The sequence below is a fragment of the Diplotaxodon limnothrissa genome, linkage group LG15 (assembly GCF_057381915.1).
Source record: "Diplotaxodon limnothrissa isolate DT_005_m linkage group LG15, D_limnothrissa_male_GT1.1, whole genome shotgun sequence".
Lineage (NCBI taxonomy): Eukaryota > Metazoa > Chordata > Actinopteri > Cichliformes > Cichlidae > Diplotaxodon > Diplotaxodon limnothrissa.
Genome location: NC_140610.1, coordinates 6022788 through 6093261, shown reverse-complemented (window position 1 = coordinate 6093261; position 70474 = coordinate 6022788). Strand labels below are relative to the sequence as shown.

General features: G+C 39.9%; 6 protein-coding genes across 8 annotated transcripts; 2 read left to right on the top strand and 4 right to left on the bottom strand.

Moving 5' to 3' along the window:
• Positions 1-5893: 5893 nt before the first annotated feature.
• ppp2r5cb (protein phosphatase 2, regulatory subunit B', gamma b) lies at positions 5894-32355 on the bottom strand. Of its 3 annotated transcripts, none has more exons than XM_085373265.1 (16): positions 32283-32355; positions 31709-31768; positions 27752-27917; positions 15904-16103; positions 12857-12967; positions 12673-12765; positions 11957-12087; positions 11685-11744; positions 10154-10262; positions 9616-9669; positions 9046-9216; positions 8810-8937; positions 8596-8697; positions 8246-8318; positions 7751-7867; positions 5894-6327 (listed from the first exon to the last, which is right to left on the bottom strand). In XM_085373265.1, exons 1-16 carry the CDS (start codon positions 32307-32309, stop codon positions 6193-6195), a joined length of 1737 nt encoding a protein of 578 aa, XP_085229391.1. In that variant the 5' UTR covers positions 32310-32355; the 3' UTR covers positions 5894-6192. The 3 variants fall into 3 exon arrangements, with proteins under 3 accessions (XP_085229391.1, XP_085229392.1, XP_085229393.1); XM_085373266.1 differs by having other exon boundaries at positions 27752-27914; XM_085373267.1 differs by lacking the exons at positions 27752-27917; positions 31709-31768; positions 32283-32355 and adding an exon at positions 20466-20627.
• A 2380-nt stretch (positions 32356-34735) lies between these two features.
• On the bottom strand, positions 34736-41833 carry LOC146616889 (heat shock protein HSP 90-alpha). Its single transcript, XM_085373262.1, has 11 exons — positions 41678-41833; positions 40483-40632; positions 39951-40317; positions 39727-39860; positions 37049-37366; positions 36748-36913; positions 36444-36634; positions 36080-36227; positions 35701-35969; positions 35276-35609; positions 34736-35177 (listed from the first exon to the last, which is right to left on the bottom strand). The coding sequence occupies exons 2-11, from the start codon at positions 40630-40632 to the stop codon at positions 35065-35067; spliced, it is 2190 nt and encodes a 729-aa protein (XP_085229388.1). The 5' UTR covers positions 41678-41833; the 3' UTR covers positions 34736-35064.
• A 428-nt stretch (positions 41834-42261) lies between these two features.
• On the bottom strand, positions 42262-46725 carry hsp90aa1.1 (heat shock protein 90, alpha (cytosolic), class A member 1, tandem duplicate 1). The gene is made up of 11 exons (XM_085373263.1): positions 46468-46725; positions 45502-45651; positions 45017-45383; positions 44795-44928; positions 44371-44676; positions 44119-44284; positions 43803-43993; positions 43539-43686; positions 43177-43445; positions 42728-43061; positions 42262-42630 (listed from the first exon to the last, which is right to left on the bottom strand). The coding sequence occupies exons 2-11, from the start codon at positions 45649-45651 to the stop codon at positions 42521-42523; spliced, it is 2175 nt and encodes a 724-aa protein (XP_085229389.1). The 5' UTR covers positions 46468-46725; the 3' UTR covers positions 42262-42520.
• A 2074-nt stretch (positions 46726-48799) lies between these two features.
• Positions 48800-56275, top strand: wdr20b (WD repeat domain 20b). Its single transcript, XM_085372094.1, has 4 exons — positions 48800-49056; positions 51584-51766; positions 53896-55302; positions 55682-56275. Exons 1-4 carry the CDS (start codon positions 48808-48810, stop codon positions 55736-55738), a joined length of 1896 nt encoding a protein of 631 aa, XP_085228220.1. The 5' UTR covers positions 48800-48807; the 3' UTR covers positions 55739-56275.
• Positions 56276-61946: 5671 nt separating this feature from the next.
• Positions 61947-66212, bottom strand: mgat2 (alpha-1,6-mannosyl-glycoprotein 2-beta-N-acetylglucosaminyltransferase). The gene is made up of 2 exons (XM_085372713.1): positions 66083-66212; positions 61947-63693 (listed from the first exon to the last, which is right to left on the bottom strand). The coding sequence occupies exon 2, from the start codon at positions 63439-63441 to the stop codon at positions 62029-62031; it is 1413 nt and encodes a 470-aa protein (XP_085228839.1). The 5' UTR covers positions 63442-63693; positions 66083-66212; the 3' UTR covers positions 61947-62028.
• A 2800-nt stretch (positions 66213-69012) lies between these two features.
• Positions 69013-70043, top strand: rps29 (ribosomal protein S29). The gene is made up of 3 exons (XM_085372723.1): positions 69013-69105; positions 69582-69681; positions 69925-70043. Exons 1-3 carry the CDS (start codon positions 69044-69046, stop codon positions 69931-69933), a joined length of 171 nt encoding a protein of 56 aa, XP_085228849.1. The 5' UTR covers positions 69013-69043; the 3' UTR covers positions 69934-70043.
• The last annotated feature ends 431 nt before the right edge of the window (positions 70044-70474 follow it).

Sequence of the window (70474 nt, the reverse complement as noted above, 5' to 3'; positions counted from 1 at the left end):
AAAATCTAGCTCAAGTGAATGACATTGTATTGAGTTGGACCAACCAAAACCTTTCACATCATTTTAATGTACTTTTTTTCATTTTAGCAGTATTTACGAAATTGTGTTCTACTGACTCAATTTAATTGAATTGTCATGATGTATGTAGATTAGGTTGGACCAAAATAGATGTATTACGTGGAAAACCTGCCATCAGTCCAATTGAGTTCATCCAATGACTTATTTTTTTGAGTGTGGGTTCAGCAGATGAATCCCAGCAGGGGTGCTAGACACAAGAGGGTGGGTGCCAAACCTCACTGTTGTCTTCAAATGAATAGAGATTGGAAATGTGACGTCATTCAGGGGCAAAACCGCAAAGGATTCTGGGAACGAGTGGCAAGCGGTACTAGCGCACGCAGGCTTTCACATGAAAACAGTCACATAGCGATAAAAAGAAACAAAAAAATGTCAAGAAGCTGTTGTATTATTAACTGCAATAGCCGGTCGCATGACAGCCACGGGAAGCCGACGGGTAAAGAGATCGGTTGTTATCGGATTACGTCGTCGAAGAGAAATTGTTTAAGCCACGTTTCCGAAGTAACAAAGAGCCAACGGATGGCCTGGATTGCTGCAATTTGAAGACCAAATATATCGTTTCAGAACACTGCAGCTCACATGTTAGTCTGCTCCAAGCATTTCCACAAAGGCAAGTCTTCTGTTGTAGTTGTTACGTAATTTATCGTAACATAATTGTTGACGTAGGTTACAAATAAGTCTATATTGATTTGAATTTAATTCGTTGCGCTATGCTGCTTTGTTCACTGTGGCTTTGCGGGCCAATGTTTGCCAATTTTTTGATGTGTTTTATAGAAAAAAACAGCCTACAAAATGCTGGAATGTGATCCAGACTGGGCCCCCTCTATCAACCTGGGTCAGACCGAGTTTAAAGCTGCTACCACAGCGAGATTTGATCGGTTGAAAGAGAGCGAGATCAAAACAGCCACGAAAGGTCTGCATATATGTGTCCAAGTGTTGTATTGAAGGAATCAAGTGATGAATAACTGTTTTCCAGTATGTTGTTGTTTTTTTTCATTGTTGATTTGTTTTTCACCGAAGCAGCTAATAAAGCGTGATGGAATACAATTTGCCTCTTTCGTGTAAGATTCTATAATAGAATGAAACAATAATGCCAGTTATAAATAAAGAAAAACTGAATTAATTACAAAACACTCTTTTTTTTCTATTAGATCTGAAAATGTTGTGTAATACTACAACCTGAAACAACAAATAGATTGCGTTGGCCTGTACAGGAGATAAAGAACAAAAATGTAACAACAGCGGTGAAATGACCAAAGTAAACTAGACCTGGGCTTGTTGCAGGGATCTGAAGTTACTAAACATTTTGTGAGTGTTGCACTCACACTTCACTCAGGATCATATAATAATAAATATGTGCGTGATGAAAGTTGGGCAGCACGCTAACGTCTTTAGTCCACTCTGTATGCTCGTATGGGTCTCACCCTTTCACTCCTTTGATTTTTTTTTTCCTCGTACTTTTTTTTGGCTTTTCGTTAAGTCTGTCTTTGTACGGACCTGCTGTGTTCTCCGTCGTTTTTTACATAACTGTTTTTGGGGCAAATAAAATGAAAGTAGGGATTAAAACTGCAGAATTGATGATTACTGGTGCTGGAAATGCTAGTGTTTGATGCAGTGTCTTGATGTTGTTGCCACGTGTACCCACAATGCAATGCGCAAAAGTCACGTGGTCTGTCAATCTCATAGGTGAAACTTGAGTGACCTCAGACAAGCCAATTTAGAGAGCGTTCAGGCAATTGTGAATGGCCGATGGAAGCACCTAGCAACACTCGAAGACAAGAGGAGAAAAAGAAAGCGGTGTCCTTCAGATGATACCCGAATGAATATCACTGCTTCTGATCTGAAAAGAGGATATGATCACATTTTAGGCTGGAACTGGTTGGTAAAAGTACCATAAAAAAAGGATGAAAACAGTCAAACATTCAGAAAATGCAACATAGATTACTCTTATTGTAATCCAGCGTAAAATTATGAAACCTAACTGACTGGATTATATACTTTTTCAGAATGATAAATAATTAACGGGAACGACAACAACAAATGAGATTCTATTTTGAAAATGAGCTTTTAATGTTAAAAATAAAGGGCTGAAAACATCAAAGGTGGCATGCTGATGTGCATTTCATTAGTGTAATACTTTGCGCACCCCTCTTATTTCTTATTTCTGAAATGCCAAATCATCTTTTAATTTGGAGGTAGAAAAAGTCTGCAGAGATGCATGAAGTCTGCATCTTAAAAGTGTGAGAAATGAGTGCAGTGAAAGCAAGTGAAGCACCACATCAATTCACGATTAAGCTTCTTGACAAGACAATTAATCTGCGTGTTGAGGTTCAAATATTCTCCAGCAGGTGGCAGCAAAACACTTTATTTCTTTAGTAACTTGTGGATGCATCAGGGTATTTTTTTCAGGATTGGGGATCTGGGGTTCCTCTTTTAGTGTTTTTCATTATTTTTTAATCAATCATTAATAAAGAAGATGAGTTACATTAAGACATGTTAAAAATGTGTGTGTTACAACCTGTCATTGCTAATGTGTAAATGGATATACTGGATAGGCAGTCTTTGGAGACTTTTTAGGCCATGTAATCTAAGCTCATACAGTTTGGCTTATTTGGTTTTCTGACTTCAAATTCAAAGCTAATTTGTTCTTGTCCAACTTTAAAAAATTACTAAACTTTACTAAACTGAAATACATCAATTTCAACACACTCGAGCTGGTTGTCTTAGTTTTACTATAAACACTAAACACACTGCATCAAATTAAGTTCCACAATTAACCCCGACGCAAACCAAAGATTGGCTGTACATTTAAAAGAAATTACTGGCAGCTAGAGTTTGGAAGATTGATCTAAATATCAATAGTATTGATACCACTGCTGATAGCATTGATTCTTTGGATCTATCTTTTAAGTTCAGTATGTAGCCCACTGAATTGTGTTAAATAAACTTCAGGCTAAATTATGATCTTCTAAATCACTGAGATGCTCTCCAGCTTACGAGTTTTCTGCTATAGGGTGATGCTTCTGGGTTCCCCCGTAAGGTTTCCTAATGATCTATAAAGCCCACGTCGTTTTTTGGGCACCACTCAGACAGAATCTTTGTTATTTTAGCTTGTGGAGTGTTAGATATTTACAGAGCAATCAAAAGATGAAGCAGATGAACAGAGCAGATGATCATCTGGATCAAAAAGTTACAAAATGTCAACACTATTTAGTCCAAGCATGAACTTGTGACCATCAGGAGCACTGCAAGGAAAAAAGATGACACACTGGTTTTTTTTTTCTTAGGATGAAAATATAAAACACATGTTCTCTTTATTTGCTGTATATAGATAGATGTACACCACTGGAGATTTGGATAAAAGCACACACGAAAAGCTCATGTATGTAGGGTCAACACATCTGGAGGTGAAAAAAAAAAAAAAAAAAATGGAAACGATGTCAAAATTACAAAGATAAAAAACTACCCAAATTCTATATGGTTTCTAACTGTAAATAGTTACATGTGTTGAACTCTGTCCCACATACCAACTGTCAGCAGTTGCTAATAACCTCTGTAATCTGTACACGGGATATTTTGTACAAAATATGAAATCTACCATTTAATAATAGTTATAACACAAAAGTACATTGTATGTACAATATTAGACAAAGCCATTTAGTATCAGACGCATACTAAAGGACACTTGCAAATATAACTCTTTTCAAAGAAACAAAAAGCTTATGTCAAATGAAGAGAGCTCCAAAGAAGCCAATATTAAAGCCATCTGAAGAAGAACAGCAGTCACCAATGGGAGCCAGCACTGCGCTTCAGCCAGGATGGAATCGCTTTCCTTTTTGTCGGGTTTCGGTGAAAGCCTTGAATGACTGTTGTTCTTCAAGACAAACATGGAGAGAACTGAACAGTGTGGTTGCAGTACTATTTACAAATTTGCACATTCAGTTGAAAACACTGACAGAGAGGTTCTGCGAGCAAAGGAAGAATAAAACCATAACAAAACAAAACAAATTTTTAAAAAAAGAACTTGCAAGCATCCAGAAGCAAACACGTGCTCAAATAACGAGCCCTACAGGTTTTGTTTCGTGTTTTTAAACTGAAGAGGGCGTGCACCGTGTGGGCACGCAGGTGGAGGGCGGGACGAGAGAGGATCAGACTATGGGACAAATCAGAAAAAGTGGAACGGGAATAGAGGGGCCACAGGATGGAAGAAGAAAAGTTGGGATGGGAGGTGATTTTCCTCTCCTGTATAGGCTAGCTCTTAACAACAGGCACTATGGGGAGGGGACTCAAACACTCAAACAAGCGCACACACACACATAGACACACACACACACACCAAGACAGACAGCATCACGGATTTCAAATGTTTACTAGTTTGTTTTAGTTTCAGTTGTGTTGCGAGTGTCTTTCAAGTGTTATCAGGAAGTGCTTCTTTGCTGAAGTGGTTTGGGGCAACCACGCCATCTCTGCTCTTTAGCCTTGAACTCAAAAAAACAAAACGGATCCAACTACGTAGCTTCAACAAGGCAGAAGTCCAACAATGGACCTGAATACATTTTTTATGGAAACTACTGTTATAACCTTTGAAATCATCTGACATTTTATGTCATGCTGCTACTCTGTTCTCAGTTGAGTAAATACCCTCTCCGACTACAAAAGGCACTGTGAAAAGAAAGGCTTATGTTTGACCTCTTCAAACCAAACATGCCTCCTCTACGGAGCAATCTATTCTCTACCAATTGTTGTACAAATAAAAGGATCTTGCTTGAAAAGATTTGAAAAACAAAAAAGATAAAGTTCATTATCGGCACGGTTTCTGCCCCTGTTTAACTTCTCTCAACACACAGTAACATCGTGTTAATACCAAACAACCTAGTACATCTCTTTAACCTCTCATAAGCCTTAAATGAATGATAGTGACTTGTACTGAATGCTAATAACCATGTTAAACACACAATGGCTGGACGTAAATAGGAAACTAAAAATAAATCGACACAATCCGCTCTCATGTAACCGGGCAGCCAAACATGCTTGGGCCGCGGACTCATCGCTGTGACCGATAAAAAAAATGCTCTGAACATGTGGTAAACTTTAAGCCATAGATGCTTTGGGAGCCGTGCTAACTGACTGCCTTCAAAATTAAAAGATCTTTTTTTCTTAAAAACAGGAACTAAATGAGAAAGTTGGCACCGAACTAGGTTTCTACACGGGAATAATGATGTGCAGAAGAAAAACCTGGAACCTCAGTCGGGTTGGCCGTGTTTGATGAACAGCACTGAGTTAAAAGGGTTTTTTTTTTTCCCCAATCCTTAATACACACCCCTGCTGAATTCAGGAGTGGCCCAGTCCTGATGAATGGAGTGAATGAATGAATCCTAAAATAATAGCAAGAAACAGAACAGTTCTTCAGATAGGACGTGATTTTTTAAAAATCTTAGAAGAGCTCCTAATATAGCATGAAGGGAAAAATATAAACAGCTATCTAGTTTAAATTTTATGAGAAAAAACAGCCAATATTAAATATACAGAAAGAACTGACACAGTCTCACCCCACTGTAGATGGCCTCCATTGAAGTTATAGTTGGGGGCTCTTATTATTTGTACAAGCACCTGACGTTGATAAAGAAGAGACGAGAAGAAGACGGCTCATACACACACACACACACACACACCAGAACAGAACACCTGAGAAAAATGACCGGAAGGGGGCAGCACAGCACCCCAAAACACAAGTTGAGCGGACAGGGGGAGGAGGAAAAAAAAAAAAAAAAACAGAAGAAAAGGAGATTATGACAATTTCTTATTTGAAGTTCAGTATACGGCGGGTTGCTGTGGTCATGCAGGACATCCCAGCACCGCAAGCAAGAACCAGGTGAAGGGGTGGGGATCAGTAAGGACCGAGCACCGCTTGTCTCGCAAAGCCGGACCTGGCTTAGATGTGTGGCTTTAGACATTTTCTGTGTCAGGTGGAGCTGGGATCGTTCATTTCTGTGTTGCACTGGGCTGGACTGAGATACCACAGTTCTGTTTTGTTTTGGGGGGTTTTGTGCTGGCCCTCCGTGGGTTTGTGATTCCACTGTGGATGCTGCTGGTTTATGGTAGGTCTGGGATGGTCTCTTAATGGCCATCGTGTGGCGTCAACATTTCCTCTGCTCTTCGGTGCAACTCCAAAGCTGTGACTGTGGAGATGTCTTTGGGGAGCTCAGATTTCCTCCGCATCAACGGGCGTTCTCTGCGCTGGTCTTTTTGGATCTAGACACAGACACAAAGAGGGATCAGTAAAATCAGAACTAATGCATTTACAGCCCCACTTCATGAACCTAAGCTTCTGCACAGAGGCCCGTTTTACAGGCCGAACAAGATTTTAATTCCTGCAATTTGCTTTCCTTTCAAACCTTTTTCTCACTTACATGACAAAACTGATAAGCTATACAATTCAAAACTGTATAATAAAGAAAAATGTGATAGTGCAGCATGGACAAGTCTCTGGCAATATTGTCCTTTAACACTCTTTGTTCATCCCGTCTCTGTTGTTTGGGTTTGGAAGGCAGACAGGATGCTCAAGTGATTTATGTAATCTGTCTCCGTTTCAGCAGCTGGAATAACCATCTTTGCTCAGGAATTACTTGTGGGGCCAAACAGCTGAGTCATAAACCAAGTTCATTTGTGATTCTGAAGAAATATTTTTTTAACCAACAACCTGCAAATTCACTGTATGTGTGCATTTTATGACCACTGTTTCAAAACAATACAAATGTGAAGATGCTGTCTGCAACAGTCCTACACCCACATACTTTACACAAACAGGAGTGTGCAGACAGCTTAGAGGTTCTGTGCTGCTCGGTCGACAGCATTCTTCATTTTAGCATTTGACAGATATTAACAAAAAAACAAAGTGATGACAGGACGCATTAGGAGCTGCATCGATCGCGCAGAATTGGAACATCCGCATTCGTCTTTGTGCTTCTGAAAAGCTGCTGGTGGCAGCGGCAGTTGCACAGTAACCACTACAAAGTCCCCTGATAGTGCTGCTGTTTTCACACGCGCCACACAGATATTTATGGGCCTGAACGTGGTTTTTATTTACAGCACAGCTATCGCTAAAACAGTACAGACACACCAAACTGGACGATTTAGGCAAAGTGACTGGCACACGGCATGAGAAAAATGTCGCTAAGCCTGAGCTGCACAGTTCACAATTTTAAATGTCCTAAAATTGCTTTTGTATTTATGTCAACTAATGAGAGAGGCTCCACAGCATCCTGCAAAATGAGCTGTGATTAGTGGAATTCATTTCATATTATTAGCTTTTTTCACTTCACACATTTTCTTCATTATTAACATTTCTTGTAGTTTTCTGCTGCTTTGAAGCAAAATGAAAGAAAAAAAAAACGGACTGCTGGACTGTGGCTGTGTGGTTCCACTTAACATAACCACATTTATTTGTTTTCAAACAAAAATAAACCTCCATTCCTGGCGCCAAAGTCAGTATCAATAAATAAATTAAAGTGTCCAGATTTCTGCTTTTTATGACCACGTATATGATTTCATTAAGACTGAAATGTAAACAGGTCTCATATTAAAGCGATATTCATCAAAGCTTGTGCACATTTCAGTGAGAACGTGTGGTACCCCTCAGATATAGGCATGCATATTAAATGTTACACACACTGACCTGTGTGGCTTCCTCAACTACTGCTTTCTTTAGCATGTTGACATCGTCTAGCAGTGGCCCATCTGTCTCCATGTCCATCGGACTCCCTGATCCTATTGAGTCCACATACACGACAAACTGCAGCACAGGAAGAGAAAGAAAAGTTAACCACAAAGAATCGCATTATCCAATATACAGGTTTGTGAGAGGTGCTAGCTTTAAGCAGAACTTTTCTCAATGACTTTAATCCTCAGCTTTTGGACATACATTTCCCCACAATCCATCCTGTAACTTTCCATCTGTTGCTTCCACACATACACAAAAGAAAAAAAGAAGAGAAGAAAAACTAGAAACTCTTTTTCCTTTTTTCCCCTCAGTTGGAGTGTTTGTCAAAACACCAACTGATGTTCATCACCAAAACATCAAACCCTGCTTGATTCGCACTGAGATACCCTGCAAACCACTGAGAGGGTTGCAGCACTGTGAGAATTGCTAGGTTACTATTTATTTGCTCACCTGTGGGTTTGCCTTTGCTAGATTCTCAATCTTCACCCATGCTTCTTCTCTCTCTTTCCATTTGGCTTTCTCTCTGACACACACAAACACACACAGAGTCCTAAGAGACTTCTTCAAAACAGAGAAGATTTGCTGAAAGATAAACTCATGTTAAAAAAAAAAAAAGTTATATACCCAAACTCTTTCAAGTTAAGAGATTGTGGTTTTAGTTTGTATCTACTTAGTCATCTTTTCCACTTCTAATGATGTTTAAACAATGTTTTCCATGACGTTTCTAACACTGTAATGAGAACAAGGAAACTGTAGCTTGCGCTGTATAAATGGGTGTGATGTCTCCCTGCATTACTTACTTGCTTTTTTCTGCCCTGAACTGCTGGGTGCAGTCATCAAACAGTTTCTGGTTCATCTCCATAAAGAGCTTCAGAGCATTGTAAATCAACCCATGAATCGTCCTACAGACACAAAAAGGTTACCACAGGTCACTTGCTTTGCTTACGTACTATCCTCATACACTTCATCATAAAGATAAACAGATAAATGGAGGGGGGGGGGGGGGAGCCTCACTTGTTCCAGTGGGTTTTGGAATTGCGGTAAAGGGCCGGGAACATGATGGGGAGGATCTTGGCAGCGTTGTCGCTGATCAGGCTCATGATATACTCATTATTCCAGTAGTACAGCGCTCGCTCTGCTACCTGACAACACAGTTTTTCACAGGGTTACGTGCGTACACAGACAAACAGAATGCACACTGTACGATTAACTAAAACACGCATCAAAATAAACAGGGATGTGGTTCAGACCTGAAAGTGCGGGCTTGACACACATTTGGCCAGCTGTCTGAAGAGGGGTTCCATGACTTTGACGAACTCCGAAGGCTCAATGACATCCAGTATCTCCTCCAGTTCGTTGAGGAACATAACTTCTTTTGGACTGTGGGTCTTTGGCCAATACTTTAACAATGCCATTACCGTCTACGCACACAGACAGGATACCAGGCTTATTAAAGAGGAAGCAGGAATGTTTGGACAGCCGATTTTGGTCAGCTATTAATCTGCTGATGGTGGATTACATGAGCTTACATTACAAAAACTATCAGTAGAAGCAGAAACAGTAGTCAACATATTCATAAAGTAGTTTAGTTGATCTCAGGGCCTTAATGCAAGCACACAAAATCCAAAACACCTTCCAGCAGGTTTGTGAGGACTTGTGAGCGCGTTTATGTTTGCTCCGACCTTACCCACCATAAAACAAACAGAGAATACTGTCTTGAGGAGTTTGAATGACGTATGTCTGAAAAGAGCTTGAAGGTCAATCGATAATAAAAAATAAAAAAAAGCCAAAAAATCAATATCAAAATAAATAAATCTTACCGGTTCTGTAAGGGTGCTATCCTTCTCTAAGAACTGTACCACACAGTAGGCCAGCTGGGAAATAAAAGGGAAAAACAGGAAACGGCATTTGTTTTCATTTTGACAAAATCAGAAGTATCATAAATATTATTGGGAGAGAGATTGCACTCAACAAACTACAGAATCTACATAATAAAGTAACATCAAAGATGGCGGCTGTCCTAAATGTTCTAATCAGGCAAAAAAATGTTGCTGCATTGGCACATGAGCACAGATGTCAGTTTTTGCATGTGTACGCTATTTTTAAACATTAGTTAGGGGTAAAAGGACCAGATTGTTAAGTTGAAATGTGCATTTTTATCTGGTGAACATTGAGAGTTAAAGTTGTGACTAACTCCACATTTTTTATCATTGGATACACGCTTCACTGACAAAATAACTGCTTTGAGGCATTACCTGCATGTCTGCCAAGTGAAAAGACTTTGCTCGAGACATACTTTTGTTACAGCGTTTTGCTTATAGCAGAGGAAGGCAGAGCAAGGCATAAGAAAATTCCTACCTGTGGGTGATACACACTAAGGGACTTGACTTTGTGCAAAGGCAGGAGGACTTTCAGCAGGAATATCTTGTGCTCTTCTTTCAAAGGTAATGCAAATCCATTGATTATGCTGTGAGAAAGACCGTTATTAGAGAAGAAATTACTCCAGTTTACAATAATTCGGCATCTAAATATTAATAAAAGTCTTGAGCCACCACTAATGCTCTTATACATTTCTTCCAAGGAGTCAGCCTGTCATTTTTGAAATGGTCTTGAACAATAGTTCTGCAGGATTTCTGAAGCTCTTTCAAAGACTTTCTTTGGACACTGTTCTTTCACTCATTTTCAGTCCTTGTACTTGAACATTATCAGAGAAATTTTTTTTCAGCACAGACCTACGAACACAAAATAATCTCTCAACTCATGGGATGAACCAGTAATATGTCCATACATAGCAACTTTGCAAATACCATGTGGCCTTTCAGGTGACCCATTATCTGTTTACTGAAGCCTCATTAGAAATGTTCTAATGAAAATGACAAATCACACAAGGACTGGACTGAAATCAGTGGCAACAAGTCTTATGGAGTGATGGCACCGAAATCTGTATCCTCCACAATACAACTCCATCTGGAAAGCATCTGATTGCCAACAGCTTCATTTTTCAATTGCATCCAGAGAAGTGCTTTGAATGTCCTTCAAGAAGCCCAGAGAACTATTTCTGAAGACAACTCAAAGAAATCACAAGAAACCGCAGGCTGTGTTGAAGGATAAAGGTGGCGTTACTAAATATTGACTCTCAAACTTACTAAAACTATGCAAACTCACTTTTTGCCTCATATACTCTATTTCTACTTAAATTTGCAAATGGTATAAATCACTGCACCCTTTAGCCATTATCCTAGCAAACTACAAAGAAAAAAAGAGGTAGCTCAACACTTTTGCACATACTGTGTGTGTGTGTACGTACACACACATATATATACACACATATACACACACAGGGGTGTACATAAGTGGTCCGCAGGTGCACTCTCGCTATCAAAATAAAAGACGCGCACCAGATCAGAAGTTGCAACGCACGTTTGCGTGCATAAGATTTTCTGGAGGAGGACAGACATTTGTTTAGAACTCTTAAAGATGTCGAAGAAGCTCCTTTAAGCAATTACTTTGGTGTTCCTTCACCTCCAAAGAAATGTCAGAGGGAGTCCGCAAAAGAAGCGCATATTCTCGGAGAAGTGGTTGGAGGAGGTGAGTTGGCTTCAAACAAATGATGAACGCACAGAGATGTGGTGCAGAATATGCCATGAAAATCCCACTCTAGTGGACCAAAACAGTGCCTTTAATATGTATGCAAACGCATGTTGAAACTTCTTATCTGGTGCGCATCTTTTATTTTGATAGCAAATGCGCACCTGCGGACCACTTGTGTACGTACACACACACACACACACACACACACACACACACACACACACACAAAAAACAAACCTATATTTTGAGCCCTATACTGCGAACAGCAGCTGCTTTAACAAATCTAAAAGTATCTTACCTGCCTAGTATTTCCAGTAGTTCTGCAATTCCATTATGATGCTCAGTCTCATAAATGAACCTGAAAAAGGGCAAACACACACAAGTTAGCAATAATGTTCCTTTAACCCTCAGGCTTTGTTAAAAATCACCACCCTTTCAGCTTGTTCGTGGCCACAAGTGGCCAGTATAGAGCCCTGAGGGTTAAAGAAAACCAAAAAAAAACCAAAAAAAAAAAAAAACCCATAAACAAAACAAGCACCATTAATGTAGCTATAGAAGACACACACTCACCTATAAAATATGTTATTAATCTGTTTTCTAATGTATGCTCGAAGGCCCAGGAACTTCCCATAGATGCGATGGAGAGTGGTCTTTAAAAAATCTCTTTCTCTGGGGTCTTCACTGTCAAAAAGTTCTAAGAGCTGAAGAAACACACACACACACACACACACAAAAGAAGGTTACTGGGACAATAAAATTAAACGTAACCAAGTACTACATACAATGCTCTTAAGTGGGCATGTTACGGTTTTTATTGTTTTGTCACATTGATACTATTACAGAAATGCAGAAATGCATGCTCATACTAAACATGGCTAAAGCTTCAAACAATGATTTCAGTGTATGTGCAACTAATCTGAAAAAGCCAAAACTTCAGGCCTTAGGCTGCTTTAGTCACTAAACTTCAGACAAGCATTGGCCTCAAATGACGTGTAGGAGAGCAGATATCCTCAATATGTTCTTTCCAGGCATCTGTGCGCACAGTCAAAGCTGTACACGCAGATGCCTCACCCACATGCATAAAGGCAGAGGAGCTAAAACAGCTTGTTTTAGACAGTGCACGAACAGAGGGGCTGGACCAAGCACTGGTATGCGATAAACAAGGATTATTTTGAACTATCAATCATGCAAAGCTTGTCTAGTTAAGAATAAAAATATCAAGGTGGAAATGAGCATCATAGCTCCTCTTTACAGAGAAAGAAGCTGTGCTCTAGCAACATGCTCACCTGCAATACAAACCTCTGGTCAATATACTTTTTGGCTATGTTTGGTTGAAAGTCCGGTGACTCTAAGAACCGCAGGAAGAACTCGTAGACGAGCTGTGGAAGAGGGGCAAAGACTTTAAAACAACAGAAATAGGTGAACAGGCTCTTTCTGACTAAACCATGTATGTGGGTGTGATGCATGTACCTGTAGATGCGGCCACGCAGCTTCTAGAGTGGGTTCATCTTCCTCTGGGTCAAACTCTGCACCCGTGGGGTTGGATGACGGCGGCAATGCCCTAAACATATTCACAGCAAACTGGGAAACAAAAACAGAGGACAGACAATCGGACATGCCAGATAAATATAAACTTGAAAAAGACATTTCCCCCACAGAAATCCAAACCGCTCAAGGAAGCGGTGGCCTCTGCCCTTTTTACTTGCATAAAAACACAATATTTAAAACATCACCATTTCTTTGTTTACGTAGGCTGCCAGTAACCTGTAGTAACAAATAGATCAAATCCATTGGACCATGTACTGTCCAAACTGCCTTTAAAAGACAAGTAAAATATTTCTATCAGCATAAACGTGTTTAAATGTTGCAAAATCCACTTTTTGCCATTTTTTAAAAATTGTCTAGATCCACAAATTATGAGTTGACTACATCCTCTCCTTCCTTTTCCTTCTTGAGCCCTTCGAGGTTAAAACCAACTGAGACGTCAAAACCTGATAAGCACCGCCCCCGGCTGTGAAGGAGACCTGCCTTATTAAATTCAGTATGAGCAGCTGCTGTGGCTAATGTTACCTTTAGGTTTGAGTGTACTCCTACGAGCCACAGTTATGTCAAAATTGGAATGCTGTAATGTAATGAAAATCAGATATTATGAAAAGCAATAAACAAGAACAGAGTGTAGGTTACTGTGTTTCATTTTTAATCAGCCTTTAGATTTGTTTGCTTCTCTCTGTTCTCTGAGCTCGTATCTTCCTCTTTTTAATATTTCATACATTTAACTACGATGAATCTGTGTATCTGTGGACTGACTGTGCTTTGAAATGTATCCATTTTTCATGCTACATCCACAGCACATATTAGGTATACTAGGCAAAACAAGGCAGTGAGCGTTGATTTGGGGATTGGTGTATATTCGTTTCTTCAGATTAAGAGCAGTGCTGTGAAACTGATTCATCACCAAAAATGTGCAATATGGATAAGTTAATATCTGCAAAATACAGCAGACTCTGTAAGGGGCAAAGACGTTAAAATGTTGTGGAAAGAAAGACCAGTGAAGTATTTTGAGATTACATTTTAAATACACATTGTGCAAACATATCAGACTTAAACTGTTTTTTAACAAGTTCAGTGTAATACATCAACTTTGAGGTATTGTTTGTATTAAAGAATTAATAAAAAGGTGGTAGGTGAGTGGATATCAACAGTCTCTTGCGCTAGTTGTCCATACTGGCCTATTTCTGTGACTGTACAGACCCCAGACTGTGAAGAATCTATTTTGCCTCTGAGACGGCGCATTCAGAACTCCTTTGGGATTCCAGTCGATCAGAGGTCAAAACACTCATTCACCATCAGGTTATTATTCCAAGCAGAAATCACTCCTTACTTTCAACAAATAGATCAGGACAACGAAACCACTGTTACAGTGCCATGTAGTGCAAATAATGCCTGTTTAAATAATGATGCTTGAACACTGAGATGTCAAAAATGCTCTGAAATACAGAAACCTTACGGAAGTAAATAATGTGCAAAGTTTTAGCATCAGAATACACTTTATTACCATAAAGGAAAATGTCGTGTCACTCTTTACTTACTTTGATCATAAAAGCCATCAGTGGACTTCAAAGAGCCCTTGTCTTTAAGGGGGTACGGGGACAGGCGCTGCCAGGAGTAAGAGTATATTTTTATGCTGATTTGACAGCTCAGTTGCATTTTCTGCCGCATTGATCAAATAAAGCCCAGGCAAAGGAGGACGGGGGGAAATTTGCACCTTGATCATCTGCAGTTTACCATGTGGCATTGAGGCCGGCCTTTGATTAACATCAAAGGCTTTTTAATTTGGCTTGGGAAAGCAAATCTGGCACCAGGAACACATTGAGACCACGACCTAAGAGGAACACCTCTCCAATCTACAGCAGGAGCTCCAACACAGCTGCACTGGCAACACCCTGATTAAACGAGCAGTTTTCAGACCTACACCATTGAGGGGTACAAACAATTTAGGGTGTGCAATACACGAACAATCTTTAGACGAATTCAAACAAGAGACATGCTGAAGAAAACAAACAGATCACCTGGTTGCATACGAATTATTTAAATGATCTTAAAAGATTTGTGGCAAAAAAAAAAAACTACCAAAATAAAAACTAAAATGGGTCAAGTGAAAACCACAAAATGTTCGTTCCATGCTGCGAAAATGAAACTGAAGAAAACAAATCAGCTTCATCACAAACATGAAAAAAAGAAAGAAAAGGGAATCTACCGGGTGAGATGGCTCTCCGAGGCCATGTGGCTTCCACTGAGCCTTTTTTCACAATTACAACTTACACAATTTTACAGTAAGAGAAGTGACACGTGACATCTCGCTAACACGAAATAAAGCAATTATAAAGGAACAATGCAGAGTTTGTGTAAGTGAATATTTTTAGACCTAAACTACTAAAACATTCCCCAAACCATATTACACATTGCATATTCTATGGGATAAAAAGCTTTATGAGAAATATCATCAGCTATAGAACCACAGCACTAGTACATCACAGGACATTACAGATTTTAATGTTCTATTCTAAATCATTTAAAGCTTTCATTCATGGAAACACTGGTGGCAGAGTTTCCTCACACTTAAACCTGACTTGGGTGGGAGTCCCATGTATCTTGGCAACATACTTTGCATTTTCTTCTAATTTTTTCCTCCATCTCCGACAATGATGTGACCTATTTACAACTGGAAAATTCCCTTACTCTTATTTTGAAAGTTAAGTTGACATAAGATGTAGCCTTTCGAGACAGAAAGTCCACACATACTTTTGCAATATGAGTAACCAAATCGCTTTTTATGCAAGGCTTTACTTTTTTCCAGGAGTTGAGTGATACAAAGTACAAAGATGGCTAACTAAGTTTAGTTAATTATGTTCACTTATACTCTCTACTTATTAAACATTTGCCAGGTCAAAATAAAATAATAAAATAAAAACAACTGGTCCAAGCTTCTCATTTCCACTGTTTACTGTAACACTGACCATGTGAACCACTTCTGGGTAGATCGGTTCGGTGATGACGTTCCTGTTGTGGGTGATGTACTCCACCATCTCGCTCAGCGCGGCTCGTTTCACCTCCTTCCATTTCAGGTCACTCAGTGGGTCTGAGACAAAATCGAAGAGAACGCAGCACTGACGCAACTTCTGGATAAACAGCTTCTCCTGCTCTGCAGGGGGAACATCTGTGAAACAGAGAGAAGAAAGGCTGGAATTAAATTCAAATTCTCTTCACAAAGCAAAATGTCAATGATTTTTAACATTAGAGCAGCAATGATACCGACAGGCTGACTTACTTTTAAATGTTTTGCTAAGCAATCTCTTCATTTTACAACCATATTTTATTTTGCTGTGATCCATCACAAAGGACTTATAATGTTATAGACTGCAAGGCATGTCTCTGAATAACTTTAGGTTTACTGAGCTGTGCTGTGCTTGTTTGAGACAGAACGGTTGCAGCTTTTGTGTGTGCGTTTTCATTTATTTGATAGTTCAGGAAATGCTGGATTTCCTACTGAAAACTCTTGAATAAAAACACCAGATACACATATTTTGTGCTTCTCCAGAGGAAAGAACATTTCGACTTGCTGGCTTTATTCTGGGCACGACTGCATTGTTTCTACAGACTTCACTGGAACTGTGAATTTGTGCACAGCAGCTCAGCTGTTTGCTTGGAGATAAGCATTTTGGTTGATAAAGCAGAATATATCCGGGTGGCACGTCACATGATAGATAATGAAGTTACCAGTGCCCCATGCATCAACTGTGCACAGCAGCTCTCTCTGTGCTGCCAGTGTACCCGGTGATGAAAGCCTGCTGACAGCCAAATAACAAATCACAGCTGCTTAAAGCAATAACCAATCACAGAGTAGAGCAGCCCTGCAGCTGACGTATCCGTGCGCCAACTGTTGTGAAATCCTTTGGTAAAAAATGAAAACTGTTCATCCAAATGATTTCAAACTCAACTCTGCACACACATACACACGTTCCTCTAGTTATTAAAGCAAAAAGCAACCAATTCAACTTAGTGAGGTAATGACTGCTATGTTATCGCCACATCAATGATGCACCCTCTGGGAATGTGGGGCCACACCTACCTGTGTATCATTATTAGCTTGCAATTAAAAAAAATTACATGTTTTTGCAGCCAATGAATTTTGCACAATGAGCTAACCTCCAATCAGTGTCAGTTTAAATGATTTATAACCACTTGACAGCTTCCTTAAAGATATGAATGATTAGAGAAAAGTATGAAAACATTTTTTGTCTGCAATTAAGTAATTAAGTGACAATAACAAAGCTTCTAAACAGAATTATTATATATTAAAATAGATCATAATTTCAATCAACTTTCTGGACTGCTCAGAGGGAACCTGAACAGAGCTTGAAGGGTTTGCACACTCCATACATCATAAGGTGTGCAACAGTGCAAGGTATGAAAGTACGGACGTTTTTATAAACAAGACCTACTCTAAATCTACAGGTAACCATTTTAGCAATTTTAGAAATAGCTATAATGTGTGCTCTCTCCCTTTATCAGCACTCAGGAAGAAGAGCTCTGAATAAAGTGCAACTTACTTTCACCTTTTTTTGACAAAAGTAGAAAGGACGCCATTACTACAAGCAGCCTATATAGCACCAAATAACCCCAGCATTATGCACTCTACTGTGATGGGGCCTTCACTAGGACACAGCTATTTCCCTTTTCTTTACAATGATCAAAACTGTCAGTAGCAGCCTGTAATAAATGACACGAGTCACAGAAAGGAAGCTTCTCCTCTGAATTAGCCTGAGCTCATCCGATTCCCAAGCTCCAGAAAATACCATGAAACCAAGAGAAGTGGATTGGTGCTCATTCATTTTCATCCAACACGGGGATTAGTGTCTTAAAACAGAATGTCACCTTATAAAACCTACCTATGGGGCAGCATTAATCTCTTCATCACAGTCTGTGATTCTTGAGTCTTTCTTTTCTCCCCATTAACAATCTGCATGTGTACCCTACATCACCATGGTGACTGCAGGCAGAGACAGGACTTTGGACCAGGGGGTGACCACTGCTAATCAGAGACGCATGTCTGCTGCTTCTACACTGGAATCAAGAGACCGCTGAATTGCTGATCACATCAGCTATGGCTGAAAAAAGTGTCAGCCAAAGGCATCATGCAAAACATGAATCATGGAGTAAAATAAGTCAGTCAGCACTCCCTGCTACACTCAGTAATCTTACAGATACATTTATAAGCGTCCAGTGGCTTTCTTGAACACTTTGGAATAAAGAGTTAAAACAGCACGGTAATCTGTAATTATATATCTACAGTATTTTCTGTGCAGACCCTGCTTTGCATAAGTTGATACCAGACAAAATGTTAACAGCTGGCACCAATAAAATAGGTCAATTCTAAAAGATTCAGTAATGGAGGCAATGCTCACAGACTAGAACCTCAAATTGCGACTGACAGCACACCTCCACATTAGTCACAGAGGAAACGTTAGCATTTAAAACAGCATGAAACAAAGCTGTCCTATGAGTTCTTTTAGGTAGACTACCCTTTTGAATCAATAATGTATTTGCTTTATAATTCCCCAACACTGTTACAGTGTCAAAGCTTTGTGGTGAAGCTTCCTTACTTTACTGTTGCTTCCTTTCTTATCTAATAGCTCTTTGTTGGCTCTTGTTTTACATTTGTCTGTTTTTATACAAATAGTTATACATGCCATAAGATATTTGGAAAAAACTGGAAGATTTTTGAATTTATATTTAGAAGACTAACTGCCATATTCAAACTACTATCCGCAAACAGGATCCAATTGAGCACAGTAAAAGGTCAAACATCAGCCAAGCTCTTGAGCTTTTGCCACAACATCCATTTTGTATTTCTGGAGCAAGTTTACATAAGAGTGTCTTCCTTTCCAGTGAGGTGCACTAACTGTGAAAGTAAAACTCACGACCACTTTTTGTGTTCATGACTAATATTCAGCTTGCTTCTGCTTAAGTGCGTACAGTGTGTTTAAAAAAATATATATATTAAGCCTTGTTTGGACAGTGAGCACAAATACTTGTCAAAATGATGAACAATCCCCTCTAAATGCATGCAAGTTAATAAAAATATTTATAAGTGTTAAGTTAATATAGTAGCATCTGTTTTACTAGGAAGTCTCAAAATTTTACCCTTAACTCTTTAACGCTTGAAATCCTACAAGGACCCTTTAAGGTCTTTTCTGAATTGAGCTGCTTATAGAACAAAATGACTGGGTGTGCAGATTCGTGAGGGTGGTCTCTGCTTATTCAGCTACCCTTTGAAAAACCCAGAAACTATCATAATGGTCATCAAACAACATCTTTACTGATAAACACTGAGGTGTCAAAACTTGTCATTAAGGGTAGAGGGGAGGTGGTCAAATGTGGTGTTTATAGCGAAAAGAGTAAGATGAATACAGAAAAACGGTTGCTGAGTTATTTGAGGCTTGGTACACCTGCATCAAGTTTTGTTCCTATTACTGTTACAGGCCGACTCATGAGCACCTCGACTCATCAGCCTCTGAGTGCTGAGAGGTCTACCAGCTCCTGTTACACAACAGCAGTAGGGTTTCTGAACAGACCTAAAATATTAAGAGACCTGCTGTGCAACTGCAGACTTCACACACGAGCGTCTCTGCATGGATCAGTGAATAACCTTTACTCATCTAAAAGCTCCAGCATGCATACAGGAAGCCAGCCACGAACACAAATTGCTTCTAAGCACAACTCTTGACTCAGACATTCTGTACTACGGAATATGAAAATAACTGATTAATAAAGTGTCCCTAATGGCAAATGTGGTGCGCTTACCATCTGTCCCTTCAGACACAGGATATCCGAAGGAGGGACCGGTGGCTTTCTGCCATAACTTGCTGTAATTATCACTATGCATATAAATGTCACGAGACCATGTTAACAGCCACATAAGCAACACCATGATACTGACATCACTGTGACAGCAGCAAGCATATGAAATAATTGGCTGCATGTTAAACACACACTGCCACTTCATCTAGAGACAGCTTCCAGCTTCCTTAAGTTTGTCCGAATCAACGTCAACTCAAAAAGAACACTGGAGCTACAACAACATCAAACAACCTTTCTACTTATGTTAGTCACATTGCAACAATACAATGCAGACATATACAAACTAACAACAAGCTTTGACCTCACTTCCTATGACATCAATAGTGTTGATGGGGGAGGGGAGACTCAAAACTACCAATCTTACACCCCCCCCCCCCCCTAAACTAAAGCTAAGCTTTGCAATGTCTTGGCAGAACCCTTCCTTGCTGACATACAAACACAATCACCTCCTTTCTCTTTCAAAAACCCTCGTGCAAACAACACTAAAAAAAACTCTTAAACTCGCCTCCACAACAGTAATGATACATATAATATCAAGCTTTTTTTTTTCTTTTCTTTTTTTTTTTTTTTTTTAAATCACCAGCTGTGGCTGCTTAACACTCAAGCCCACCTCCTCTTTAAACAGACCAGTACACAGCAGCAGATTTCCTATTCTCACCTCTAAAATGCATGAGGGCCACAGGCTGGAAAGGCCCATTGGCGCTCGGTCCATCCAGAACCATCCCGCCGGCAGCTCTAGTACATGCCAACATCAGTGAGCTGAGGCAGGAAACAGGAGAGAAGAGGGTAGCCCAGGCTAAGGCGAGGAGCCAGCCTCCATTTTAGCACGAACACTGAGCAGAAAATGAAGCTCCCCTGCTGCTGGAGGGAACCAGCTAGTTAGTGATGTCATCCCACACAGAAGCAACCTGGTTGGTTAGCTGCAATCACATGGGCGGGCTGTCAGAATAAATAAACATGAGGAAAGAGACTGGCTATTGGAGTGGGGAGAAAAGGGGTGGGCCAGTTACTGTGATTGGGCCAAAAGAACCTACATCTGTCAAGGAGTTTTTAAAGCACAAACAACTCGCCTGAATTCCATTTAACCGGTTCTGAAATAACCACAAATGGAATAATAATACCATGGAATACAAATAACTGTACAACATGTAGGTTGCTTGTAAGAAGCAGAGGACAAAGGAAACCATTTATTTCTCTTTTAGTCTTTAACTCCCAACAACACCCACATGGAAAAGAAATAAGAAAAACTTATAAAAGACTTGCATCAGCTTTAGCTTGCTTCATATAGTGAATCATATAACGCTTATATGATATACTCATGAAAGTGGCCACTTTCTCATTACTTTCATATATTGTTTTAGGAAGTATCCAAAACATGGAAGTTTCATTTATATAATTTTTCAAGGGATCTTATATCTGTTTTCACTCTTATATGCTTTTCATACAAGTTTCACACAAGACAGATACAAACTTTAGAAGATTTATATATATATCTTTTCCATATTGGCAAACCTAAACAAAACAAAATACAACAAGGTGTTCAATGCTTAATGTCACCTTACACTGGTCATCAACTAGTGGACCTTTTTTTAATGTCTGCTGCCATTTCCAGCATGCGTGCCAACTTTGTGCGCGTGTGTCTGTGTTTGCATGACAGATGGCTCTTCAGCAGCACAGCCTGAGCCCAGGTGTATGTGACAAGAGAAACAGGAAGGCAGGAAGTCTCAATGTGAGCAACACAGGATGTGCATATGCAGAAAGCCACATTTTGAATCAGCAGCACTGGGGAACAAAAGCCTGCACTGTAAACCTTTGCGGGCACATTGGTGACACAGACAATTAAAAGCAAGAAATCCATACTCCCAGTCACTGGCGTAGCACTCCCAAATATAGTAACCACTGCACCCTTAGAATACAATAGGGCTCTGTAAAACTCTGCACACAGACAAACACAATCAGAACATACACAGACATTTTTTTTTTTTGTGCATGCCATATGTGTCATCATACTGAAAGTACAGTAAGCACATACAGACAAGGTGTCGAAACAGTGATTCAGCTAAAGTCATAAGCATTCCTATGCACGAAGAATAACCACGCAAATACAGTGTAGATGGGTGTGAATTAAACAGATTTGGACTACAGTCACATATAATCTAATAATTTTTGCTGCATAAGAAAGCCACCGAGGAGAAAAGACTGCACAAAAAGACTTTGCTTACCCCATTAGAATGAACATTTCATAACCGTAGCTGTGTGACAACCCACAAACATTTCTATTAAAATGTGTGTATGGCATACTAGCCTTCGCAATTACTTCTCTTCTGTGAAGGACAAAAAACGACATTATTTTTTTGCACTATGATTGCTGTCATTTCAGTGATTGGCAGCGTTAGCTAAGATTACATAAAACTGGCCGAGCAACTACAGCAAGGCAACAGGGTTGTTTTTTCTATGCAGTTTCTGCATAATGTGCAAAGAAGGAAGACATTGATATACTCTTGACTGCTTAAAAGTAATTAGGGGAATCATTATTTGTGGATAATATTGTCCAGCAGATGTAACTCTATACAGAGGTTTGGTTAAGCTCGGGGCGATCGTGGCTCAAGAGTTGGGAGTTCGCCTTGTAATCGGAAGGTTGGACAGTCTTGGTCGTTGTGTCCTTGGGCGAGACACTTCACCCGTTGCCTACTGGTGGTGGTCAGAGGGCCCGGTGGCGCCAGTGTCGGGAGCCTCACCTCTGTCAGTGCGCCCCAGGGTGGCTGTGGCTAAATGTAGCTTGCCATCACCAGTGTGTGAATGTGTGTGTGAATGGGTGGATGACTGGATATGTAAAGCGCTTTGGGGTCCTTAGGGACTAGTAAAGCGCTATACAAATAGAGGCCATTTACCATTTAAGCTCAAAAAAGAAAAATAGAATACATAAAGTGTTTTGGAAGTTTCACACTTTCAAAAAAAAAAACCAAACAAACAAAAAAACAAACAAACACTGTTTTAGGCCAATGTAATGTTTGTGCAAAATGCATTTTGTGTGGTATTTCATAAAGCACATAATGGTGTCACGGTTCCTCCCTGTGGGTTTGCACTTCTCCGCTGGAGGTGCAGGAGGTGTGGTGTGGTTCGAGTCCGGCTGCTGTTTGTTCTTGCACACTTCTTGTATTGCCACTGTTGCTCCTGCTACACAACCTTGAGCTTGTATACGTGTTTGTCTGCAGGTTAGAGGATGTAAAAAGTCTTACACTAAAGTCAACTGTACAAAATGGGAACAACTACACCCCTAATGGATGTAATACTTAACATCTAGTTTAGTTGGTCCTAATATATACGATAATGGAGCACTTCATCAGCAGGAACTAATCTGGGCATATAAAGGGCTCTTTCTTGCCATTTTGTACCTTAGGCATAGTGCATCCATGACCATGAGAAGAAAATACTGGATTACTCATTACAAATGCTACTTTGGCACATGCATTCACCAAACTCGAGCTTTCTGCTGTGTCTGTGCTATTTTTTAAATGCGAAGAAACTTGTGAGATTGCTATAACACAAGCATGGTTTCAGAGCTTTTTCTAAACGTATCATTGATATCAGCAGCACTGCCTAAAATACACAACGAAGTGGTTCATTCACAGGTCTGCTGATCTTCAATGTCACGGTCCTCTGTAAACGCTTAAGGCTCAGATCTATTTGGAGAAACAGACTGATCGACGCAGCTGAGGACACAGGCTCTTTCAACAGTGGCTGAACTTAGGCAGCTTCCAATGATAGGGACATCTTTATCAAGATCCAACCTATTTTTTCTTCTTCTCGTAACGCAAAGATGAATCACAAAGCGATGATACATGCTGATCTCTATTAGTCACATTAGAAGCAGATATATTAAGAAACAAAGCCCAGATTTGTTCAATGTGCCACTAAAAATGTTGCACAAGTGGAAAACACCTGTGGCTGATGACTGCAAGATAAACACGCTTGGAGATCGCATTTAATGTTGCAGCTTAAACCTGGTAACTTGAGGAATGTGTTATTATAATATGTACAACAGTTTAAAAGCTTAAAACGTTTTTCAAAGTTCAAAAACAAGTTTTAGACCTGCAGATATAGTAAACGTGTGTGAATTAATTAAATACCATTTTCAATATTTACTATTCTTCCAAACAAAAGACCACCAATTCAGATACAGTGTCATGTTTTTTAGTAGGATCCTGTCATTTCTGAATGTTGCTGATGCATAAATGAAATATTCACTGCTTAAATATAGCAATGTGTCTGATTCTCTGACTTCTAGCTACAAAACCCTTCTAGAAGCAATGCTGAAAAGTCCAATCGTGCAAAACCAGTGCACAGCTTGAGCAGTTTTAACACCATGATCACTGCCAGTGACTTTTTTTGTATTTTTATTCATATGAAATGTCTGACCCGGGAAGTTTCTGTCATGAGTTGTAGGGGCCTTTTTCTGCTCCCACATGTATTCAAAGTTAAAGACGTTTCTCTGACATGACATGACAAATAGTGATTTAACGTTAAGATTACTTCCTGGAAGCTTTAGAATGTAACTAAAAGACAACCACAGTAAAAGCAACATTTCGATTCATAAAAATAAAAACTGACTGACGTACACTTTAGTAGTTTGACTTAGACCTGTGTTTTCTGCTAACAGTCATTGACACCTACTAAACAACTGTATTACAGGTAGCAATAACAGAACTAAACACACAACTTATTTAGTTTTAACATCTTCACGTTTGCTGTCATTATCCTGTCTCCCTAGTGCTAGGCTGAAAAAATGCTTAAAAAAAAAAAACATAACTGCTGACCATATAACTTCTGTCATCTTTACTGTTTATCCCTCAAAATGAAGATGACTGTACACTGAAGAAGTCAAACATAACTAGCTGTTGGCACACAGTGTGACACCAAAAAAAAAAAAATAGTCAGAACTGTCAGAAGCACTGCAGCTTATTAGACTTGGGACAGCCCACTGTCTCCAGCTGTCCCTGCTCCGTGCTTCGTCATTTGTGTCCATTGTGTCTTTGACTAGTGCTGAAGCCCGTGTACCGTTCTCACTGATAAGATTCATTTCAGACAATTAATAATTTACAATGAACTACGCTCATTCAACAGGAGAAACACAACAACGGGAGAAACATAACAATTTGTGACGCATAAACTAAATCCAAACTACTTTGAATACTAGTAGCTACATGTTTATAAAAGAGCAGAAATGTCCCAACTTAACCTGTGACAATAAAAATAATATTTTAGTACCCACCAGAATCTGCCGTGACATAGGCATTTAGCCTCGTCACTATCTGTAACATTTTACTCTACACAATTTCTCTCTCATCCAACTGTTTACTCAATAAAACATATCTCAGAGTTAGCACGAACTACTGTTCACAGACTAATAAACATTCTCGGTCATTATGATTTCATTATGTTGTTTTTGTAAGGCTTTTCCTGGTGTCCTTCTGTTTAAGTGTTTTATTTTCCTTATGTTTTCTTTTTTACATTGTGTACAATGTTTGCATATCTGCGGTCTGCCGACTGTTAGTTATATCCATTAAAGTGCCCCTTAAAACAGTTTCAACTTATAAAGGAACATGGGAAAGTTTTGCATTGCCATTAAGCATAGTCTCATTAAAAAGGTAAGGACTGCAAATTTCATACACTATGTTAACTGTACCCTCAATTTAAAAAAAAAAAAAAAAAAAAAATCAGATTAAAAAGTATTATCTGTTTTTAAACTTTGGTTACAAGTAGATATACTCATGTCCTTCAACATCACCTCTCATATTTGACACTCTAGCCACAAGGTGGCACCAAACCCTGTGAGACCAAGGCTCCATGAAGGAGAGCTCCTGCTTTAAAAGAGAACCCATACAGAGGGAGCAACTGTTGTTGTTCTGTGCTTTTTGGCACATGTATATAACACTTGCAATGAGACAAAGAAAGACGAATTAATCTCCTGTTTACTTGCCTCAGTCAGACAGATCTCCAGCTGAACATTATGCCAAACACAAAAAAAACAAGTTTGGATTTGTGTATTTTGTCTTATAAAATCTACACACAAAAAAAAAAACGGCAGCTCACCACATCGGGTTTCAACAGAAACCAAACTATCGTCCAAACAAATGCAAAAATTTGAACCATACAGTCAAAGAAAGCACACACGAATCTGGAAGTTCATGGGAAAGGCCTGCTTCTGGTCAGGGTTTTTAAGTCTCGCCTCAACTTTGCGGCTCTGCGGGACAGGCTCACGGACATGTGTTTCCATCAGGAGGTGGTGAACATGCCTGGAATGAAAACAGGCCAAGCGAGGAGCCTGTTTGGACAGGACTAAGTGATAACATCTACTTGGCCACTGTGGGATAATATTTTGCAGAATGTTATCAAAGCTCTCATTGGGGTGTGGGAAGTGAGCAGGCTGTATCAGAAATGAAGTTAAGCCTATTGGTTTCCTCACACGTTACAAAGGTAACGGCTAGCTAAGATAAAGACACAATCATTTTTTTATGGCAGAGCATAAAGACACAATGAACAATAAATGGCCTGTTATCATGTTGCCACCTTAGGAAATCCAACTTTGCTCTACATGCCAAGGTTTCCATAGACAGAAATAACATTCGTAAATTCTCCTTGAAGAACGCTGCCTTTGCTCTACTGTGAGCTTACAAGCCTCCCACCGATGACGAAAAACAAAAACAAAAGCACTCTTTTCTGCACACACGGCATCAGTGCCAGAACGTCCACAATATCTTTTACCAAATACAGAAACTTTTGAGCAAGTAACCCAACGAGACTGCATTCACCACCATTCGGGGTTACATCAGTTCCATAAACTTTACACTGCTGTTGCATCAACTGTAAATAATCTAACAATCCAGGAAATATCTGTCCTTGAAAGGAGATGGATAATTCTCCCTACCCACTCTGAAAGTGTCGGGCACATTTCCAATGTCCCAACTTTGTTTCACTTACTAAACAGAATAGTCATCTGGGGACCACTAAAATACCCTTTTCCTACGAGATTCTTATTTTTCCTGAGTCTGAATATTTAGAAAGAAACAGAAACAGTATAACCAATTCCTGTTGTGCCATTGCCACTATCAGTTATAAAATTGTTTTTGAAGTTTAATTACATGATTATTTAACAGCCAACAATGTCAATATAACTGTCTGTAAAGCATACCACTATGTTAGGTAACTATAATTAAAGTACTGAGAAATTATGCGTGCAGTCATCCATGTATACACAGGACAATGCTGACAATATGCATTTATTGTGTCGCAGCAGTGTTTGCTCGTTGCTCTTGGATCTGGCACTGAACTTGGACACTAAATATCCATATACATCTGTAAAGTTCACGAGGAAAGACAGGAGGAGGAATAGTAATAGCTGGCAGACATGTCTTATCTGCTCACTGGCAACATTCGGAAACACAAGGGCCGTGGAATTAAAGCTTTATCTCTGGATTATCACTAAATATAGATGCTTGGGTTAAATCCAGAGCAAAATCCATGCCATGCATGTCCTCTGTTTGTTTCCACATATTGCATAATGTCATGTTCAGCCTGGTATTAAAATGGGGGTGATGCAGCAAGGGATGCTCATGGGAACTTCTGTGGGGAAGGAGTGACTAAATAATTGAGTACGTGCTTGTTAGTACATATTTCTGTGAGGTGTGCACTTATCTAGATCTGCATTTGAGACATTTCTTACATATTAAACATACACAGGCAGACCAGGTAGTTTTCTCCACCTGCCAAATTTGGTTGATTTGATTTTTGAATTCTGTGCAAAACCCTGAAGCGTGAAAACATTACCTCAACTCCGTTCTCTATGAATATATAACAAATGCAAATTCTACCAAATCGAGCGCACTCTGTAGTTCATTATGTGATTACATAAAATGGATTTCAGACTGTCACACAGGTGAATACCTTTAAAAGCAGGAAGTTTCTGCAGTTCCCTGTTGTTGCTCAAGCTGAAGCGAGAGGAGCTCTGCCTCTTGTCCTTTTTGACAGGTGTCTGGGAACCTGGCTGCTTCCCCTTTAGTAGCTGAGTTGTTGGAGGAACACTATTGCTAGCCTTCCTGTTAGAGCTCTGCTGAAACAAGAGAAAACACACATTAGTTACACGGACATAAGAGCAAAGACACACTAAAAAAAAAAGATGCAGGTATAAAATATGGGCGAATGAACCTCTGCAGAAATCTAATAAAAATGTGTGCATGCAGCCACCAGCCAAGGAGCACAACTGGTACTTTTAATTATATACACTGAGTTGCCATCCACTTGACAAAATGCTCATTAAAAAAAAACAAACCCGTTTACCAAATGTACAATTACTCTTTACAATAGTGCATCATCCTGATGTGGGATCACCTGAAAGCAGCAAGTTCAACTGATCCAGCCTTCCTACTAGGATCCATTTATCAGTGTGGACCTGATGACACAGAGCTTAATTCACCTGATGCAGCTGTGGAGTCTGAGTCACAAGAGATTTATCAAATTCGCTTAAGACCCAGACAAAGTTGGCCACAGTCTGAGCCACACTACAAGACAGACAATCAGTCTGTGCCACTAGAAAGCTGTTGTGTGAAGTGGAAAATGCCGCTGTGCTGACTTCTGCTATGAACTCGATTACATATTAATGTACTGGAAAGATCTGAATTAACTCATGTAAGTATATTAGGCCAAAGTAGAAACATCTGTCATCTATGGTTCTTCTCATTTAATGCTTCAAATTTTCATTTGTCAGTTATGGTTGCTGACAACAAGCCAAATGAAAGTTACATATATATTACATAACAGCCTTTACAGTTATGCATTTCTGGTTGACAGAGCATATGGGAAAAAAGGAAGGGTGGGGGCAGTGACAACAGCTTGCAGCCCAGCGATTTTAATTTGACACAGGTTGGTGCACTAGCAGATCTAATACATGGCTGCTGACACGCAAGTCTAATGCTGGCAGAGCCTGAAAAAATAAATAAATATATATATATATATATATATATATATATATATATATTTATTTCAGTAGGTCGGCAAGGATGACTAATATATGTAATTGTTAGCCAGCTGTTAGCCAGCTGTTATTAAAGGACAGGTTTTAAAATAGAACAGATAAGGCCTTTATTGTAATTGTAAATGTACAACGCAAATGTGGAAAATAATAGGGATTATATTAAACTGGTAACTACATAAAGCTCTGAAATAGATATAAAGCTTAATGAAATTATCTGCTAACTGACAAGTGTGGATTTTATAACTCAATAAACTGGACTGTGTATATAACACAAGGCAATAAAATAGTGTGTTTCCCACAGATTTAGCTTGTACAGTCATGGCCTAAAGTTTTCATTTCATGTTTTTATAATATGGTAAAAACATAATCATAGGCATTTGATAAGCTTTTGTTGTCAGTGTGACATGCTGGATGTCAGCTTCGGGGCTAAGTCCAGAAGCTCATAAAAATGAATCTGATCTCTTGGCACAATAACTCTGAACCAGTGTGAATGACTACTGTAAAAACTCAAGTTGCATATTGTATACAATACAAAATTTGTGCCATGACTATAATCTGTGTGTATGTGTGCCTTTGTGGTTTATATGCAAATTGGACACGGGGGGATCTCTTGAAAGGATGAAAAGAAAAATATGTAAATGTTAAAATGAGTCAAGTGTACTTGGGCAGACTTCAAAAGACCTTGCCACCTAAACTCAGTCCATCTGTGGTGACACCGGAATACAGCCTGGTTGAGAACATTGTAATCTGTGCAAGAGCAGGACTACCTTTTGCTTTCTAGGCAGCACAAACAGCTGCCAGCTCTCATTCCACACGCGACATAACTGCATTCAAATGCTTGCCTTCCTTTAAAAAAAATTAAAAAGCCTCTAGTTGTTTGAGGAATGAAGGAAGTCAGATCTTCCTTATCTTCCTTTTCTCTGCTCAGTGTGGGTAGCTCCTCCCCACAAACACACAATAAAACAGCAGAAAAGAAAATGTAGTCAGATCATAAATGACAACTGAACAAAGTAATGACTCTCACACTGAGCTTGAAGTGAACTTTTGCACATATAGGGAAACATTAAACATTGTTTAAACTATGCTATCTTCCTGGTGCCACAGAATTTCCTCATATTTTATTTTATTTTTTACAAGCAGTGTATGACTGTGCAGCACAACAAAGCAATGATTCACATGAGATGCCAGTAATGCAGATGGACAAACTCAATGTTGAACAATTTTGTTATGAGGGCCAAAGATAAATTTCCCCAGATGCGTCCTAATCCAGATGTAAGCAAAAAGGTTTTATAGCAAGTCACAACACATCACTCCTCAAAGGAATTTTATTACTGAAAATCATAGATCAATGCATTAGCAGCAAGTGGTTTATGAATAGCAATAGCTATCCTACTTAAGAAAAATCACAAGGCAGCAGTTTCATGAATGTTGAATAAAATTTGTGTTTTGAAGTAAAGCTCTCTGCTTAAAGCCGCTGTATGACAGGTCAACCATGTAATTATGGGTGAAATATTGATGAACTCAGACATGCCCTAAACTGGTGTTAACGACACATTTAGCAACAGGGTATCAACATCAAAAAGAGAGCAGCTCGAGTCACATGAAGTCACTCACCGGTCCACTAAAGATCCAAGGCTATGCGGCTATGAGATTATGATTTTAAAGTTCAGTCATTATCATCATCCCATTTTACTAGTTTTATTAGTACAGGGAGGTCAAATGTAAGGCCAGCAGACCAGAATGAGCATGGCAAAGACTCCAATCCTGCACGCCAGACAGCTTTAGAAAATATGAAAGAGTTCATAGATTCCTATTGATTAATCACTCCCTACTCCCATTCATACTCCTACAAAGCCATTAAGTAAGAGATAAACAATTAAATGACAGAAAGTTCATGTTTTTCCAATATTACAGTAAGTCCACAGTTGTGATGGACTGAGATTTTCAAATTGAGATGGCCAACACAAGTAGTCCATACTCCCATATTTCACTATGGTGTTCATGTGACTCACATCCATCATTAGTTAGCTCGCTACAGCAAATTTGGTCACAAAGAAGAATTTTCCCCTGATGAGTTCAAAGAATCATGAGACCTAAAACAGAATAAGCTTTTCTTGTTCCACTCCACAGGAGGCTTCCTGTCCTTTTGCATGAGTACTTGCTGTCAAGTGAAAAATATACAATTTCTGCACAAGTATATAACATAGGCATCCTGGTTTGTGGAGGCCTTTGTGATGCATTTAAGTATTCTGAATCGGCACTTCAGGAGCAACATTATAAATTGTAATCTGCAAAACACTGAATTGATAACAAGACAATAAACTAGATATACACAATAAAACTTAAGCTTTATCGTGTCCCTCTTCATTTTTTTTAAATTGAAAAAATAAGTTCAGCATGTACGTTCATTTGTATTGCAACCACAATCACTAATACTGGAGACCACTATCATGCAGTAATAATCCAATTATAATGTAATACTCCTCTTGCAAAGCTGGTGTCACTAAATTCCATTTAATTTTAAATGACTTGGAGGTAATTACATCAAGTTGAAAAGGTTATCCCAACCCTTGCGGTCTCTGTTTGATCTGTGATGAGTCTAGGGTGTGTTGGGTTTTTTTAACTGCTTGTTTAGCTTTTAATATATCATTTACAAGTTTCTATTTCCTCTATCTAATCTAATGTTATATATCGCTTTGTGTTTAGGGTCTTTGGTAATGTATATGCTCATTCTATTTGAGTTGTTCTCTTGGGCAGGGGACTATCACAAACGAGATCTGACATCTCAAAAGTCCCAATTTGAGGGTTAAATACATTTTAAATAAAAATAAAGTTATGTGTTCTTAGAGTGGTTTTCCTTGTTAGCATACCTCATGTTCTGAATTCTCCTGTCCTCCACTCTTCCCCACTTTGCCAGACTTGGGAGACTCCTGCAAAAACATTTTCAATCAAAAGATTATAAACTTGATTTAATTAAATGAAGTTTATATTGGTTGACAACATCAGGTGAATGCAATTGGTGAATGCCGCCTTGCACAAATCCAAGCTAAATATAGCACGCCTGCCCACCCAGTCTCGCACTCCTGTTTAACCACACTGTAAAGTCTGCTGTTAGCTAGCTCACGTTACACGACCCGAGGTTTCAGCTTCTAAAAGTCCTTAAATTTACACCAAAATAACACACACGTGCAATGTAAGTATCACTTTAAGATAAGGGTGCTCTATTTACATAACACTGCACAACGTGCCAAGTGCTAACATGACGGCAGGATAGGGCTAGCAGGTAATGATTGCAGGCTGGCTAACGTTTGTGTGATGGGACACTGCGCTGGTAGCAAAATGTCGTATTATACACCCGGCACGTTATCAATAAATTCAATGAAATGTAACTCGTGCAAAGTTTGTTCACTATGGACACGGCCTGCTAGCTTTTGTCTAACTCACCTTATCTTTTTTCGTTTTATTCGGCATTGTACAAGCGTAACCGCCCTTGCTCCCCTCACGGATACTCCACAACCAAAACCTTGACAACTCTCAGGACAGCACACTGCAAGGCGGTTCAGTCTGCCCTTACGCTGTGATTGGCTGTTTTCAGTCAGCTGACTCTGGCGCGTCACGCTAACGATGGCCAGTGTAAAGGCACCGAGAGCGCACCCTGCCGGTGACAGGACAGCAACACATAGGATTACAGGCTCCCGATACTTTGGATTACAGCCATCGACAGCATACTTCCTATGGTCATTCCATGGAAAATCAATCAGTGCCTCCCACATGACCCCCTCATAATGAGTTGGCAGTGTATATATATATATTTTTTTATTACAGATACATGTTCAGGTACAGTTTTTATTTTACTTATTCCTTTTCATTCAATTTTTCGTCTAAAATCTTTGAGCATCCCAATCCTGGCACATACCATAGTTTCAGGAGCGAATCTGCTAAAAACTCGTCTCCATAGTTGTGTTTCCTTAATGTTTCTCCCAGTGTTTTTGGCTCTTGTTCTTCTAATGTGTTTGAATATGTAGAATTATCTTTAATAAGTGATTTTATCCAAACTGTGAAGCAATTTGTAACTAGGTTTAAAAAATCCTATATAAATAAAGTTGTTATTATTATAGTAGTAGTAGCAGTAGAAGTAGTAGTATTATATACTGCAGAATTTTGGGTAGACTCGGATGGTGAAAACAAATTATAACATTTTATACCAGGCTGAACCATCTTCGTTATGTGTCAAAATAATTTTCCTTTATAGTTATATTTTTGGCTAAATATATTCACGCACCTGTAAAACCAGTGGTAAATGGCCCGTATTTGTATAGCGCTTTATTTAGTCCCTACGGACCTCAAAGCGCTTTACACTACATTCAGTCGTTCATACACTGGTGTGTGGCAAGCTACACAGCTGCCCTGGGGCGCACTGACAGAGGTGAGGCTCCGCCACCTACCTTCTTCTTTCAGCTGGTTGAGACCCCTACTAGGCCGGAGCTTTCTAGAATATTTGAACAGCTTGGTAGAACCTTCTTTGAATGCACAACGACTGCCATCTACTGGTAGTTAACAGGAACCCACACGTGTAAAATGACTTGGACATATAGGATAAAAGCAGTGCGGAATGCATGAAAATATCTAAATCGATGTTTAAGCTTATGAGTTTAAGTCTAAGGAGCTTGGGGAAAAAAGCGTCTGGACTTCTTTAGGTTGCTTGAAGACGTTTCACTACTCATCCGAGAAGCTTCTTCAGTTATAGGGTAAAATGGTGGAGAGTCCAGACTCTTTTCTTCCCAAGCTCCTTAGACTACAATGACCTGGATGACTGAGAACCTTCACAGACTTATGAGTTAAACATGTGCCTTTCCACAAATAACAAAATGGGTAAGCCTTAATTTGATCATTTGTATCTTAGAAGAAGCTTAAAGATAGATAAGCAGAAAAGTAGAAGAGGAGACAAAAAAAGGAAGTTATTTTTGGATGAATCTGACTACAGCAATGATGTATTATATAAACCTTTCCTTCCTCTTTAGGAGTTTCTCTGTCCACTTTTACTTTTTCAACACAAACATCTATATCCTTGTAGCTTCAATCTGGCAAGAAATATCAGTACTGTGGAAAAGACTTCAGTGAGGTTACGTAAAAATGAACAAATTCCCAAATTATAGCCAAAAAAAGAAGCCTCGAGTTCTTTTGGCTTTTCCCCGTTTGTCTTTCTTTCAATTTGTTCCCAATAAAGGCATAATTATCAGACTTATCTGCTATTTCTTGACTTCCCCTCAAGCATTTTGCTTTTTATTACACAAGATTTTTTGCTTTTTCCATGGAGAAACTAAAAAGGCAACTGGAGAGCAAACAATCTGCCCAAGGGCAATGCTTCATTCATATGAAGCAAAGAAAAAAAAGGGGTGGTTCTTCTCTTTCTTTCACTCTATGTTTAAGCAAGCATTGGTTTGGTAGCTTATGATTCATAAACAGTTTTGACTTCACTGGTTTTAAATGAAAACAGTATACTTCAAACATGGAAATTACAATGTCACATCATCACTTTATATTTATCAAGATATAAATTTCTGTCAAATGATGGATAAAGAATGTCTTTAAAAAATCCTGGTGAGAAAAAAAAAAAGGTTCTAAAATAATGTTTGTACTTCATTTGAGCTGAATTAAGAAACCCTTTTGACATTGTTCTCAACAAGTAGAAAGCTAAGTCTAAAGCAGTTCTTCGACTACAAGTGAACACTAAGTTTCATTGATTTTCTCGATAGATAGAAAGATAGATAGACAGATAGACAGAGTGGACAGGTTAACCCACCTGTCCAATCTAAAAATGCAGCATACTATACATAAAACACGAGACTTGTGTTCACTCATCAGTAACAATGACCAAATAGCTTAACATGGTAAACCTTTATTAATGGTTTTTGCACCGTTTCAAATAACAGTATCGTGTTTTGTTATATTTACAATAAAGAACAAACTTTGGAATGTCAAATACAAAAAGAACAAATGCATCAATACAACTCAATACAAAAACAAAAATAACAATCTGAAAACTCTAAACATCTAAAGGAATGACTGAACTGCATGTGGTCAACGCAAGTGGAAATAAAGTTACGATGGTCATCAAAAGTGTTTAGGAACAGACATTCCAGGCTCATTTACAACATTTAACATTAATTTTTTTTTTATAACATTAGTTTTGTTTTTTTAAATCTAAACAGGAAATGGAAGCTGATTAGTCCACCTCTTCCATCCTAGATGTGTCATCATCTTCCCCTTCAAGAGGGGGCATGTCCTCAGTGGGTGCAGAGGTGTTATCGTCAGATGTCACATCATCTTCATCAATACCTGGAAGGAAAATAGGAGCAGATCAGTCAGCAAAGCAGGGTTAACTCATTTACTGGCAAACATACCACCAAAAGATACAAGATTTAACAGATACTCACCAAGACCTAGTTTGATCATTCTGTAGATGCGGTTGGAGTGGGTCTGTGGGTCATCCAGTGTGAATCCTGAGGAGAGCAGGGCGGTCTCGAAAAGAAGGATGACCAGATCTTTCACAGACTTGTCATTCTTATCGGCCTCTGCCTTCTGCCTCAAGGTCTCCATGATTGGGTGGTCAGGATTGATCTCAAGGTGCTTCTTTGCTGCCATGTATCCCATGGTGGAGTTATCCCTCAGCGCCTGAGCCTTCATGATCCTCTCCATGTTGGCCGTCCATCCATATGTGCTGGTGACAATGCAGCAAGGGGAAGAAACTAGGCGGTTGGAGACTGTGACCTGCAGAGGAAAACAAAAGCCACCGGTATCAATCAGTTGAACAAGAAAACAAATTCCGTTGTTATATTGTCATTTGGTTTCATCAGCTTACCTTTTCAACCTTCTTCTCCAAGATATCCTTCATGATTTTGCATAGGTTCTCAAACTGAGATTTCTTCTCCTCCTGCTTCTTCTTCTCCTCCTCATCCTCAGGCAGCTCCAGGCCTTCCTTGGTTACTGAAACCAAGTTCTTGCCCTCAAACTCCTTCAGCTGCTGGACACAGTACTCGTCGATGGGCTCAATCATGTAGATGACCTCCAGGCCAGCTTTGCGAAGACGCTCCACAAAGGCAGAGTTGGCAACCTGGTCTTTGGTCTCACCTGAAATGCAGGCATGATAATGTTGTTCATTCATGCCATATTGCCCACATGAGACAAGTTTTGTTTGCCGAACGCATGCTTTTGATTGGCAGTTTTAAAAGTGTCCTCACCAGTGATGTAGTAGATGTGTTTCTGGTTGTCCTTCATACGTGTGACATAGTCCTTCAGGGACACCATCTCATCTCCAGAGGCTGATGTGTAGTACCGCAGAAGCTCAGAAAGCTTCTTCCTGTTCTGGGAGTCCTCATGGATGCCAAGCTGTAATAAGGAAAACAGTCAACTGTTATCAACAGTGCAGATTTATTCAGCTGAATGTGCAAAAAAAAATTGCAGGCGCTACCACTGGCTGCATTCAATTGTTGTTAAGCTACTTTATAATATTCATACTGCTAGAGCTAAATTATTCAAGCAAAAGAATTAAAGACAAGATCTGGTAACCTTGCACCTCACTCAGTCAAGGCTGTGGATACTGACCTTGATGTTCTTGGAGAACTGCTCGTAGTACTTCTTGTAGTTGTCCTTGTCCTCAGCCAGTTCTGTGAAAAGCTCCAGGCACTTCTTGACCAGGTTCTTGCGGATGACCTTCAGGATCTTGCTCTGCTGCAGCATCTCTCTGGAGATGTTCAGTGGCAGGTCCTCAGAGTCCACCACACCCTTGATGAAATCTGATAGGAAGCAGAAAGGAAACTGTTAAAACTCTAAAGATTCCATTGTGTCATTTTCATTATGATAATTCTATTATTGTTAGGGAAATTGTAATCCACACTTTAATACTCACTGAGATACTCTGGGATGAGCTCCTCGCAGTTGTCCATGATGAAGACTCTGCGCACGTACAGCTTGATGTTGTTCTTCTTCTTCTTGTTCTCAAAGAGGTCGAAAGGAGCACGCCGAGGCACGAAGAGCAGGGCACGGAATTCAAGCTGACCCTCTACTGAGAAGTGCTGTTAGGCAAAAAAATAAAAATTAAAAATTAAAGTGATTATATATTGGACTACATTATATCAGACATAATTTTCCTCCTATAAAGTACTGCTACATTTTTAGGTATTTTTAAAATAACATCTCAAAAGCCCAACCTTAACAGCCAAGTGGTCCTCCCAGTCATTGGTGAGACTCTTGTAGAACTCTCCATATTCCTCATTCGTGATGTCATCTGGGTTTCGGGTCCACAGGGGTTTGGTCTTGTTCAATTCTTCCTGGTCAATGTACTTTTCCTTGATCTTCTTCTTCTTCTTCTTTTTGTCCGACTTGTCATGGTCATGTTCTTCATCTGATCCAACATCCTCAATCTCAGGTTTGTCCTCATCCTTCTCCTCATCTTTCTCCTTCTCCTCCTTCTCTTTCTCCTCCTCTGCCTCGTCGTCACTCACCTCCTTGTCCCTCTCTTTCTCCACCTGAAGGAAAATACATTTGGTCACACACTAAAGAATTTCCCTACACCTTAGCCTTAGGCATAGCTGGACAGGCCATCAGGCATACAGGGCATTTGCTTGGTGGGCCGATGGTGATTTTTCGTTTTTATGGGCCGATGATTTTTTTATTTATTTTTTTTATTTTTAAATAACAGTATAAACAATGAAAGGTGATGGATTGGCCAGATGCTGGCAGATGTGTAAAAAGAACTCAGTTGTTTGGTGGTGGCTATGGCGGAGCTGCCACAAGAGGCCAGGTGGATGAGGGAAAGGGGAGGCAGGAGGAGCAGAGACCCGAGGCGGCCGCCCGTCCGAGTGTCAGGTGAACTGAACTTCAGGTAAGAAGTTATGACCTGCAGTCTATCTGGATCAGATATAATCCAAGTTTAGGTGGAGTTTATTTTCGTTGTGCTGAGTTTTTACCGTCAGTTACAATAACTTGTACTGCGTACTAGCTAGCATGACGGAGTTTCTACAGCTGAGTGGGTGCTATGTTACTGATAGTGAACTTTATTCTATTCATAAGGTTAGTTAGTAGAGTTGCCAACCGTCCCCTGAAAAATGGAATTGTCCCGTATTCAGAGAAAATATCACGCGTTTCGTATTGAGCTGAAAAGGAACAGTTTATCCCGGACTTCAGCTAGAATGGAAAAAGACACAAAGCTGGAGTTTTTCTGTCTTTACGCTGTCAGCTGTCTCTTCAGCTACCTTCACACTGCAGGTCTTAATGCTCAATTCCGATTTTTTGATCAAATCCGATTTTTTTTGTCTGCTCGTTCACACTACAAATAAAATGCGACAGCGAACGCGCTCTAGTGTGAACGTTCAAAGTGGCCCGCATGCGCAAAAGAAGATGTCACACACAACGCGCTCTGTTTAGACACAGAGCAAACAATATCGTTTGACTGATGGCCCTTAATATAAAGACTTCGGACTTCATGTTTCCCAATTTTTGCTTTAAGTTATTTTGTTATTTCCATAATAATGTAAATAACTTAATCATTATCCTTATTGCTGTTTTAGAGGAGCGGTGCTTCAAGGGATAGTTGCAGATTTCTGTCAGAATCTGAAGATTATGCAGTACAAATAAAATGTTCACGTTTCTCCAACGTTGTCTTCCCAGCAGTTTCACCGGATGGCCAGGAAGCGTTCGCGATGTCTTATCGGGCGCTTCTCCGGCACTGATAATTGGCGTCTGTCTTGTGTCAGTGACGTAAAAGACGGATTTAATGTGACTTGACCGTTCACACAGCAGTCGCTTTCTGAAACATCGGATGTGTATCGGATTCAGTACCACATATGAAAGTGACCCAGATCGGATTTGAAAATATCGGATTTGTGCCGTTCACACTGTCATACCATGATCGGATATGGGTCGCATAGGGTCAAAAAAATAAAAAAAATAAAAAAAAATATCGGATTTGATGCGCTTTCGCCTGCAGTGTGAACGTAGCCTTCTTCTCTCATTCAATCTTGAAACTGATCAATGATCAGCTGATCGGCTCTCTTGCTTGTTTATCGCCCACTTTGCGCCAGAAAGAGGAAACCAGCAGATGTCGCACTAAGCAACAGCAGCATGTTTAAGCTTGATCAGCTGTTGTTAGAATTTATTTAATATTAATTTCTAGTATCAGCTGATGTTTGCTGGAGTCACAGCTGTAAAAGCTGCTGGTCATTATGTCGGTTTGGTTATCTGGGGAGAGGGAAGCATGAAGTTGAAACCAGGAGATGTCCTTACTGAATCATCAGAGCTGAACAGGTGATGGAGAAACAGGTTTACCTTTTAGGTGACATGAATGAGTTGAAGTTATGAACTGTTTCTGAGAGACAAATAACACCAGGTTCCTTTTCTAAGTAGCTGACAGCTGGTAACTGTGCAGGGGCGGGTCTAGCAAAGCTTTGCCAGGGGCCCAGGTGGGGCATTAACAGGGAGAGGGGGGCACAAAGAAATACTTTTCTTTCTTATTCTCATTTAAAATATCTAGCTTTTATTAAATAATTATCTGAATCTTACAACCAAAGTTTTTATCTGATGTACAACGTATTGAAATCATACATATACCAACAAGACAGTGTACATCACTGTCACAACAGCGTTTGTTTTCATTCAAAGGCTTTATGGTTTTTCCTATAATACCTGGTGGGCCGGTCTGTAGTCAAAATGCCCGGGCCAATTTTTTGTCCCAATCCAGCCCTGGCCTTAGGGAGTCACTATTTTATAATATCAGTGTTTCCGAGATTAATTGAGCAACTTTCTCAGAAGTCTTAAGTGCAGAAGCTATCTGCAATAGTTACAAATTTAATTCTTCTATGGGATCATTAAATATGACTTAAGTACTTACAAATAGCGTAATAGGGTAGCCAATGAACTGTGAGTGCTTCTTAACAATCTCTTTGACCCTTCGCTCTTCAAGGTATTCTGTCTGGTCTTCTTTGAGGTGCAGGATCACTTTAGTTCCACGTCCCAGTGGTTCAGCTGTAGAGGAAGACTATAGGTCAGTATACTTTATAACCACTGGGTTAAATGATTAATAATTCACTTCAAATTCGGGGTTATATCACTTACAGTTGTCTACTTTAACTGTGAATGAGCCACCAGCAGATGATTCCCAGGCGTACTGCTCGTCATCGTTGTGCTTGGTAATGACTGTCACCTTCTCGGCTACCAGGTAGGCAGAGTAGAAACCCACACCGAACTGACCGATCATGGAAATGTCAGCTCCAGCCTGCAGAGCTTCCATGAACGCTTTGGTGCCGGACTTTGCAATTGTGCCCAAGTTGTTGATCAGGTCGGCTTTGGTCATGCCAATACCTGTGTCAACTAGGGTTAGAGTACGCTCCTCTTTGTTGGGAATGATCTCAATTTTGAGGTCTTTGCCAGTTTCCAGCTTGGAAGGATCTGTGAGACTCTCATAGCGGATTTTGTCCAGTGCCTGACAGAGCAAAACAAAATGTTAATTGTTTAAACAAATTCCAGAATTTATTCTGTATTGATAATAATATAATTAAATTTCTTAAGGGAAAAAAAGCATGTAATTTAATTAATTAATTTTTTTAAATAATAAACACAGCAACACAGACTAATATTGAAAACCTACATCTGAGGAGTTGGAAATAAGTTCCCTAAGGAAGATCTCTTTGTTGGAATAGAAAGTGTTGATGATCAGGGACATAAGCTGAGCAATCTCAGCCTGGAATGCGAAGGTCTCTGCCTCCTCCTCCATTGGTTGGTCATGCATTTCAGGCATCTGAGTGAAGACGGAGAACAAATATTGTTTTTTAGAAAACACATTGACTAAAGTGACTGGAACACAATATAAAATACTATTTTTATGACACTAAATGTTTGCATCCCAGCAATGTACACTTGAAAAACACTGCCAATCCTTCTTATGTAAGATGTTGCAGTTACAGCTTATCCTTATTAAGTAGCCTCGATGTTACATTAAGGAATTAACAGCAGTCAAACGAAAGCAAATTCTCTGTAGATGTGTAGTATATAGTGACTTTCCCGGGTTTCTTTCTTGCTTACTTTCATAATTTTGTATTAAAAAGGTACAAGGACCTTTTTTTTCCCCTTCTTGGACTGTGAATTTAATCTCTGCTTGGTTATTGGCTAATCAGATTAACACGTGGCTTGAATTGCATATCCGTGTCAGCAGAAATGACTCCACCTGCTGGTTTCCCAGGTGAAGTGCAGGTTTCTAGAAGGTACGAGGAGGCAAGAAGAACTCTCTAGCAGTTTCCATAGGAATCAAAAGCTCCGCCTCTCATACAGCTGACGAGATTAAAGGAATGCACACTCTGTACCTACTGATTTTGCACTGAATTAAAACCTGGTACAAGGATAAGGTGGCCCAAAAATCTTGCAGAAATTTTAGCACAGGAAATTTGATTAAGGTTCAAACAGTTAAACCCCTGCTTAACATAACACCTTCCTCCCAAATGCATCACTAAAGCATCCTGCCATGTGGCTACTGTCCCGCAGGTTTGAATTCTGAAATGAGGCACAATAGGAATCAAATTCTTATTACCGTTTATGAAGCTGACATTAATATTCTCAGAGCAGATATTAATACTTTTTAAATCAGTTTTTAAAGACCAAGTGCTGTAACTAGACTTCACCCTTTCTTCACTTTAGCTTCACTTTTTATCCAGACATGACAAAAATGTCAGCTTTGTTTATAAATTAATGTCAAATAAGCTAACATTTAGTACTATTAAATCTGAATTTCAGGGAGTGTAATATTTTCGTATCCCAAATGTCTGTGGTAAGGCTGTTAATGTATTTACCTTGGTTTGCAGTGTGCCAAAACCTCCTGAGGAAGATGTGTAGAGATCCTTCCTTATTCACAGGTTCGTTGACTGCTAATGCTCCTACGGAAACTGGTGTAACGGTGCGGTTTTTATACCCTCTATGACCATTCGAGAAATCCTCCTGACACAAGCTTCCAGAACCGTCTGGAATCCTCCTGCTCGGTGGTGGCCACTCACTGGCCCGGTGGCCTGTCAATCATGGTGCGTGTACATGCCTCTCTGCCTTTCTTGGCAGAAGGAGGCGGGATTAAGGGAGGGGTCGCTGAGCCTAATGAGTAAGGCATGTGAGAGCAGAAACTAAAATGAACCATGCTGTATTCACTGAAAACTCCAGAATACATGATAAATCAAACGATGTAATTGATAAATGTAAGCCAGCTGTATAATGCGCTTCTCTAATACAACTTTTCACCTTTCAGTATTATTGTTTGCAGGAATCACTTTTTTTTTTTTTTTTATTGTCACATCAAGCAAGAACAAGTGATAAAATAAAGTGCAGTAGATCAATAAAAAGTGACAGGTGTCATTTTTAAAATATATTTTATTACAAATTTGATTGCTTTTCATAAAAAATGTTACAAAAGAGATACAAGTCAAACCCCCAGTGACTCAATAATACTCTTAGTGATTGTCAGAAGTTTTACAAGTGGCTGATACAATATAAACTAAAGCCACTGTGGTCTGTATTAATTCCATCAACTTTTTCTGACTAGCACATTGTTTACTAACAGAAATTCTGCTAAAAAATAATGTACATTTAAATTAGGAACATAAATTACAAAAATAAAAATGAAAGCCAGAAAAAGTCTAGTAAATAATTTAGTCAACTTCCTCCATTCTTGATGTGTCATCGTCGCCTTCCAAGACTGGCATATCTTCATCAGTGGGCTGAATTATGTCTTCAACTGCAGAATCATCATCATCAATTCCTGTGTATAGAAATACAGCCATTAAAAAACAAATTCCTCAATTAATGTATAATAACCTAACTACTACCTGAATGTTTAAAGGAAAAGATATACATACCAAGACCAAGTTTGATCATTCTGTAGATGCGGTTAGCATGTGTCTGTGGGTCTTCCAGTGTGAATCCTGAGGAGAGCAGAGCGGTCTCGAACAGGAGAATGACCAGGTCCTTCACAGCTTTGTCGTTCTTGTCAGCCTCTGCCTTCTCCCTCAAGGTCTCAATGATTGGATGCGAGGGATTAATCTCAAGGTGCTTCTTTGCAGTCATGTAGCCCAAGGTGGAGTTGTCTCTCAGTGCCTGAGACTTCATGATCCTCTCCATGTTTGCCGTCCATCCATAGGTGCTGGTGACAATGCAGCAAGGGGAAGCAACCAAACGGTTCGAAACCACAACCTGTCAGGATAGAAATTCAGTATTTTTAGTATGTTTGAACACAGTCAAGCCAACTTCCCATCCCTAACAATGTTAACTAAAATAACTGTATCATTTTCTGAAGGAGAAAAATTACCTTTTCAATCTTCTTGTCAAGGATGTCCTTCATGATCTTGCAGAGGTCCTCAAACTTAGTCTTGAGCTCTTCCTGCTTCTTCTTCTCCTCCTCATCCTCAGGCAGCTCCAGGCCTTCCTTGGTTACTGAAACCAAGTTCTTGCCATCATACTCCTTCAGCTGCTGGACACAGTACTCATCGATGGGCTCAATCATGTAGATGACCTCCAGGCCAGCTTTGCGAAGACGCTCCACAAAGGCAGAGTTGGCAACCTGGTCTTTGGTCTCACCTGTTAAAGTTATTTCAATATGGTGTTTAATGAACTTAAACTACTGGGGAATACTTGAAAACAAAGGAAAATAAACCACACTGAATAACTTACCAGTGATGTAGTAGATGTGCTTCTGGTTATCCTTCATACGAGAGACATAGTCCTTGAGGGAAACCATTTCATCTCCAGAGGCTGAGGTGTAGTAGCGGAGCAGCTCAGACAGTTTCTTCCTGTTCTGGGAGTCTTCATGGATTCCAAGCTAAACATAAAAAAACAGCGTGTCATTTCGTGGTATTAAAATCCATGCAAGATGATTGGTATCAGACATTTTTTCTGAAGTTTTAGAGTTGAAGAAATTCAGATGGATGAACCTACCTTGATGTTCTTGGAGAACTGCTCATAGAACTTCTTGTAGTTGTCCTTGTCCTCAGCCAGTTCTGAGAAAAGCTCCATGCACTTCTTGACCAGGTTCTTGCGGATGACCTTCAGGATCTTGCTCTGCTGCAGCATCTCTCTGGAGATGTTCAGTGGCAGGTCCTCAGAGTCCACCACACCCTTGATGAAATCTGAGTAGGGAAAATAAACTGGTCAGCTTCCCAAAGCCAGGAGTTGAGTTCCAAAAACAATTACTAATAACTATGAATTTTGAGAGAATGCGTCAAGATTTATGCGTTACTTCATTGTTACTTACTGAGGTATTCTGGGATCAGTTCTTCACAGTTGTCCATGATGAAGACCCTGCGCACATAAAGCTTGATGTTGTTTCTCTTTCTCTTGTTTTCAAAGAGGTCAAATGCAGCTCTTCTGGGTACAAAGAGCAAGGCGCGGAACTCCAGCTGGCCTTCCACTGAGAAATGCTGCGGGGGTAGATATGTATTAATTAGCATAACATTATTGCAACTGGTGTTGGTAAATATGATCATCACAAGAAGATTTAGCTTACCTTCACAGCCAGGTGGTCCTCCCAGTCATTGGTAAGACTCTTGTAGAACTCGCCATACTCTTCATTGGTGATGTCATCAGGGTTACGGGTCCAGATAGGCTTGGTCTTGTTGAGCTCCTGGGCATCAATGTACTTCTCCTTGACCTTCTTCTTCCTCTTGTTCTTGCCATCCTTTGTATCTTCATCCTCATCAGAGCCAACGTCCTCAATCTTAGGTTTGTCCTTGTCCTCAGCAGCCTCCTTCTCAACCTCCTCTTCCTTTTCTCCCTCCTCCAGGTCTACTTCCTTCTCTCTTGTCTTCTCCACCTTAAATATGCAAAGGCATATTTACATTTTGCTTTGCCATGCCATTATCACAGTCAATGTGTGGTTATTATCAAGTATTGATTGAATAATTGTTCTTACTGTGTAATTAAAAACTTACAAAAAGTGTGATGGGATAGCCAATGAACTGTGAGTGCTTCTTCACAACTTCTTTGACGCGTTTCTCCTCGCAGTACTCTGTCTGGTCTTCCTTGAGGTGAAGGATCACTTTTGTGCCTCTGCCAATTGGCTCTCCTAAAATCAACAACAAAATTAGAACCGTGGCAGACAGGGTTAAAATGACTGATTCAATTGTTCTGTAAATGAGGGGACTAAGACATACCTGTATCAGGCCTGACTGTGAATGAGCCTCCAGCTGCAGACTCCCACACATACTGCTCGTCATCGTTGTGCTTGGTAATGACTGTCACCTTCTCAGCTACCAGGTAGGCAGAGTAAAAACCCACACCAAACTGACCGATCATGGAGATATCAGCCCCAGCTTGCAGAGCCTCCATGAAAGCCTTGGTGCCGGACTTTGCGATTGTGCCCAGGTTGTTGATCAGGTCAGCTTTGGTCATGCCGATACCTGTGTCAAGGAGGGTCAGGGTGCGAGCATGCAGATCAGGCCTGATTTCAATCTTCAGGTCCTTGCAGGACTCAAGTTTGGTGGGATCCGTCAAGCTTTCATATCTGATTTTATCCAAGGCCTGCCGAGAATAGATAACTCAATTAAAATACTTTTTTTTGGCAAAAAATATAAGGGCTTGTTTTACATTAAAAAAAAAAAAAAGGAAAACATGATGCGGAAGTGTTTATTTCCCTTACATCTGAGGAGTTGGAGATGAGCTCCCTAAGGAAGATCTCTTTATTTGAGTAGAAAGTGTTGATAATAAGGGACATCAGCTGAGCAATTTCAGCCTGGAAGGCAAAGGTCTCCACCTCCTCCTCCATAATGTGTGCAGAGCTCTCAGGCATCTAAAGGGGGAGAACATATTGGGTAACATTTTTCAGAAAAACAAAATTGAAATTGTACCTCTATATTTTTTGTGTTTTCAAATAATTATATTTTCACCTGTAGTTTAAATTTATTTACTCTGAACTTCTTCGGTTACGTTTTTCTCAGGCAGCCACATGGCCTGCTGATACGCACATGTTCCTTCTGTCAATCAGAGAACTGGCATTTTGGGGGGGGGGGGGGGGGGGGGGGGCTAATGCTACTGCATATATTTTTTAGGCCTTCTAAGAACATTTCATAGATTAAACAAAAGCTTTAATCCAGAATCAATAATTCCTTTACAGTTTACTAAGCTAAGATGCAAATGTGCTGCATCAGCTGTTAGAATAGATTCTGAGAAGCCATTGGTCCCATACTTGGGTCACCTTGCTTGCCATGTGCTTCATGCCTGTAACAGTCCTACTTAGACACTGATAGAAAAGCACATACACTATACCATTCTGATTCTAACCGATAGTAAAGGTTAAAGTTAATTACATTATATCACAAAAGCACCCAATATACTGTAAAAAGAAAAAGTTGTTTTAAATTTTCTAATTCTTACCTTGAATTCTAATTCATACCTTGAATATAATCTTTATTTTTTGTTACTTTGTATAGTTAAATCAATCACTGAGCTTGATTTCTCTTCTTCAAGAGCTTCAAGTGTGTGCTTGGCTGCTGCTCCTGTGAGCAGTAAGTGTCTTGTGAATTAAATCACTCACTTTACATAAAACCGTGCAAGCACCCAGTATACTCTAAAATTGAAATGATTGTTGCATTGATTCCATTCTTACCTTAGATTTAATCTTTGTCTTCTGTCACCTTTAGTAGACAAATGTATCACTGAGCTTGATTTCTCTTCTTGGAGAACTTCAAGTGTGTGCTTCTCTGCTGCTCCTGTGGGCAGTAAGTCTCTCTTGGTTGTGTTCTAGTGAGCGTCTTCTGACTCTATGCAGACCACACGACATGACAACGTGTTTTTATACTTACGGGATGGTTTCTCGAAGCTCCCATTCAGAAGCTTCCAGATTGTATGTTCACTACAGTCAGGGGGGTGCTGAGGAATGGTCTGGAAGGGGGTTGCGATTGGGACATTGGCGCTCTAAAGTTGGTGTGCCCTTATAGGGTTGCAGAGTCACAAGGAGTGCCTGTCAGTCACAATGAGAGCTTCGCTGATAGCTTGTATAGCTGTTAGACAGCATAACCCAGCACCACAGCTGTGCATTGCCTTTGCCATCAGCAGCTGCCATGGTGCCCCACTGCACCCACATATGCTCATATTTAAAGCCATTTGGGATGCTGTTTGCAACTTGCTGTCCATTCACAGTTTAGATTAGGCATGTTAAATTCATTTCATTGTGGGACACATACAGCCCACTTTGATCTTCAGTGGGCTGGACCAGAGAAAGACATTTACCTAAACATTTAATCCCTGAGATGTCTTTAATGCAATTTTAACAGTGTGTCTCAATTTTTCCACATCACAAACACATTTAAAATGGACTTCTTGTAAAAGAAAAGAAAAGAAAAGAAAAGAAAACTAATAAAAGAAAAAACAAAAAAAACAAAAAAAAAAACCAAAACAAATTTATATAGTATATCACAGAAACAGGAACTTTTCTGCAATTTAATTGTTTATCTATTACTTAACTACTTTCGTATAATATGAATGGCTATGGGGGAGATTTTTATCAATAGGAAAAGTTGTAAAAACTAATGAAAATACAGTCAAAAGTTCAAAATCTGTGTACTCATTCACATTTCACAATCAGAGTGGTGTCTTTACTGGGCTGGGCCTGGTTTAGCTCATACCTTCATACACTTCTGAATTTGTTCTGGGCTATTAATAAATTTATTGATTAATACATTCACCAAACAGAAACCCATATGCTGCCTTATTTACACATCTATATATGCATATTGTCAGAGTTTAGATTACCTTTTCTTTATTTGCATAATGCATATTGCAGACCAACTTACTAGGAATGTCTAGAACTTTCCATTTAATTTCCTGATTTTCATTTGTGGATTGCAAACAGAATATGCCATCCAAAGTATTTGGTGATAGAGAGAGACTTATAGTGAAGCAAACTGAATTTTGACTATGCTCTGTGGCCATTGGCCAAACTTAAATTCTCGCAGAAATCATAAGCTTCCCTATAACACATTAATATGTGTATGCAAAGACACAGTGTGTTGATGAGAGCTTGTGATGGTTTAGCAAGAGGTTGCAAAAACCCATTCATCCCATAACACTTGGAATAGGCTGCACTTACATGTAAAAAATAATTAAAGTCAGACTTGTGTAAGACAGACGACTAGAATACTCTGGTCCGATCTGAGCGGTAATGGCTTTACTTACCAGAGGAGGGCAGTGTATCGCACTTTCTAGGGATCAGTTACATAATCTAAATGTTTCCAGCTGGTAGCAGACGTTACTAGAAGCTGAATACTCATGTACCTCAGTGTAAACTGATGAAAGAGAGAAGCCAAATTTCTCGGTGTTCCACTATTCTGTTTGAGTAAGACAGTGAGTCAGTCCTTTTTTTAATGAAATGGAAGAATGAGAATAATAGCAATGTTTCTGGAACTTAGTGCCAGAAGGTAGTTTTTACATCCTGGGATGGTTCTTACTTTGGTGCTTTGATTACAGAAGTGACCATGAGTTTCAGTCTTGGTTTTCTGTTTCAGAACTTTCTGTCTTTGCCTTGACTATGGAAGATTTTATTGCACAGAGAGATTTTCCCCCTTTGTTTTTATTTACTAATAATATTTATTTTTGTTTACTCTGTTTATACTCAATTGAAAGCTTTTTCACCATAGGTTTTCTTATTATTACATAGAATTTTTATTTGTATTCATTCAAAATAAATATAATTTATTTATTGCTTTGGTGGTCCATAAAAGTTGTAAAAAAACATTGATTTTAGCAATAAAAAATATTAAATAACAGCGAGTTATTTTAAGTCGATGTGTTTATTGTTTAAATTAATCGCGTTTTACACGCGCATACACTTCTGTTTTTCTGCTGGACTCTATAATTCACTGTACGCATGGCTGCGACCGCAACGGTTCAACGCATGCGCTCTCGCTGACATCCGGGGCCAGGACAAGGATGAACGGCGATTTCCAAGATGGCGGCGGAGGGAGGAGGGAAGGAGATGAACGAAATTAAAACTCAGTTCACCACACGAGAAGGTGTCTACAAACTCCTCACGCACTCTGAATACAGCCGCCCGAACAGGGTGCCTTTCAACTCGCAGGGCTCCAATCCCGTCAAGGTCTCCTTCGTCAATGTAAACGACCAGTCCGGCAACGGCGACAGGATCTGTTTCAATGTGGGCCGGGAACTCTACTTTTATATCTACAAAGGCGTGAGAAAGGTAAACAGTACTGAGCGAGGAGGCAAAGTAACCGCTGTTCGGGAGCAGTCCGTTAATTTGACATATTTAAATGCGTTGCAAACCAGCTGTCAGCTCTCTCGGCTTCTGTTATTTAAGTGCGCAGATTATCAAGAGAAGGCCATGTAGCAAACCGAGCTAAGTTAGAGACTGATTAGCATTCTTAGCTAACATCGCCACAGTTGTTTTTGTTGTTGTTGTTGCTTCGATTAGATTTGTGCGCCCTCCAAGGTTCACTAGTTAATTCGGCGAAAAGCTGTGACATGAAATTACCCAGTGAACTGTGCTATACGAGAAAAGGCTTCTCCTGTTCTGTCATGTCATGTGGTGTTTGTTTATCCTCGTTTCTTTACGTGGAAAGTGCACCTCTACACTGTCGGTGGCAATACAGACAGGAAACAACTTTGTTGTTCCTGTTAAAGAAGCCACTGACTGCATGTAAGCTTTAGACTTTGTAAGCTGTGGGCATGGAAGTGAACAGTGTTGTTTTTCATGGTGTAATGATGTGTGCACGCTACTGTCAGGACTGGGTTGTGATGCAATGTGATCCACTGTTTAGGTTGCGTGCAGTGGTGATGTCATTGCAGCAAGACACGTTTAAGCAGAGATGGTGACTGTGACAGCGGTGATCATGCTGGTCATGTGCTTGACCCGTAAGCTGGGTGTAGCGGCCAAGCATCCTAATAAGGACTCACACTTGTGTTCGTGTTTTGGTTTTCCACGAAAACTCTAACATTGCATATTGACGTTAATGTTAGAGCTGTTCTTCTGTCGTCTTTAACAAAAGTAAAGTGCAAAGAGGAACACTTATTTTGGATAATTCTAAGTTAATATGGTGTACTACCCTGCAAAGGGCAACCTTTAGGTTTGAAAAGTTATGAAGTCTGTTATTTGACAGCAAGTTAAGCTACAGAATTGTGTGGTTCGATTTTACATTTTTTGAACCCCGAGGCTAGTGTTTGACGTTTCCTTATGATTAAAAAAATCTTCAAATTGACTGAGCAACCGTAAAACTGCAATGTCAAAACATTTAACAACACTGCTGTCTATGGAAAAGAGATCCTAGAGAAAATTTTCGAATAGTGATAAAAATGCTGATACTTTTGCTACTTAATCAAAACTGCAGGGAGTAAATATTAGCCATTATAACTGTTTGCCAGTAAACAGCAATGTTAACCTGTTGATACAACAAAATTGAACCAGAGTAAATGCTGCATTAGCTTTAGGGACAGCATTTGTATTCAGGTTCATTTTCCTGATGTAGGGACGTCTCGGGTGGTTTTTAACATCAGCAATTCTCAAAACTTCCTCATCAAGTTTTGGAATCCCAGAGCACGGACTGAACTAGTGCAGCCACACACACACACACACACACAAAACCCCGTTCAGCTATCTTAGTGAGGACCTTCATTGACATAATGGTTTCCCTAGCCCTTTATCCTAACCCCAACCATTAAAAATGATGCCTAACTCTAACCCTTACCCTAAACCTAACCATAGCCTAATTGTAACCCTGACACTAAAACCACATTTTGAGCCTCAAAAAGGCCTTCAAACTTGTGAGGACCAGTGTGTGTGTCCTTACAAGTGACTGTTGGTTCTCACAAGTATAGTAGAATGCAGATTTCGGTCCTCACAAAGATAGCTAACATAGATGGATAACACACACATTACAAGGTGAAGGCCTGACTATCTCAATTATTTTGGGGTTAAATGTCTTGTTCAAAGACCCAGTGATGTGCATGAAGAAGGAGCTAATGGTCAAACCACTAATCTTACAATCAATGGGATTGCCACTTAACATCTCAAAGTTTTTCAGCCATATACAGGACAGTGGGTAAAAGAAATTGAAGCACAGCAACACATTTTGCACAGTTTCAGATTAGTGACAGATAGATCAAAATCACCATTTTGTCTGTTGACAAAAGTGAGTAAAACATTTGTCACCTGAAACCCTAACCAGGGTATGTCAGGATGATAAGTCACAGTGAGTTGTTGTACATAAAGTTTATTGTTCAAGGATTAGACAGATCCACTGCAAACAGTTGGGATCAAGCAAGTTTTGTTTGAGGTATTTATTTCTCTTTAAACTTAATATTAGCAGCTGAACATCCCTGGTAATATGTCTTCTGTGTCTAACCCAGGTGGAATATGAAGCATCCTTGTATAAATGATTTATGACAGTCTAGCCACAGCATCATCGTAGCACTTGTATTGTCAGGCAGCCATAGATGCTTATTTTATCTCATTTTATTTTGAGCTGCCTTTTTGACAACACTGATACCTTTAGAAGCGTTGCAACTCCTAACCTTTCTCTCTGACTTGTTTTATGCCCCAAAATAGACCTGAAGAAAGCGATAGACATGAAGCTATCACAAATGTTAGATTTGCATTAGTCAGGCTTTGTTGCTCTTTCTTTCTATTTCGGAATAATGACTTTCTACATGTAACAACATATCACAGTTTCTTTAATTTATTTTTAGTCATGTCAATGTGTTTGTAATTGCAGGCTGCTGATCTTAGTAAGCCCATAGACAAGAGGATATACAAAGGAACGCAGCCTACGTGCCATGACTTCAACCCCCTCACAGCTACAGCAGAGAGTGTCTCTCTGCTGGTGGGCTTCTCAGCTGGCCAGGTGCAGCTCATAGACCCAATAAAGAAGGAAACCAGCAAACTCTTCAATGAGGAGGTGGGTAGCAGTTATCATTGTTTTGAAGACAACTTGCCTCTCTTGAGCCTTGTACTATGAAGAAGGATTTGAGGCTTAGTAATGTAACTTCGGCTTTAACCCTGGATTTTCAGTGTTCCAAATGTGGTCCACTACTTACCAGGGTACATCGCCAACATAATTTGTACCGTAGACCTAATCTGCTCTACAGGTTATGTTTGACGTAAGAGATAAACAGGTATGTTCAGTTTTCTGGAATGAAGCATCACCATTCCTGGATGATCCTTGTGATCCAAGTGTGTAGATAGTTAAAGGTTGTTAAAAAAAAAGAAAAAAAGAAAATCTAAAATCTTTGTTTTTCTCTGGTGAGCATTAGTAATAAATATAAATTCTTCCTTTTGTCCAAGCTATCTGTAAGTCATTTTAAAACTTTTATTGTACTTTGAATAGACTAAACTTTATTAATATTGCTTTTTCAGTCTAGCTGGCCAAAGAAGATGAAGCTCACACATAATCAAGCAGCATCATGAATGCTTCGAAACAAAGGAACTTTATTTTTGGTTTATGAAGAGTTTCCCCTCTCATCGAAGAGGTTTCGTAAAATTCTAAAACAACTCATGGAGAATCTCAATGACTTAATCCCTAGTGGGGGTTGTCCTGAGGTCTTGTGAGCCATTGTTAATTATGTGAGTTGTCACATGAGCCAAGGTGTGAAACAAGGCTTTGGTCATTATTGTAATCAGGGCCAAGGTGGGAATCCTCTATGAGTCTTTGCCTCACTTTATCATAATATGAGGTATTTGGTGTTGTCCTGTCCTTTTCCTGTTGAGGTGGCTCTGTTATGTTGTGTAATGCATTTGTGGAGTGAGTGTTTGGTTCCTCCCATGTAAAAATCTGAACACTGCTTACTGAATTACACTGTGTTGTTTAGCTTATGTTAGAGTATTTTAGCCTTGGAATGTGCCAGTTTTTGTCTTGAGGGTTTTCCATGGTGAAACGTGTACTAGGATGTTAATGGTTGGAGAACATTTTTTGGAACTTATCTAAAAAAACTTGCCACATACTGGACAACAGTGTATTTCCCTTTGTTGTTCTCTATCCCTGGTGGATGTCTGAGGTTTGTTCTGGTGCATTTATTCTCATATTAATAAGGTGTCTCCAAAAGTTGATTCTGTTCATCTGGACGTAGCGTTTTCAGTGGGAGAAACGCTTCATCACTGATTAAAGTAGCTTCTTCAGTCTCAGCTGACTGCAGGTTTCCCCAATCTTATAAACAGTACATTTGCATAATGACTGAAACGACCTCCCAGCCCATTGTTCCTTCAGTGGGCTGGTTTCAGTCATTATGCAGGCTTCTGCTTTATAGGTTTTCTATTGTGACACAGGTGTCATCTGCCCATCTGATCTCTGAAGGCGATCAGACAGTGTTACTTTCCACTTCCTCTATGCAAAAATTGGTTACACTGGGGAAGCCATGGCGCATATTTAGTCTGTAGCAACCTTCATATTTGAATTATATGGTGGCTCATTTTCACAAACCACAAAAGATACCAGTTGCCTTCTTCTCAAGCAGTCCAGACTCCCATGACCTGGACATTCTCTGACTGAGATAACTACATAGACATATTTAGATGACTCTTTTTTTTTTTTTATTGTACTTTTGTCTCAAACACACAAACTCTCTGGTGTAATAGCTTTAGCCCTGATGCGCATGTGTGTGCGAGTGTGTGTTCATGCACGTGTTAGTTTAATTTTTAAGCCTCTATTATGTCTTTAAAATCTATTTTTATAATACCATAGTGTATATCACTCTGCTTCCCTTAGTCTTACCCCATTTCTGATTGGTCATATTCTTTCATATGAACATCCTCATAGCTAGATCGAGAAACCTGACTTAGCATGTTGTTAATCACCTTTGTGTGACCCCTTAGCTTGACTGCTGATTTTGGGGTAAGTGGTGACAAATAGAAAAAAGGTGTCATGGATATGATGAACTTTCCTTGTACAGGCTCCCAATAATGTGTTTATCAGAATCAGAATACTTTATTAATCCTTAAAGAAATTGTGTTTATGTTTGATCTAGTCCACTAGCTGACCTGTCTCCTTGTTTTTTGCTTTGTTTTTCCTTTTTTCTATTCTTCTCTTTCCAGAGACTTATCGACAAGTCGAGAGTAACATGTGTGCGATGGGTTCCTGGTTCAGAGAGCCTGTTTCTTGTGGCTCACTCCAGTGGCAGCATGTACTTGTACAATGTGGAAAACACCTGTGGCACCACAGCACCTCACTACCAGCTCCTTAAGCAGGGTGAAAATTATGCTGTGCATACCTGCAAGAGCAAATCGGCTCGTAACCCTTTACTGCGGTGGACAGTGGGCGAAGGGGCGCTCAATGAGTTTGCTTTCTCCCCAGATGGAAAGTTTCTAGCTTGTGCGAGCCAGGATGGCTTCCTGCGGGTTTTTGGCTTTGATGCCGCAGAGCTACACGGAACTATGAAGAGCTACTTCGGTGGCTTACTGTGCGTGTGCTGGAGCCCCGATGGACGGTATATTGTGGCAGGAGGGGAGGACGACCTGGTGACGGTTTGGTCATTTTTGGACTGTAGAGTCATTGCACGAGGGCATGGCCACAAGTCATGGGTGAGCGTGGTGGCGTTTGACCACTGTACCACCAGTGTTGAGGATGGCGACTTGCCTGCGGAGTTTAGTGGCAGCGACGAGGACTTTCACGAGCAGAATCACTTCAGTGCAGGCAGAGACAGAGCAAACAGTTCTCATTCTCGGCTTTCTAAGAGAAACTCTACGGACAGTAGACCGGTTAGTGTGACCTACAGATTTGGCTCAGTGGGACAGGACACCCAGCTGTGCCTGTGGGATCTCACAGAGGACATTCTCTTCCCTCACCTCCCTTTGTCCCGCACTCGAACACACACTAATGTTATGAGTGCCACAAGCCCTCCAGCAACAGGACAACCTCCTTCTACTCTGTCCACGACCACCAGTTCCGGTGGCACCAACAGTAAAGACAATTTGAGCAATAGTAGCACTAGCGGCAACCCAACTAACTCCCTCCCCGGCACCTTGCCTCGGTCCAATAGCTTGCCTCACTCCTCAAATCCAGCGGGGGGCAGCACCCCCAACAGTAACACAGGCAGCAGCAACAGCAGCAGCAGCACCACCGCCACAACCAAGGCCAACAGCATCATTGACAGCGCTTTCATCGCCACCAGCGTCAGCAAGTTTGCAACACTGTCGTTACACGACTCGCGGAAGGAGCGCCACGAGAAGGACCACAAGAGAAACCACAGCATGGGTCACATCAGCAGCAAGAGCAGCGACAAGCTAAACCAGCTCAGCTCGTCAAAGATGGCGAAAGCTGACGCTGCTAAGACTTTAGGCACTACTCTGTGCCCACGCATGGAGGAGGTGCCGCTCCTGGAACCGCTGGTGTGCAAAAAGATAGCTCACGAAAGACTCACTGTGTTAATCTTCCTGGAGGACTGTCTGGTAACAGCCTGTCAGGAGGGTTTCGTTTGCACCTGGGCTAGGCCTGGGAAAGTGGTGAGTGACGGGCCTCATGAGAATACTCTCTTGTGACACTTTAAAGTTATGTTTTGTTGTTGTTGTTGTTTTGTTTTTGAGTAATTCTTGCATTCAGGAGCAGTTGGGTTTGGGTTTGTTTGGGTTTGAGTTCACACCTCATATATATCTATATCTATCTATCTATCGCTATATATATATATATATATATATATATATATATATATATATATATATATTATAAACATTATAAACCTGCATCATTTTTGATTATAAATAGGACAGTTTGTTTAAAAAAAAAAAAAGAGAGAGCAAACCTCACGGCCTCACTGTTCTACCTCTCGTGTTACATTTGAGTAAAAACCTTTATTATCAATGTGTGTTATCTGTCTCTCCACAGGGATTGCTATCATCTCAAAACAACCCAGCCAATTCCCCCAGTGGAACAGTAGTATAGTCGATGCTGGTGCTGCTAATAACAGCTCCACGCAACAGAGACGTGGGGACGACCACGACCGAGGCCCTGCAGCGCTTCTTCACACACAGTCACACATCACATGACCTCGAGTGTTTCCTTTCATTCTCATCACTACAAGCACCCAGATGCTCTCTTTGTGTTACTGTTCATGTTAAGAATTTTGGCCAAGGCCAGAGTTAGAAACTTGACCCCCTTTGTTTTGTGTGTGTGTGTGTGCGCGTGCGCCTGTGTGGGGGAGGTGGAGTGGGTTTAAAGGGTGCTATTGGAAGTTAGATGGCAAGTTTTAAATCATCCAGGAGGCTTATGGGAAGGTTTGACTGGCTTCATTATTGCATCTATGCTCATATCAGAACGTGTCTAGTCTAACAATAACAAACTAATCCCCCAATCTCTTGTACCTGTAAATCTTCAAAGACTAGATACGGTGTAAGCATTTGTGATGATGCCTCAACCTGACCTTTTTGTGTGGGTTTAATTAAATCCCTTTTTTAAAAAAAAAAGAAAAAAAAAAAAGAAAGAGATAAAATAAATGTAATATATTCACAGATAAAGGGAATAAGATGAGGAACTGTTTTGGAGCGACAGCAGCATATCCCCAAAGCGAAGTCTCTTATTTTTCACCTCCTGGGTGATTCCTTGTGCAGTCACGGTTGTCAAACACCTGCCCAAGAGAGACTGCCTTTTACTTCCTTTTGAAACGTTTTTAAGTCCGAGTTGTCAAACTCAGGAGTTTATTTGCACAGTTTTGTTTTTCTTTCATTCTTTTTCTTCCCTTGTATATTTTGAACTCATGAGGGTGGAACAAGTTTTTCAAAACGCTTTGAAAGCACTTGGGGAAACGGCTTGTTATCGTTCTGTCTCAACGCTGGATGCTGCAATCATAGTTTTTTATATAAAAAAAAATTGTTTGCACTTAATAGTTAGAGGAGTATGGCTTTACATTTTGGAGTGTGTAAGGACTCCTTGACAAGGTTGTTATATAAATAGAATTTAAAAAAACAAACTTTGTATCTATTGAGCATTTATTTTAATATTGTTTCGGATGAAATGGGCTCTGTAATATATGTAAATATTGTACATCAGTGATTTATGAGTGAAATGATCATATTACATTAATTGAAAATCCTCATTTCAGAAAATAGTGATATTTCTAATACAGAAAATCTATACCTAATATTAAAACAAATCTTGAATATGCAGGTGAAAATGTTTCTTTTCTGTTGTACATAGAGAAATTTCAGGTGTATTTTTATTAATGAAACGTTTGGTATAGGAAATGTCTATCCTTTTGTCTAACAGGTAGTGCTGAATGCTAGCTAGCCTGTCGCTGCAGATTCCTTTTACTACGTAGACAGGTAGGCGTAGAGGCAGTGGTCTATAATTCAGCCATCACTTCGAGCTCAGGTAAACCACAGGAAGACCAACGCTGGCATAGTTCTCCTCACCCATAGGCAGCAGTCCCATCCGTCATAATACTTGTGAAACTCACTTTAACAAATAAGACTGACAACCTTGTTCTGCACACAGGACTGAAATCTGTGACTTCTGTTATATTGCCAGTAACTGATGCTGAACTTGTGAACAAACTTGACACTGTGTTGAATTACTAGCTGACATGCGTCAGCACTGGTGGTGTTGGGGGGTTAGGTGCTTGAGGTGAGGGGTGCTTTTTCAGGCACCCACACAGAACTAAGGATTTTAACAGTGGGAGCCTTTTCCTCCATGTGACGCCTATTAAAACAGCTTTGACAGACTACCTGTTCTGTTTGTGTTCACTGTTTATTTACACATGAAACTACGCGTTCATGCAACACTTATTAGTTGGACATGCACCTCCATGCTTTCTTCTGCCTGGTTAAGCGGTCAGGCTCAATACAATGTGAATTTCTTACATTGTTAACCTTTACTTTTATCGCATAGCGAAAGAAGTATTACATTTTTTCACTTCATAATGAAGGACTAGCACAACTAATAATTTCCCATGATGGCTTGGTTCCAGGGCAGGGTTCTAGGGCAAACTCATTTGACATTGTGAGCCACTTTGATCTAAAGCAACCTGGATGAGTAAAATTCCCTTTTCTTTCGATTTAATTGCAGAGATATCTTATAAGCTTTGCAATTGTAACAACATCTCAGTTTTTCAACACGACAAAGAAATCCTGCTGCGGTAAATGAATGAAATCTGGCTTAAATAGTGAGAAATAAATGTGTAAGATAGCAGGAAAACTTCTGGTTGCTCATCACACAGACTGTCCTGTCATTGCAAAACAAAGCTTTTGTTTATTCACTGCAAATGTCCCTTTTTGTGGACCAATTCTAAAAAACAAAACCAAATAAAGAGACATTTCTGAAATAATTTGTGAGAAAATAGGAAGATTTCTGTTATTTAAATGTTAATGAATTACTCTGGTGTAGCATGAACGAATGAACAGCCATGGGGGAGGTTTTTATTAGCAGAAGAATCTGTGAAACTTACGAAAACACAGTTAAAAGTCAAAAATTGATGCCCTCCTTTACATTTTCCAAAACCATCCAGTGGACCGAATTTACCGTGTGAATTCTGGCCCCTGGGCCTTAAGTTTGACACACCTTATATAGGAGATTTCTAAAATTTCCTTTTACTTCATTTTGAGAATTACCTCCCTGACCACTGAAGTATTAGTATTGCAGCTAACCAGCAGGTGGCAGTCTTGTTCAGGCAAATGAGAGCTTTTGGAATGTTTTTTCAATAACAATCACTTGATCAAACGGGGAAATTGCTGTCTATGTGATATGTAGCCTATATCCTGTTGTCTCTCCCTTGGTCTCCCATCACAAATGTATTGCTTCCACTTCATATATATTTTATATTCAAAGAGCAGAATAAAACTGCTTCTCCATAATTTATGAGCTACTTTTAGGAGAAACACAAGCACTCATAGCCATTAAACCGGCAGCCTGTGGCATCGCTGTTATGTGAGGGGAAAAAAGGTGTGATCAGCAGGATAGACTGGCACAATCATCCCGTCAGGCTGTCACTAAAACAGCTCTGACTGCATTACTGATCTCTTCTGGGCTGGCAACATCAATCTTGAGCAAGTGTCAATCAGAATTAGTGAGATATTTACATTTAAAAAACAAAAACCCCACTGATTGTAATATATGTGCTATTATTGTGCTTTCTGTGCTGTTTACAAACCCTATCACCTTTGAATGGCAATCAAACTACAGTAGCGTCGAGCACAGGCTTGAAAAGAGCTGCATCCATCTTACACCTTCAGGGAAATGGGCCCTCTTTGATAGGTATTCAATAGCTTGAAAACGAATCCCACTGCACAATCCCTCTTTGACCATCTTTTCACACTGATGCAATTCCCTCGTCTGCATGTCTCCATATATTGACCCAGAGTTTTGTTTACCTTCAATGTGTGCAACGTCTATGAATGATTAATATTGCCTCTCGGGGGCTAGAAGCCCAGACTGAGCAACATTTCATGTGATGCAGAAACTTGACATCTTAAGATACTGTGAGAAGGGAGGGAGGGGGAAAAAATTAATTCATGCCTTTATGTCAGTGATAGATTTGAACGTACACGTCTAGTCAAGTTGGGGAAAGGATCACATTAATCTAGTTTCATTTTCAAGCTCTGCAGGGATGTTTATTTAACCCGCTGCTAAGACCTGTGGTTAGTTTAGACATTAAAGAATGAGTTATATTACAAAGTCGGGATAAGAGGGTGACAAATTAAATGCAACATGGAATACAAAGTTGCTTCATTAGGATGGCTGTATTGACAATTGGCCTGGATTCTAGAGTGGATAGGCAGTTTTTTCCTCTGCGCCTTTTCAACTGCAATTTAGATAACTGTGTATCGGGAATTTTTAGGAGGGGGAGAGGTATGGATAATGGTCTTGGGCTGTACAGACCTTAAATCCAACACATAACAGTTTCTAACGCTCCAATGTCAGCTAACCATTAGTCACCACGTATCAAGAACAATGTGCCACTTCTTCTATTCTCAGTTCTATTCTAAGCCATGCTTCCCTTGTGGTACAGGCCCAATTTCTGAGTATGCACCATGGGAACAGCTGCACAATTTGCCAGTTGCATGACCTCAGAGAAGCAGCAGCAGTATGACTGCATGTCTTCACACTGCATTATGAATTGAAGTTTACTAATAAGAAATTAACAGGAACTGCTTACCCTGCAGAGATTGCATTGCTTTGTTTTTGTACCGAAGAGGAACATTTGAGAGGCTTTGTGTCAATCTAAATAGAAAAAAATCACACTAAGGAAACAACTTCCTCTACATACATTAAAGTATTTCATCTTTAATTCATGTGGTGCTTTATGCTGAGACTTGTGTCACTGAAAGGCCACCGGCAGAGTCTACCAGAGGAGGCCTTAAATGTGAACTGTTTGAAGAGTTCAGTCACTGATAACTTATTCCAGATTTTGAAAAGTATGCAGAACTGATTGTTGAACACTGCCAGGAGGATGGTTGAGGGATGGAGTGATGGAAAGGGAGTAGGGGATCAATGCAGCCAGAGAAGCCAGTGAGCTCGGGCGTCAGCGGAAACTATCAATACTGAGCTGTGGCCTAAGCACTTAAAATGTAAATGCATCTTCAATAGGAACAACAGAAAACAGAAAGTAGTGTCAGAGCCTTGGGAGCTCTCCAGGTGCATCGCGTTTATTTCTCTGTGAGAATCTCTGCAGATACAGTAGCACAACGTTATACTACATTGGGTAGGGGCAGTGACGCATTGCAACAAAACAATGGCCTGCAGTTTTATTTAGCTGCAGTGCATCACCATCACTTCTGTCAGATATAACACGATGAAAACTGTAGCTCTGCGCGCCCCCATTACTGAAAGCACTGATGGAATTGAATTCCGAACTGCTGCAGTCACTTTAATATCGAGTCTTCTGGTGTTCTCTAATAACCTGTTGAAGCTAAATGGAAATTATTTAAATAGAATGAGGTGTCTCAACGGATCTACTTTGATCTCAGCAAATTTGTGAGATATAAATACCTTCAAACTAATTATGTGAGCACAGCGGGACCTCCGAGTCCATAGTTTCGCCAAACTCGTGACTGCACCAGTGAGCACTTGCCTGCTCTTCCCAATTTACCACCTACTGAGATACAGATGGGTGACAAATTACGGGAACACCTGAATGCGTAAGTGCTATAGTGAGGGGATGCTGTAGCTCAGTTATGCTGCAAGGGTCACTGGTCAACTTAAGAGGAAGAGATCCCTACTCATCAATAAAACGTTGTTCTGAGCAGTCACCTTTATTCCACAAACATTTCCACCCTGATGAGCAGAAATTGAGTGGTCAAAAGCACAGGATGTGAGAAGTTAAGGTTTCTTCAGAGTATTTAGGGCTTGACAAAAAATTTTTGACCGGAGAGATAACGGTGGGCAGTCACCAGGCTTCAACTCAAATTCCTAAGCCAGATTTCAGACATTTTTAAGCTACTGTTAATTTGGACCCAGTTCTGCCTTGGCGCCTTTTGTAGGCCAGATTTTCATAGGTTTGAACTTATCATTTCTTAGTGTGTACTATAAGATGTTGGGATCATTTCCTTGTATGGAAAATTAGGGCGGATAGAATCCGTGGGCTGCCTTTCAGTCCAATCACTGGTATATTTCTTGTGATAGCTCCTTCCATACCCACTGACACCAGTTTTTGGCACTAGCAACAGACGTTTATGAGTTAGAAACTGGCCATTGATCCGTGGAAAAGGAGCACAGGGTAGTGCTGGTCCTAGTTTCGCTTTGGTGCATTTTTTAAACGGACCGATAAGCTGCGTAGGAAAAATTTGTGGTTCTTTCTGTCATAAGAAACTCCCGGCAACCTTTAGGCAATGTTCTGACCTTTTTTCCAGTGTATGTGTGCAGACTGAACAATAGCAACAGGTCAGTGGAAACCAGTGGCTTAAGTTATGTTGACATTACCTTTAATTTGTTTCCCATCAGTATGTTTTTAGACTTTGAATATCAAATGATGCATATAATAATCTTAAAATCTTCTTATAGAAAACACAGCAATATATATTGTTTAGTATATCAATGATACAAAACATTGCAGACTTGTTAGGAATTACTTAAATAATTCAATGTAAAGACATATTTGTGTTAAAGAAGCCAAAAATCCAACATTCGTCTTTATTTGGAACAAGCCAATAAAACAGGCAATATTAAGAATAGTCCATAAAGATTTACTTTTTCTTTATATAGGATGCAAAAGAGACAATAATATATAATAGTAGCAATTAAGGTCACTGTAATCGAACATAGCTCTTGCAGAGTTCATGATCCCTGATGTCTCCCCAGCCCCCATTTTTCACATGTGGGGCCACTCCTCCTGCCCCGTTGGCTGGCAATCTCTTTGTGATCAGGAGGTTTTTTGGGAACAGCTGGTTCCCACTGCTCTGTAGGATGTTTTCTATCTTGGTTTTCTGGTTAATGGGCATGCAAGAAGCCTTCTTGTGGTGCATGCCGCAGTCTCCGGCATGGAAAATCCGTGGTGCCTCGCTCACCATGACCTTCCAGTAGGAGGGCAGGCATGACACAGTCAAGTGTTGTAAAGACCAATCCCAGTTGTAGTCATCATAAGTGCAAAAGGTGTCGGTGCATTGGATGAGTTTCTGGTACGTCTCTCTACTCAGAGCCATCCCCATGTTGTGCTCGGTGGACTTCCAGGCTTTCACCTCCACTTTATTTGCTTTGCTGGAGTAGCCGATGTGGCTGTAGCTCCCCAGTGAGAGGATATCGCAGTCTGTGCACTGCTCCCTTTTCAGAGCAGTCATTTGCTTTAAGAGATGGATAAAGTCCGGAGACAAGTAGTGGTCCTCTTCGATCAGGAGAACGAGACCCTTATGGTCTTTGAGAACTCGAACTCTGTCCCATACAAAGTGAAGCTTCCACCACCAGTGGTGCTTGGTCTGGGAAAACTTGGCCTCCCGGTAGTGTCCAAACGAGTCAGGGTACTCTGCGTTAATGCAACCCAGTTTTAAGGCGTCTTTTTTGGGGATGTCTCTGGGGCAGTCCCTGGGGTCATTTCCAGGGAACTCCTGTGGGTACAGCTGGATGCTGAAGGGGAAGAAAATCTGGAGGACTTGGCAGAAGTCAACAGAGGCAACCACTTTGTTAATCTCAGGGGACCAGTAGTCATGGCTGAATATCAGCAGTATGCTATCCACACCTCTGGCCTTTCGTAAACTGTCTACCAATAGCTTTAGATAGTCTGGTCGGTTATGGACCTGAACTACTACAACCAAATCGTCCTTCTTTCGAGTCGTCTTAAATTTCTCTTCATTTCTTATCGTCTGATCAAAGTTTAGCTGGAAGACAATGCCACGGTAGACTAAAGTGGTATTATCCACATCTGGCTTGGATATTTTGGGTTTGTCCTTTTCTTTTTCTTGGTGTGTGTCATTTGCTTGTATAACAGGTGCTGGGACAGGTGCCCGACTGACCGCTGGCGTTGCTTGTTCCTGGTTATGACTGTTGACGCTATTACTGCTGCTGCTGCTGATGATAATGTTGCTCCTCCGCACCGCCTCCACTTCCCTGGGTAACGATCCACTGTCGTTCTTCTTCTGCCTTCCACTGCTCCAGAAAGCCAGGCCACATATGACAACCACCAGAGTCAGTAACACCACCTTCCTCTTGTAGATTCGGAATCTCATGATAGAGGGTTATCCTCTTGTAAAGGGAGAGAAGTTGATAATTGGGACTCAAGATGCAGCTGTATGGGGGGCTTACGCTTTGCACTGAGAACAGGAGCGATTTAAAAAGAAAGTGCTATCAGGCTAAGTGTTGGCAAAATTAACTGTTGTTGTAAACATGGATCCCACTGGAATGTCACTGGTGCTGAATGAATATTCCATAAGGCATGGCGGTTTTTGAGAGGCAGCAGAGTGGCAGTGTGCGTGCACCACCTGAATGAAAAATAAACCAGAAAATAAAATTAAGTGCATTGTGACAGGTGGGGGTAAGGCAATGTTACGAAAATCTTGACAGAAATTTGTTTCCACAGTATATAAAGCACATTGCCATGCTGGAACATGGAAAAAGACATCAATTGATGTTTAAGCATATACTGTTGCAAATTACGCAAGACCAAACTCGGTGCAGTAATCATCACTCATTAGCTTTTGCCATCCCACACACATAAGGTAGGTCACTTGGTAACAACTGAACCACCTACACGACAAATGCGCAAAACTAATATGGTGATAACTGTAGGAAACAGCATCAATCTCCGTAAATGGCTAATAATCAGACCTGCAGTTTAAGTTACCATGTCAATCGGTTTGAACTTCTTCTATTCAAACATACAGTGCAGTACTATGAAAGTTTTAGGTACTTCATGCAGAACACTGACCAGTCTATCTGTTAAAGTGCTGCAGCTGAGTTTTGACGTGCACATAAAAGAAAAGCATTGTGCTGTATTGTTAGTGATACTTGAATGGCTTTACCTGGCTGTGAACCAAAAATATCTTGGTTTTTTTCTTGTTTTTCCAACTTTACTGCCAGAACCCACTAACTATGGAGTGATTTCACTCTCAGCTCTGACATCTGACTTCCAAACCAAATGTAAAGCAATACTCACAAAATAATGTTATCAGGGTAGGAGATGCCAGGAAAAAATTCCTGTTTAGGAACTATTCCCTAAGAGCGTCTCATTCTATAATCACAATGGAAAAATTTAACATACACATCGCATAACAACCAAGCTGAATTTTTTTTCTTATAATTACAAGTAAAATGATCACTCAGGAGAAAGTTAAATGAAACAGAGTCTATCCTTCTTGAAAATGTTGTACTTGGTACAGAGACAGTTTTTTATCATATAGCTTTGAGATCAGTTTAGTTAGAATTAATCAGATTAGATTATTAGACAGGGGCTACAATCAAGGAAGACAAAATTCAAATGAAAAAGAAGCAGATTTTACAAAGTGCTTAAAACAAGCTACCTGCCAAGTGCCACCAAAAACTGTCAACATAACTGCTGCTGTTTTACAGGCAGAACACTGACCATATCAAATACAGATTTCTGTATATTTACTGTACTTTGCATTGAGCTAATACCTGAAAGCACCTCCAGTTTACTTATCTTCCCTTATCTGCAGAGTACAGTTAACATATCCAATAAAATGCATTTAGTCTGATGACAATGTAAAAGTATATATTATGGTTTCACAGACATTCAATAAATGATAATCACCGAGCTTTATTAGAAATATACATGCAACTGGCTGCCAGCCAGCCCCTACAAAGAGTATCACAAACGCCACAATTGTGATTTCATCCAATCCTCACCCTTACCCCATACTTCATCTTCGCTTATATCGTTAATGTTGGTTAAAGCTCAATGCTTCTAATTTGCCCTCCATTTATTTTCCTCCTTAACTGCATTATCAATATTGATCGCTCATTTCTGCTGAGCAAACCTCCATACTTTATTCGTTATTAAATTAGTAGTCTCTCAGGCTGACTACCTGACCATTTATTCTGTTTTCTGGTTGCCTGAAAACTCTACTTAATGGTAGCATCCAGTCCAGACTGCAGTGTGTCACCGACACTGCCTGAGAAAGGTATCTGATACCTACTAGAGTCTGTGATAACAGAAGTAAACACATTCCCTGTAACTGCCCCACACAGACATATACATTAAAGTAAGCCCCAAACGCTATTAGTAAATGTGCACAGAAATGTATTAATATGTGATGTGTACTTTAAGGAAAGCAGCTAAATGCAGGAGTAAAACGATACAGCTCTCTAACCCACATTCTTCAAATTATTGTAATTTGCATGCCCACATTCGGCTTTTCCGTGCTAAATGCTTTCCACACGCCTCCTGCCAAATCAACTCAAATATTTGGTCTACAGCTTAAAGTATTTCCCATTTTAATCCACTTAATTTCTTTTATCGTGACCTAAACCGGTTTATACTAGCAGTACAAGCGCCTATCATGTAAATGTGCAGTTTCGTCTTGGAGCCTACAGCACAAACCCCATCAGTTTTTTTTTCTGTCCTAAATTGGCCGCCGTTGGACAACACCGAGCCAGCGGCGGCTTCAATCGATTTTTTTAAAACCACGAGATACAGTTTTTAGCATTTCGCCGACTGACACAAAACCCACAGAAAGCAGCCGAAAACAACGGCGGGCGCCTCGGCTTCGCTCTTTTATGACAGCCAGCATCACGGAAATGCTAATAGCAAGTTAGCAACGGCGTCAGCTAGCAACTTGCAAGTAACCCGCCCGGACCGAACCACCGTCAACACCGTGTCGAACCACAACAACCACGCTCACAGTAGTTTACCTAAAACCGCAGAATCCGTGCGGAGCTTTCACTGTGAAGAGTCAGTACGGTGGCTTCCCATTCTCCTCCATACCGTTCTGCAAAATGCACGGCAAACGCAACTGTCGACTAGCTGTGTGAAAACACTGCCTGTCGCTGTCCCACAATGCAACGGGCCAGCGGGGGGCACCAGAGATACCCGCTTGAATCCCCGCTGCTGCTCCTGCTGCTGCAGATACTCTGCTCTCTAAACTGACCTGATGAGGTTTGAGTGGCTAGGAAAAGTTATTGGGCCTGTTTGAAATGTGATTGACCCCCCAAAAGTAATTTCCCATGTTTTTATGTGTGATTTGCTTTTTTTGATGTCTAAAATCTGTGCTTGTTGGGGGTAAATAGTCTGTGGTAAACAAGATTTACGAAGGGGTTATATATAAAATAAAGAAATTACTTGTTTTTTGTTTCTTTGTTTATTACCTTGCATTATTATACCTACATTATATTCAGTCATTTTTGACTTTATAGACTTTATAAAAAATTTTAATGTCAGTGTCATTTTTAACCTGGATGAATAAAGGCTATATCAAAGTTGTTGTTGTTTTTTTAAGTCGCAGACTAGAATGATCTTTCTAGCTCTAAATGACTTGATGTAATTTACAATTAAGTTCAGTTGAATTCAATTCAGTGTGTTTAGTACCAAGTCTTAACAATAGTGTCCTCAGGGCACTTTATATTGTAAAGTCCCTACAATAATAGAGAGAGAATTCCAGCAGTCAGATGATGAGCAAGCACTTGGCAACAGTGGAAAGGAAAAACTCCCTTTTAGCAGGAAGAAACCTCTGGTAGGACCAGGGAGAGGCTGCCATCTGACACAACCTCCTGGGGTTGAGGGGAGGGAGACCAAAAGGTGCACTGTGAAAGAGGGTCCAAGTTTAATAATCACTACTAATAATAGCTATGTTTGACGGATTGCAGGCCAACAACTCATTGACATTTTAAATGCTGGCAATTATTTGTTGGCAAATACCAGAAATCACTTTTTGGCACAACACTGGGATTTCTTGATTATTTATACAATGTGTTGCAAATCTACACAGACTGCCTTAATTGCTACTTTTTTGTTTTTGTTTTTTTCTTCTTCACTGATCACTCACAGTGCAGACCCAAAAAAGGGAAGTGTTGAATTTTGTTAACTCGTGGAACCTATTTCAGCAATACCAACCTCCATTAGATGCTACATGTAGCTCCATGTAGGATGTGTACAACATAGAAGAGGAATTTTGGACCAATCCTCCCTAGAAACTGTTCCCACAATTGATCTTGATTGAACATCCCTCTTCGAGTCATCCCACAGCATCTCAATTGGTTTAAGGTGAACATATTTATTTTATTTATTTTATTTAGGACAGTGCATGTTAATGAACATAAATGTAAAAAAAAAATTACATGAATGTAAACATACCAGATTATAGCCAAGGGCTAATTTCCATCTGTTGTCCTTAAGCATAAAAAATAGACATAATAATTCATAAAAATTCATCATTCATTCATAATAAAAACTCCATCACCAAACTTACACATACACACCATTCTGTTCCCAAATAAAACATTAAAACTATACAACTCATACATGATCACACACTTGATTTGTCCATAACCAGTTTTTAACCTTTGCCTTAAACAAATTGAGTGTAGAGCATTCTCTAATGGGTTGAGGAAGACTGTTCCACAGATGGCCTCCCTTGACAGACATATCCTGACTTTGCCATTCAAAAAACAGTTTCTTATTTCCCAGCTATTCTGCTGAAGAATTACCTGTGCACTTTGGGCCTTTGTGTAGCTATTGTCCCATCACCTAACCTCTCCCAAGATAGGTCATGGACAGCTGCCATAATAATCTCTTGGTAAATTTTCCTGACAGATTTATGCATTGTTCCCTCAGTGAGGACATGGGGTTTTGGTACTAAGATGCAGTGCATTTTCCTTATAAACCTGCTTGTTTCCTTCTTCTTCAGTAGTTCAGTGTTTGTCTCCTTTATTGAGAATAAAAGATGATGCCAAAGATGTTATGAAACAGCAGGGGATCTTCTGCAAATTTGAAACATACTATTAAAAATACAAAAAAAAAAAAAAAAAGATTCTTTGCCATGATAAAAATGACACAATAATTCTGAGTAAAATGCAACTGAAATATATAAAATCAAAGGCTGAATTATTCAAAGAACGAATCATGCAAAAATGCAAGGTGCAAGCTCAATGTACCAATCAATATTTTAATTTAAAGCTGACGTTGTACCTATGTCACGAAATTACTTGGAAGATTTACATATAATGAAATTATTTAAAGTTTGTATTTGCTGTATATTTCTTTCTTTCTTTCTTTCTTTCTTTTATTTTTTAGAATATACAATAACTATGTATCTGTTTGTGAATAGCTTTTTAAGAAACTGGAGCTAAATACATTATTTGTTTAGTCTGATTGCGTTTGGTTATAATCTTAAATGAAGATTAGACCGCATTTTGTGGGTAATCAATGAACAATTTCAGGCATTTGTGGTTTGCATGATTTTTTATTGCAGTACATTTGTACATGTCACGAGTTAATTTGAAGGATTATGTGTGCAACCAGATGCTCACGCTAAACAGAAAGAGCCAGCACTTTGCTGTTTTAAGTGCTTATGGTCAACAGACAATTGTTTCCGAGATGAAGACTGAATAGTTTAATATAACATGGTTTTATTTAAATGCAGGGCTTAGAGCTGTAAGAGGGTTAAATGATGTCACGGTTACCCATTGGGCTGTGGGATTTATTAATTCAAATTGATTAGTTTTGGCGATGTACAAAAAAATTAGTATTTTAAATTTAGTTAGGCGCTAGGAGGCGGTACACAACAACCCGACGCCGGAAATAGAGCACCAGAAAGCCTATTTGCGCACGCGCGCCCGTTCTTCTTCCTTTCCGACACTCGAGCGAAAAGAGACAAGATGGGCCATCAGCAGCTCTACTGGAGTCACCCCAGAAAATTCGGACAGGGATCCCGCTCCTGGTCAGTGTCTACTTTGTTGCGTTGTTTATCGGTTAACGTGATCAAGTTGAGGTGATATAAGGTGTTTCTGGCCTCCCCATCTTAAAAAAAAACGCTACCAAACGTGCACCGCATGTGCCCTGAACCTGAGCTAATATGGCGGAGGCAAATACTCTCTCCTTCCCTATTAGCATCAGCCTTGTGTGTCTTTTGACCGGATTTGGTTTTATAACGGCTAGAGTTACCGAAAGCCCTTAATGCATATGAGTTAGGCGTGTAATTTCTTCCGTCGCTTGATCGGAAGAAATTTAACAAATGTTTAACGTTATTGAGAATAGCATTATTACAGGACTGTTAAAAGTTAGCCCCGGTGTTCAGAAGAGCACACCAAATGCACACCGGCTCATAGTTTACGACAATCGGCGCCAGGGTTTTGTATAACTGGTACATAAAAGCGTATATATGCGTTGACTGATCCTACTCTGATGTTGTTGCAGCCGAGTGTGCTCTAACAGACATGGCTTGATCCGTAAATACGGGATCAACATGTGCCGCCAGTGCTTCAGGCAGTACGCTAAAGACATCGGCTTCGTTAAGGTAAGTTGTATTTTTCTGTTGCCTCTCAAATTGATCATAACTTTACATCACAGAACATCAACTGAATTTCCCACTGTATAAAGTTTCATTAGGACTGGCTTTACTGATTTGAGGATGAAGCCCATGAATTAAATGTTGTTTTAATTTTGCATGAGTTTCATGCTGTTTTGCTTTTTGCTCCTCACAAGCATGCTATATGCCCGTCTCTTTACAATAACTAACACCTGTTTTGTGTTCTTACAGCTGGACTAAGATGTCTTGTGCTGACGTCCTCGGATGGGTCAAGTTGTCAGAAGTCTGGCCATGATGGGATAATTAATCATTGCAAATAAATTTTTTGTCCAATTTGATTGATTTTTGCGTGGTTATTAATTGGCATGAATTTGATATTTTTTTTCCACAATGGATAAAAAGGACTTTTAGATGAGCGATCAAACACTATTAATGACCTTTGGTTTTGCTCAGCAGCAAAGTCATGTTGGTCAGGCAGTTAGAGGTTTCCATTTTAAATAAAATAACTTAGTTGGTCACCTACTTTGAGTTGCTGTTCATTAAGAGTTAAGCAAACAGGTTTTATATAGCAAGAGGTTTTAAATATGAGTAAAACTGAAACTTGATCGATATTAACTGGGGTTATGGCTACTCAGCAGCATTTAGTGACTTCATGTCATTAGATTATAATTGTGTAGTAAACCATGAACATTGAGTTGCAAGCCTTATAGCTTTTTTTTTTTCATTTAGGTGAAATGTAGACATCCTTGTAATAGGTAGATAACTGCAGAGAAATGGTTTG

Excerpts from the sequence above, each read along its gene's own strand:
- mgat2 (XM_085372713.1), bottom strand. The coding sequence starts at position 63,441 with ATGAGATTCCGAATCTACAAGAGGAAGGTGGTGTTACTGACTCTGGTG.
- ppp2r5cb (XM_085373265.1), bottom strand. The coding sequence starts at position 32,309 with ATGCCGAATAAAACGAAAAAAGATAAG. Across the intron at positions 12,766-12,856 it reads CTGCGTGGCCGCATCTACAG|CTCGTCTACGAGTTCTTCCT; the intron begins GTACATGCATCA and ends CCTCTTCCACAG. Across the intron at positions 12,088-12,672 it reads ACCAGAGGTTTGTATTGCAG|CTCTTAGAACTTTTTGACAG; the intron begins GTGAGCATGTTG and ends GTGTTTCTTCAG.
- rps29 (XM_085372723.1), top strand. The coding sequence starts at position 69,044 with ATGGGCCATCAGCAGCTCTACTGGAGTCACCCCAGAAAATTCGGACAG. Across the intron at positions 69,106-69,581 it reads GGACAGGGATCCCGCTCCTG|CCGAGTGTGCTCTAACAGAC; the intron begins GTCAGTGTCTAC and ends ATGTTGTTGCAG.
- wdr20b (XM_085372094.1), top strand. The coding sequence starts at position 48,808 with ATGGCGGCGGAGGGAGGAGGGAAGGAGATGAACGAAATTAAAACTCAG. Across the intron at positions 49,057-51,583 it reads TCTACAAAGGCGTGAGAAAG|GCTGCTGATCTTAGTAAGCC; the intron begins GTAAACAGTACT and ends TTGTAATTGCAG. Across the intron at positions 51,767-53,895 it reads GCAAACTCTTCAATGAGGAG|AGACTTATCGACAAGTCGAG; the intron begins GTGGGTAGCAGT and ends TTCTCTTTCCAG.
- hsp90aa1.1 (XM_085373263.1), bottom strand. The coding sequence starts at position 45,651 with ATGCCTGAGAGCTCTGCACACATTATGGAGGAGGAGGTGGAGACCTTT. Across the intron at positions 44,677-44,794 it reads GCTATCCCATCACACTTTTT|GTGGAGAAGACAAGAGAGAA; the intron begins GTAAGTTTTTAA and ends TGCATATTTAAG. Across the intron at positions 42,631-42,727 it reads AATGATCAAACTTGGTCTTG|GAATTGATGATGATGATTCT; the intron begins GTATGTATATCT and ends TTCTATACACAG.
- LOC146616889 (XM_085373262.1), bottom strand. The coding sequence starts at position 40,632 with ATGCCTGAAATGCATGACCAACCAATGGAGGAGGAGGCAGAGACCTTC. Across the intron at positions 40,318-40,482 it reads TTATTTCCAACTCCTCAGAT|GCACTGGACAAAATCCGCTA; the intron begins GTAGGTTTTCAA and ends TTGCTCTGTCAG. Across the intron at positions 37,367-39,726 it reads GCTACCCTATTACGCTATTT|GTGGAGAAAGAGAGGGACAA; the intron begins GTAAGTACTTAA and ends ATTTTCCTTCAG.